Below are 72,089 nucleotides of genomic sequence, written 5' to 3' on the forward strand. Positions count from 1 at the left end.
CATACAGCAGTCGTCATGACCGCTGTCCCCCGTCCTATTTTGGCAGGTTTGGTACTCCAGCGGCTGACCCCCTGCCCCTGTCCGACGGAACCAAACATGAACCACACCGGGTTGGTTCCGTCGGACTTCGGGGACAATATTCCTCCTCCCCCCTCCTTGACCAATCTTATGGTGGGCGTCAGGAGCCAGGTAAGTGCTTCGATGTCTCTGGACTCAGCACGGCCACGAGTTTCGAGCCCCCTCGACGTGGGGCCTCAGGCTCTGCCCCGCCACGAAGCCCCACCCACCATTATGTCCGACGTGATTGTCCCCTTGGTCCCACTCACGCGGAGTTTGGACGCGTTTCTCGCGCTTTCCAACCAGTCACGATGTCTGACCCAGACAGTCCAAATCGGCTACACGATTCAGTTCGCCAGGCGCTCGCCCAGGTTCAGCGGCATCCGCTTCACCTTGGTGAAGGGTGAGAACTCTGCTACCTTGCGTGCGGAGATCACTACCCTTCTATGGAAGGGTGCGATAGAGCCTGTTCCTCCAGCCGAGATGAAGAAGGGGTTTTACAGCCCCTACTTCATCGTACCGAAGAAAGGCGGTGGGTTGCGGCCAATCTTGGACCTGCGAGTACTGAACCGGGCCTTGCACAGACTCCCATTCAAGATGCTGATGCAAAAACGCCATTTAGCGAGTGTCCGGCATCAAGATTGGTTCACGGCGGTAGACCTGAAGGACACGTACTTCCATGTCTCGGTCTTACCTCGACACAGACCCTTCCTGCGGTTTGCTTTTGATGGCCGGGCGTACCAGTACAAGGTCCTCCCCTTCGGCCTGTCCTTGTCCCCTCGCGTCTTCACGAAGGTCGCAGAGGCAGCCCTTGCCCCGCTAAGGGAAGTGGGTATCCGCATCCTCAATTATCTCGATGACTGGCTAATCCTAGCTCACTCTCAGGATATGTTGTGTGCGCACAGGGACCTGGTGCTCAAGCACCTCAGCCGACTGGGGCTTCTGGTCAACTGGGAAAAGAGCAAGCTCTCCCCAGTTCAGAGTATCTCTTTTCTCGGCTTGGAGTTGGACTCAGTCTCGATGACGGCACGCCTCATGAACGAGCACGCACAGTCGGTGCTGAACTGTCTGAAGGCGTTCAGACAGAAGACAGTTGTTCCACTGAAACTTTTTCAGAGGCTCCTGGGGCATATGGCATCCTCAGCAGTGACCACACCGCTCGGGTTGATGCATATGAGACCACTTCAGCAGTGGCTTCAGACTCGAGTCCCGAGATGGGCATGGTGCCGCGGGACACATCGCGTGGTCGTCACACTGATCTGTCACCGCCTCTGCAGCCCTTGGACCGACCTTGCATTTCTATGGACAGGGGTTCCCCTAGAGCTGGTCTCATATAGGTGACCTATATGAGAGTGGAGTGTTGAGATCCTTTGAAAAATTTGGTTCAACTTTTTGGTATTCCCAGATCTCAGTTCTTTAGGTATTAACAGCTGTGCCACCTGCTCTGTACTATTTTTGGGAGTAGCATACACCCCCCTAAAATGGCAGATACTCTGGGAATGGTGATTACTGCTTTTGGAAAAGGTCGTGAGGCATCAGTGTATTACTCCCTGCTAATTCAGAGTCTGGGGGATGGAGCTTTAACTTCTCTCAAGAGATTATGGGAGAAAGATTTAAACTTGGTGTTGGAGGAGGGAATGTGGGCTAGGATTCTAAAAAACATCAAGTCTGCATCTAGAGATGCAAGGGTGCGCCTTATGCAATTCAAGATTTTACATCGATTCTATTGGACCCCCTCTAGATTGTATAGGCTTGGTCTTAAAGACACACCCACCTGCTGGCGATGCCAATCAGAAGATCGAGACACAACCCATGTTTTTTGGTGGTGTGTTAAGATCCAAGTATTATGGTTGAAGGTTCAGGGTTTTGTATGTGACATATTGAGCACTCAAATGTCATTTTGCCCCAGACTCTGTATTTTAGGCGATGGGGTGGTCATCAATCTTGGGAATAAACACATAAAAAAATTGGGTTCTAACCAGTGTTATGATCACCAGACAAGTCGATTTAAGGGGATGGAAGTTGGCTAGAGCGCCCTCATTTCAGGAGTGTTACATGGAGATGGGGAGGGTGGCGACTTTTGAGGAAGCATCATCTAGAAGACTGGGGAACTTGGATGCGTTTGTTGGGAAATGGGGCAACTATTTAGCTTTCTTGGAGGGCTCTCGGGGAGGGGCAGTGGAGAGAGAGGTATAGTTATAAATGTGTGTGATTATTATATATATATATATATATATATATATATATATATATATATATATATATATATATATATATATTTGTGTGTGTGTGTGTGTGTGTGTGTGTGCATATACTCATATGTGACCACAGGAATGTTTGTTGGGGGTCAGGGTGGGGTCAGGGATTGGGAGGGGAAGGGGTAGTGGTGGTGGTTAAATGTTGATGTATATATATGTTTTGCTTTTCTTTGTTTATTGTATGAATCAATAAAAATGTTAATAACTTCTGTGTTAATAATTCTTAATTAATTAGTAAAACAAATTGTGAATTTTCATATGTAATTTAGATTTTTTTATTAGCACCAATGCTAAAAATTAAAAAGCAAGAACAGAGTACTACAGTAATACAGAGTAATGTTTTTTATGATATGTCATGCTTCAAAAGGTGATTTCATTAAAGTTAGTGTTAGCTGCGATGCAAAGTCATTATATACGATGCGTTCTTGTATCCTAATGGCTTGCACACCTTACTCAACAAACCAACAATTTTGTGCCTATAATATGGAATTTGTATATAATTTTTCTAATTTTTTTAAACACAAAAATATGAATCATTCAGTGAGAACAGGCATGATTTTATTTATTTTAACCACCTGCATTACATGACACAAATGTAAGTAGTACAGTATTTACATCAGGTATCAGAAGTGCATCAACCTTCATTAAAAACTATCAAATAAAGGATAATCAATGTAGACATTTACACAGAGGTGTATAGTAACGAAGTACAAATACTTCGTTACTGTACTTAAGTTCAGTTTTTTAATACTTGTACTTTGAGTATAATTTTTCTTTGGACTTTTACTTTCACTTCACTATATTTTGAAGAGAAAATTAATACTTTAACTCCGATAAAATTCTCCAGACCCTTTCGGTTCTTTTGCAACCGACCGCAAAAAATTAAATAGCTGTACGTGTAAATTGCATGCAGATCGGCGATAGTGATATCTGATTCATGATAGAACTGAGTCGAATCTTTTACATTTGATACATTAGAACCAATCAAAAAGATTGAAAAAGCAGTCTGAATGATTCGTTTCACGAATCATGAATCTAAGTCAAAATCACAAGCGAAGCACGCGCCAGATAACGTGTGTTCCGTCTCCACTGGGGAAGAAAAGAAACTGCTCATGTAAGTTTAAATCTTTTTTTGGGGGGGGGTGGGGGGGAATTAATTTGACACATTTTGGCTGAAACATTATGAAATCTGTGAAATAATGATGAAGTTATGTGCTAGTCGATCAGATGTGTTTAGGCTACTTTTTATATAGTACCAAGGTATGACACGATGTGTGTATAAATAATTACCAGTGCTCATGAACATTTCTAACAATACTTATTTGATTAAATTGAGTGTTCTGGGTGGATGCTAAAGTGTTCTCTTTGATTTTTAGCACATTTATGCTATACAGTATGTTGTTACTAGGGTGTTCTGGGTGGTTGATATGGTACACTATTTCAGTTACAGTATGTTGTGGTTTAGGCTAAACTGCGTTCAAGAAAGAAAGTCATACACATCTGGAATGGCATGAGGGTGAGTAAATGATAAGATAATTTTATTCTCTTTGTTATTTTGCAGCAGAAGAGTAGTACATTTACTTGCTAACTGATTGGTCAGAGCAGTTCTTCAGTTAATTCCTTCTAATATAAACTCCCGCACTGCCAATCAAATAAGTTGCCATGGGTATAATTAGCTTTTCCGTAATTTATGTGATTTACTTGTACTTTTGATACTTAAGTAAATTTTAAATCAGTTACTTTAATAATTGTACTTAAGTATTTTTCTGATGAGCTACTTTAACTTTTACTTGAGTCAATTTCCATGAAGGTATCTTTACTTTTACCTTAATTATGACCATTGGATACTTTATACAACACTGTGTTTACATACTACAATGTAATACAAAAGATAACTGTTACATAGAAAATAACAATGATATTGAATGAACTGTTTATAAGTCACAGAAAATTGTTATCTTCAATTATTTTAAATTCATTACACATTTTATGTTTGAATAAAAACTGCATAAACAAATAATTGGTATGAAAATAATAGAGATTAATATAAACTCTAATACCAGTAAATACAAAGTCAGTACTTCAATTTAAATACATAATCTTTCTGAACCAACAACCAGCTGGATGAATGGGACAATAAACACATAGGAACAATATAAATACATTTGTTAATTTTTTTTTTTTTTTTTTTTTTTAAGGTTTCTAAAGGTAATGCTTTAAAATACAATCCTCTTGTGTGTTCTACATTAGATTATAAATGTTTATTTTTATTTCATCATATTTTATTAATTATTAAATTCCCAATTGGGTATTTAGTTATTTGCTTTATGTGGTCTTGCCTACATGGTCTTAATCACACTGCTCTTGTTCTTATATCTTATTTCTACAGCTTATTTCTCACACTGTTCAAAGTGAAAATATGTAGTTGTTACCTTTCTACCTGACCTGACATTAAAAGATCTTTTGTTGGTTAAATTAGATGTTACCACATGAAGCACATTTTTGTTCAAGTTACCTGAGATTTTTTTTTCAAGTTTTGATGTTTCCTCAACCGTTAAAACACATAAAAGGCCACATACTGTCCTAAACAAATTTGAGGTTGCAGAACAGTTTGAAACATAAGCTCTTAATATTGTACATGACTACCAAAACTGTCTCATTCTCTACCATTACCAAACATTTGCAACAGGAATGTAAACAAGTACACAATATCCAGGTAGAGACTTAGAGTTGCGAAGATATATTCTTCAGGACTCATGGTGTATTGCTTGTTTCCCATTAGCAGCTGCGTATCAAAGGCTAGAAACTAATACAAGAAATTATGAAAAGAGAAGCAGGTTAGCCAGTTATATAGTATCACCTTAATCACATGACAAATACTCATCACTTTAAACCATAATCCTTTGAGACTAATCAGTCCTTCTTACCATGGTAAAGACAATAGCTCCTATGCTGGCATAGACAGCATGTAACCAAGGAACCTTTTGAAAAGAGAAACATCTTTAAAATAGCAGCTAGAAGTGTCTGGATTCTATATTGGGAGGGTTAATGGTTTTGTACAGATAAGGACTGGGATTATAAGACAGTATCTAAAAATACAGTTACAACCAGTCCATAACTCTGTTAAAGTAGGTCAAAAATTTAAGTAGATTTAGAGATATTGCTAGTTTGTGTTTATTTTTAGAAACTTACATATCCAAAGGGAACAACAAATCCCATGACAATAGCACAGAAAAACATGACCATACACAGAGTGAAGAGAAGACCTTGAAAGGAGGTGATGTCAATCTACAGAGAGACAAATGTAATTGTAAAATCTATATATTATTGCATTTTGCATGCATGTGCATTAGGGTGCCAATGACATGAATGAGAAAAATTAAAATACAACTTTTCCGAGCTCTCACCCCCCAAAAGTTTTCCATTTGACTCAAGTGTAAAGCAGAAAAAATTTCAAGAAAATATTTTAACATTAACTGGTGGCACAAATGTATTGTATGCAGTGTATGTGCACTGTGTAATATATGTCCGACACAACAGAGTGTGTCTCAGCACCAACTTGTATTTAACTGACAAATAAATTGATGGCAACCACAGGAAACCTGTAGTGTGTGGTACTGTGGACTCTTTACTTATTTATGTATTTTTGTACTGCTAATTATATATTCTTTGGTGTTAGTGTTGATGTTCCCTATCTGTCACTCACTCGATGTTGTGTTGATGTAGTGACACTAGGGGTCACTCTTGGGAGCCCCAAACACCTCTGCTTTTTTAAAAAAGGCCAATGGGAATTGGCGAGTGGAATTTGCATGCCACTCCCCCGGACATACGGGTATAAAAGGAGCTGGTATGCAACCACTCATTCAGATTTTCTCTTCGGAGCTGAGCGGTTGCATTCAGTGCACTGAATTCAATTTCTCCCTACCGTTCACCTCAAACTGCTGGATGTATGGCGCATATCAGCGGCTTCTCCCCCTCTGCACCCGTGGAGTGCAGAGAACGCCCCTGGTCGCTTCGGCAGAACAAAACAAAAGAGTATATTCTAAAAGAATATATTTTCAATTCTAAAAGAGCGGCACACACGGAACATCTTTTTAATGATGACTTTCCGTTTGTGTGTTATTCCTGGTTGCGGTCGTTATCTCTCCGCTTCTTATGGCCACAATCGCTGTCTTACATGTCTGGGCGCTGCCAACGCAGAGACATCCTTCGTGGATGGGTCTTGTCCTCATTGCGAGAACATGACCATGGCAACGTTGCGGTCGTGGCTTACCTTCGTAAGAAAGCAAGCCACCCCAGCGGCTCCCTGCCTCAGTCCTTCTACCTACGGGTATAAGGCTGCGTCGTTTAGCACTGGGGGCGATTTGGGGACTTAAATGGGAGCACCTCTGCCAGGTAACCCCCCACAGACCTCCCATTCCTCAGCACGCTCACTTGCCCCGGTCAGGCTCTCGGATGAGACCGCCAGCTCGTCTCAGGGCGAGTTTGACCTCTTATTCAGGGCCTGGGAAGATGATGAGTTATCGAGCGCAGCATCGGAGTGCGGGCTCGTCCAGTCTGACGCGGAGGCTTCGGCTGGGCTTCCTCCTTCGGGTATGGTCACCCAGTCTCAGGCCGACGCGGAGATGATGGACACGCTTTCCCGGGCAGCTATGACAAGGCACAGTTCCTTGATGCCTCCATTTCCCAGGTTGGCCTGTTCGGCGACACCGTCGAGGACTTTGCCCAGCGCTTCAGCACTGGCTTCAGACTCAAGTCCCGAGATGGGCATGGTGCCGTGCGACACATCGCGTGGTTGTCACGCTGATCTGTCACCGCTTCTTCAGCCCTTAGACCGACCTTGCATTTCTATGGACAGGGGTTCCCCTAGAGCTGGTCTCTAGGCATGTCGTGGTTACGACGGACACCTCCAAGACGGGCTGGGGCACCGTATGCTACCGGCTCCTGGATGGGCCGCGGCTGCGTTGGCACATCAACTGCCTCGAGTTGTTGGCAGTACTGCTCACCCTGCAGAGGTTCCAGCTGTTGATCCAGGGCAAGCACGTGTTGGTCCGGACGGACAACACGGCAATGGTAGCATACATCAACCTTCAAGGCGGTCTACGCTCCCGTTGCATGTCACTACTCACCCGCCGTCTCCTCCTCTGGAGTCAGCAGCACCTCAAGTCACTGCGAGCCACTCACATCCCGGGCGACCTCAACAACGCGACGGACGTGCTGTCATGACAGGCTACGCTCAGGGGAGAGTAGAGACTCTACCCCCAGGTGGTCCAGCTGATTTGGAGTCGATTCAGTCGAGCACAGGTAGACCTGTTTGCTTCCTGGAAATCCTTCCACTGCCCACTTTGGTATGCCTTGACCGAGGCACCCCTCGGTATAGACGCACTGGCACACAGCTGTCCCCCGGGATTACGCAAATATGCGTTTCCCCCAGTGAGCCTACTTGTACAGACGCTGTTCAAGGTCAGGTAGGATGAGGAGCAGGTCATCCTAGTAGCACCCTACTGGCCCACCCAGATGTGGTTCTCGGACCTCACGCTCCTCGCAATAGACCTCTGGAATCTCCACGTCTGGCCCTTGGACGGGACGCGGAAGACCTAAATTGCCTACCACCCACAGTGGTAGACACGATCACTCAGGCTAGGGCTCCCTCTACGATGCGCCTGTATGCCTTGAAGTGGCGTCTGTTCGCTAAGTGGTGTTCTTCCTGATGCAAAGACCCCCAGAGATGCACAGTCGGATCGGTGCTTTCCTTCCTGCAGGAGAGGCTGGAGGGGTGGCTGTCCCCCTCCACCTTGAAGGTGTATGTAGCCACCATTTCGGCACATCACGATGCAGTGGATGGTAAGTATTTGGGGAAGTATGACTTGATCATCAGGTTCCTGAGAGGCACTAGGAGGTTGAATCCCTCCAGACCATGCCTCATCCCCTCGTGGGACCTCTCTGTAGTCCTTCGGGGTCTATGGGGAGCTCCCTTTGAGCCCCTGGAGTCAGTTGAGCTTAAGGCACTCTCTTTGAAGACTGCCCTCCTGACTGTGCTCACTTCCATCAAGAGGGTAGGGGACCTGCAGGCGTTCTCTGTCAGTAAATCATGCCTGGAGTTCGGTCCGGGCTAATCTCATGTGATCCTGAGACCCCGACCGGGCTATGTGCCCATGGTTCTCACGACCCCTTTTAGGGATCAGGTGGTGAACCTGCAAGCACTGCCCCAGGAGGAGGCAGTCCCAGCCTTGGTGTTGCTGTGTCCGGTGCGTGCTTTATGCATCTATTTGGATCGCACGCAGAGCTTTAGAAGCTCCGAGCAGCTCTTTGTCTGCTTTGGTGGACAGCGGAAAGGAAGCGCTGTCTCCAAACAGAGGATCGCCCACTGGGTCATTGACGCCATCGTGATGGCATATCACATTCAGGACATGCCGCCCCCCGTGGGGTTACGAGCCCACTCTACTAGGAGTGTAGCGGCCTCCTGGGCCCTGATCAGTGGCGCTTCTTTGGCAGACATCTGCAGAGCAGCGGGCTGGGCAACACCCAACACCTTTGTGAGGTTCTACAATCTCCGGGTTGAGCCGGTTTCGTCCCGTGTATTGTCAGGTACGAGCAGGTGAGTTCTGGGACAGCTGGCCGGGTGTACCACTTGCGCATAGCACCGTTCCCCTCCCTTGAGGTGAAGACGTGCGCTTTTGACTCCCAGTCATGTTCACAAGCTCATTAGCCCTGTGGCAGACGAGTTTGTGGAGAAACCCGCTGCCGGACCAGTACGTGTGCTAATTAGGCCCTGTACTGGGGAGGTGCTCCACATGTGCTGATTCCCCATAGGTGACCCCATGTGATATCTTCCGCTAAATCGTTTTAACTGTTGGTAAACTGCGTCTTCCTTGGGCAGAGGCCTCTCTGCCCCCGGTCACCATGTTTGTAGAAACTCCTTCCCCCTCAGGTAGGACCTACCATGTGACTTCTCCACATGACATACTTCCGACAAGACTCGGTAAGACCATGTGACGTATTTCCACTCAAAATACCCCCCCCCCTTCTCTGGGTGGGGTGTGGTCTCCGCGGTGTCTTCCCCTTGGGAGTGACACCCCCCCCGACGTAGACATTTATGGCCCCTAGTCGGTTAACAAATTCCACTCTTTTTTGGGGAGAAAAAAGAGGAAAAGAGGCCACGGCTGGGCTAGCCTGTCCCTATTTTTTGGGCAGTCGATTTGTTCTCAAAGGACCATTCGACGTTCATAAGAGCATTGGGGAAGGTTACGTGATGGCCTGGTGTGCTGGCTATGAGGCACACAGTGGTCTGCCCGTCTCGCACCGCCAGTCCACGTTACACAGTTCAGCTAGTTGTGGCTTTTTGTATAGGGACCCCTTGTGTCACTACATCGACACAATGTCGAGTGAGTGACAGACAGGGAACGTCCTGGTTACTTTTGTAACCTCCGTTCCCTGATGGAGGGAACGAGACGTTGTGTCCCTCTTGCCATAACACTGAACTACACGCTGAAATGGCCTGGACCTTGTCTCGGCTCCTCAGCACAAAACCTGAATGAGTGGTTGCATACCAGCTCCTTTTATATCCATATGTCTGGGAGAGTGGCATGCAAATTCCACTCGCCAATTCCCATTGGCCTTTTTTCAAAAAGCAGAGGTGTTGGGGCTCCCAACAGTGACCCCTAGTGTCACTACATCGACACAATGTCTCGTTCCCTCCATCAGGGAACGGAGGTTACAAAAGTAACCAAGACATTTTCTGCACAAGCAAACTGAAGTTATCGAGTTCTTCACATTTTCAGCGTAAATTGAGTTATACAGGTAACTGTGCTTTGTTATTTCATTTGTGCAATTTTTGTAGTTAATTACTAATTCTATAATTCTACTGGTGTTGCAATGTATTACACTTTCTGTTGTGATAATTCAGAATATAGACTACACTGAAGTGTAATCTAATCCAAATACTGGTTCTCATGCCAGTTCGGATATTGCACCTCGAGTCGAATCACTGGATTAAAGCATTGTGCCTCAGTTGACATTATCACACTTTGTTTCGCTAAACACCAACAAGTTCTTTGATGTCATGCAGATTGAAACAGACTTCCTACAGCAGGATCCTAGCAGCTGGGAGAGCAATGAACATTACAGCATCAGTCGTCACAGGGTACAGCAGCTGAAGGCTGTCAATGATGCTGCTGAACGTGGCGTGTCACTGATACAGAACTTCAATTCTGTTATCTCAAACCAAGAGGAACAAAAACAGTACCTGCTTGTACCATCAGCAGTTTCCTATGTCCAAGCAGTCAATCATTGTTGAAAAACTCTGCAGTGACTGAAATAAGCCATGTCTGAATTGCGCACACTATACACTGTCATTCTTAAACACTTTTAAGCACATTCCATTTTCAACGCTTTTCATTTCAATTTCAGGGATGTTGTGCCACCAATTAACAATGTTGAAGCGTCTAAAATTTTTGTGTGTGTTTATTGTATATATGGAAGAATAAATCTAGGGGTGAGAGCAAACAATTTACAAACTTTAAGTTTGACTGGCACCCTAATGTGCATTTAGAATTTGCATACATAGTGCCCACAAAGTATTTGGACAGTTATTGCCACATTTAAAAATGTCTTTGCAGGGCCAGACTGGGACATAATTTCAGGCCGGGAGTCTCACACTCATACAGGCCACCCAATAAACCCACAACAAATTTTACAACCACAGCTGATGTTGGGAATAATGATTTAACAATATACTTTACCCTAAGGTTGTACACATTAATGCATGAACATGTAACATTCCAAATTAGGTTTAAAGACATAACAATGAATATTTTTTATGCATTTGTTCATCTTAGTTAATATTAATTTATACATATTGTTCATTGTAAGTTCATGTTAGTTCTTACTCATGTTACATTACGAATTTTAATATTAAACTCTTTTTGTATGTGTAGAGATTAACATAAACCAAGATTACAAATGCTGTAAAATATTGTTCATTTTTCATGTTAAAGGAATGTTCCGGGTTAAAAACAAGTTAAGCTCAATCAAGAGCATTTGTGGCATAATGCTGATTACCACAAAAATGTATTTAAACTCGTCCCTCCTTTTCTTTAAAAAAAAAAAAAGCAAAAATCTGGGTTACAGTGAGGCACTTACAATGGAACTGAATGGGGGGCAAAATTTGAACGTTAAATACTCACTGTTTTAAAAGTATAGTCACAAGACATAAAGGATATATGTTTAAACATGATTTTAGTGTGATAAAATCACTTACAAACCTTCTGTGTAAAGTTATAGCCAGCTTTACAATTTTGTTATCATGACAATGTAATATCAACAAATCTTAAAATCCTAAAATGACTGTTAAAATGACAATTTAAACAATTTACAGCTCAAATAATACATGAGTTTTAACAGAAGAATTAATGTAAGTGCATTTATAAAATTATAAGCTTCAAATTTCTGTGTTTAAGCCCTGCAAAAATTGGCCACATTCACTTTCATTGTAAGTGCCTCAAAAATTAATGAGTCCAAATTAATTTTTGTGGTAATCAACATTATGCCACAAATGCTCTCGATTGAGCTTAACTTGTATCGAACCTGGAATATTCCTTTAATTCATTGTGCAATGTTAATGGATACACAACCTTATTTCATTGTGTTACCAATATATTTAATGAAAAGCAATCAAACAATGACTTCTTGAATAGATTACCCTAGATTTTTAAAGGGATATTTTATTTTCATGCACTTTCTCAATAAATCCTAACTAAAACTAACTTTTGTTCACTGAATAGTAAATAGGCCTACCTGTCCTCTTTCTTCTCTTTCTCTGATTCATCTGTCTTCATTGGTGATTAATATCTCAACACAAAAGGAAGGATTCATTCATTTGTTGTAAATATCACTCCATGTTGCAATAATTTGCTATCATTATAAGGCCTAACTGAACTTTTACATAGATCAAACAAAGTGATATTTTTTTTTTTTTTTTATTTTACAACGCTACCATTAGAATATTTAAAAATGAAACATGAATTGATTTTATTTATTAATTATTCTTAATTATATTCTGTATGAAGTGAAAGCATTTATCTGATTTTCATTTAAAATAAAACACTACAGTTTCTTTCCTTTTCTTTCTACCTTCAATGATGATTCTGAGAGAAAAGCACCGGCAGCCTATTGTTGCTATAGTAACGAATGCAACTTCCACATGTGTCTGATTGACAGGTAAAATGCACTCTCTCATTTCAGTTAATTTTGTGGTATTTTTCATTATTTCAGCAGAACATGCTTCATATATTCAGATCAATTCTCATTTATTTGAGCCACTCACGCAATGTCAGTGGTATGACCCATTTTAGGGGTGGCCCAGATTAGTCAAGACTAGCGGATTCGTGATTTATATCGATTTATTATCGAATGCCAAATTCAGAAATCACTTGGGTGGCAATAATATAAAATAACAATAAATTAGTAAATAAATAAATAAAAACAAGCGGGGCAGTGGTCCAAATAAGCACCTACAAACAGATTATGTTACAGATTTGATCAGATTTAACTTTTTTTTTTCTGAGCCATTTTTTTAGTCTTTTTAGTATTTTTAGTATTTAGATTTTTAGTATGAAATCAGTTCCCCTTAGATTCAGACAGGTATCCAAGCAGGAATAATCACATGTGTAGTTCAGCACATTTAACTATGGACATGTTCCACAAAGGTTGACAATCTGAAAATGTTGACATTGTTAATTGACTTAATTTAACATTGTTCTATGATATAAAGTTATATAATATTATAAAAGACAAAAATAGAAAAGGATACATAATTTGTTTCATCACTTGAAACCTAACAAACTTCTTTTCAAATGTTTTGCTTAAAAAAAAATGCTTATGCTATCTTTCTTTAAAAGATATTCCACTTGGTTTTATATTTAGTTATGTAATGCAAAGACATTCATCCATTTTTCAGTGTGTCCAAATACTTGTTGGGGGAACTGTATATTTTACTTTGTATGTTTTTTTTTTTCAATAGGTATTTGTAGAAATTTAATCTCACACAATGAGAAACTGAGTCATCAAATTTAATTTCAGTGTTTGTCTAAACTGACTGACTATATCATAACCAGGTTTGTTGCACTTGGAATAAGACTTCTCTGAGTTTACACAGCACAGATGTTTGTTTTTGTTTTTTTCCATGACTGACTCACCTTGCTCTGAAAGCTGAATAAGGTGACGCACAGACACACTGTGGCAGTGATACCAATGCACAGCACAACAGACTTGGTGTTGTAGAAACTGTGAGGAGAAAAAAAGACAACATTATGATCCGTAGATAAAGCATTTGTTTCAAAAATATCAAGATTAGAAAAATTAGAAAGCAGGCAAATATACAGCAGATATCACATTACCTGGAGATAAAACCTAACATGCAAGCCATGCTCAAAGTCTTTAAGTCACAATGTTTGAGAAAGCATGCAAAATAAATAATGGAGAAAAAAGCAATTAGTCAAAGTAGAGTAAAGGTCTGTACACTTGTAAAAATAATTATACCCCACCCTACACTGTGTCACCATATTTGGTGTGTTACATAGGTCTAAGTCATGGAATCTATTTACTATAGATTCTTCTCTAGCTTTCTATTAGCTACATGCTCATAATAGATAAAGCACATGATTTAAATGAGTCTGAGATATGAATTATCCACCAGCAAAAAATGTATTATACAGTATATTACAAGTACAGTATATTCATAATGTGCAGGCAGCAATACATGCAGCATACTTCCAGTATCTCATGGACACCAATGCCTCAATTGATTATAAATGCTAAAGGTGAACCTGCATCTCTGTTATTTTGGCATTTAATTATAATTATAAACCAGTCAAACTGGATGATATTTTGAATATTTGGATACAGATACTCACAAAGACTGTAAGTAGAATGAGATTCCATGGAAACTGCCTCCTGTAATTCATGAAAAAAAAGATGAATGTTACTATTATGCAGTCTGGTCTCATGAACAATAAGTGACCATGGCACATTTGCAAAACAAAATCATGCCTTAAGGCCAATTTATAATTCTGCGTTGAAGCCTAGTGCACACCTCTTCAAAAATGTAACTGCACGTTGATGCAGACCACAACAGCTGTGATTGGTCAACTTTAACCAGAGACCACCCCTAGGGTGATGTCAAGGATGTGTGAGGTAGCGTAGCATTTTATCCAAGATTATTTTAATATCTATGCATCATATCACATTGTATTTGGACTCGTGACCATTAAAGAAATTGTCTCAGTCGGGAGCATCTGCTGTTCCCTATCTGTCACTCACTCGATGTTGTGTCGATGTAGTGACACTAGCGGTCACTCTTGGGAGCCCGAGACACCTCTGGTCTTTGATAAAAGGCCAATGAAAATTGGCGAGTGGTATTTGCATGCCACTCCCCCAGACATACGGCAATAAAAGGAGCTGGTATGTAACCACTCATTCAGATTTTCTCTTCGGAGCCGAACGGTCATGCTCACTGAGCTGAATTCCCACGACTGTTCATTTACCTCTGCTGGATCTGACGGTGTATTTCAGCGCCTTCTCCCTCCTCTGCACTGGTGCACTGCAGAGAATGCCCCTGGGTGCTTCGGCAGAAATAAGAGTATATTTCTCTAAAAGAGCGGCACACACGGAATGTCTTTTTAAAGAAACGTCTTTTTAAAGATGCCTTTCCGATTGTGTGTTATTCCTAGTTGCGCTCATTATCTCTTGCCTTCTGACGGTGACGATCACTGTCTTTCATGTCTGGGCACTGCTCACGCAGAGACAGCATTCATGGATTGTCATGTACTCATTGCGAGGACATGTCCATGGCAACGATGAGGTCGCAGCTCACCTTCGTAAGAAATCAAGCCACCCCAGAGGCTCCCCGCCTCGGTCCTTTTTCCCACGGGTATGAGGCCAGCGCGGCTAGCACTGGGGGCGATTTGGGGACCCCAATGGGACCGCCTCCACCGGGTATCCCCCCACACGCTCGTCTGCCCTGATCGGGCTTCTGGATGAGTCCACCGGCTCGTCTCACGGCGAGACGAGCTCGTTTCGCCGGCTCGTCTCACTTTCGGAGCCTGTGAAAGTGATGAGCTCTCGAGAGCAGCATCGGAGAGCGGGCTCGTCCAGTCGGACCTGGAAGCCTCAGCTGGGCTCCTCCCTTTGGGGACGATTGCCCAGTCACAGGCTGACGCAGAGATGATGACATGCTTTCCCGGGGAGCCGCGAGCATCGGCTAGAATGGAACCCTCCGCTCTTCCCTGAACCCTCGCGACTCGATGATTGGTTCCTGGGCTTGTGGCGCCGCTCAAAGCCACGCCCCGCCCCGTTCCTTTCTTCCCGGAAGTGCATGAAGAGATGACAAGGTCGTGGGAGGCACTTTTTTACTGCCCGGTCCCAATCTTTTCAGCTCCCCTGCCCTCACTACCCTCTATGGTGGGGCGACCAAGAGCTATTCGGCAATCCCCCTGTGGATAAAGGCACTCGCGGTGCACCTATGCCCACAGAGCGTCGCCACCTGGCGCGGGTGCCCGAAGCCCCTGTCCAAGGTCTGTAGGTTTACGTCGTCTCTGACGGCCAAGGCCTACTGTGCCATTGGAGAAGCCGCCTCCGCCCTGCATGCCATGGCTCTCCTGCAAGTCCGCCAAGGTACTAAAGGAACTGCACGAGGGCAGTTCTGCCCCGGGATTGATGCAGGAACTGCGCTCGATGACCGACTTCAGTCTCCGAGTGACGGAGGTCACGGCGCGGTCTCTCGGGTGGACGATGTCCACATTAGTGGTCCAGGAGCACCACCTTTGGCTCAACCTGGTCAAGATGGGTGAGGCCGACAGGACACGGTTCCTTGCTGCCCCCATCTCCCAGGCTGGTCTATTCGGTGACACTGTCAAGGACTTTACCCAGCAGTTCTCGACAGTGGAGCAGTAGATGGAGGCTATCCAGCATATCCTGCCCCGGTGTGGCTCAAGATCCCACACCCCGTCTGCTCGTCGCCAAGGGTGTCCCCCTGTGGTGGCCGCCAAGAACCTGTGAAAGGCTTCAAAGCGCCCTTGAGACAGGCAACACAGGGACAACAAAACCCGCTGCTCTGGAGCTGGTAAACAGACCTCTCCATCCCCCGGTCAAGAGTTCAGCAAGAGCGGTTTCCTTGTTACCTGGGTCACATATCCGGTGTGCACAGCCATCATCACGAGCACCGTCCACCACTCTATTTGGTGGGTTTGGCGCTCCAGCGGTGGTCTCCCGCTCCTGAGTGCCCAGCTGTGGCACAGATCCGCCCCCGATGTGACAGTCTCCACAGGTCATGAGGACAGGCCTCTTCCTCCCCATCCCAGGATGTTCCGGGGGTGGTCACAAGGAGCCAGGTAAGTGCTTCGATGTCCCTAGACTCAGCACGGCCACGACATGGTGTGGTACCTTGAGTTCTGCCCCACCCCGCCGTGAGGCCCCACCTGCCGGTACGTCCGACGACGTTGTCCCTTTGGTCCCCCTTGCGCGGAACTTGGACGCATGGCTTGCGCTTTCCAATCCGTCGCGAAGGCTGGTCCGGACCGTCCGACTCGGCTACGCGATTCAGTTCGCCAGGCGTCTGCCCAGGTTCAGCGGTATCCATTTCACCTTGGTGAAGGACGAAAATGCTGCTACCTTGCGCACAGAGATTGCTACCCTCCTACGGAAGGGCACGATAGAACCTGTCCCTCCGGCCAAGATGAAGAAGGAGTTTTACAGCCCCTACTTCATTGTACCGAAAAAAGGCAGTGGGTTGCGGCAAATCCAACAGCCACCGGCTTGTGGACGGGCCCACGACTGCATTGGCACATCAACTGCCTAAAGTTGTTGGCAATTCTGCTCACCCTGTGGAGGTTTCGGCCGTTAATCCAGGGCAAGCACATGTTAGTTCAGACAGACAACACGGCAACGGTAGCATATGTCAACCGCCAAGGTGGTCTGCGCTCACGTTGTATGTCAAAACTCGCCCGCCGTCTCCTCCTCTGGAGTCAGCAGCACTTCAAGTCGCTGCAAGCCACTCACATCCCGGGCAACCTCAACACTAGAGCGGACGCGCTGTCACGACAGGTTACCCTCAGGGGAGAGTGGAGACTCCACCCTCAGGTGGTCCAGCTGATTTGGAGTCGATTCGGACAGGCACAGTGCACCTGTTTGCCTCCCAAGAATCCTCCCCACTGCCCGCTCTAGTACGCCCTGACCGAGGCCCCCCTCGGCATAAAAGCGCTGGCACACAGCTGGCCCCCTGGCATGCGCAAATATGCATTTCCCCCAGTGAGCCTACTTTCACAGACCCTGTGCAAGATCAGGGATGATGAGGAGCAGGTTGTCCTGGTAGCACCCTACTGGCCCACCCACACGTGGTTATCGGACCTCACGCTCCTCGCGACAGCCTCCCCCCCCCGGTGAATTCCCCCGAGGAAGGACCTTCTTTCTCAGGGACGGGGCACCATCTGGCACCCGCGACCAGACCTCTGGAATCTCCATGTCTGGCCCCTGGACGGGATGTGGAAGACCTGCGGTGGTAGACACGATCACTCAGGCTAGGGCCCCCTCTACAAGGCGCCTTATGTATGTATGCCTTTAAGTGGCGTCTGTTTGCTAAGTGGTGTTCTTCCCAACGGGAAGACCCCCAGAGATGCGCAGTCGGATCAGTGCTTTCCTTCCTGCAGGAGAGGTTGAAAGGGAGGCTGTCCCCTTCTACCTTGAAGGTGTACGTTGCCGCCATAGCAGCACACCACGACGCAGTCGACGGTAAGTCCTTAGGGAAGCACGACCTGATCATCAGGTTCCTAAGAGGCGCCAGGAGGCTGAATCCCTCCATGACTGCACCTCGTTCCCTCATGGGACCTCTCTGTAGTTCTTCAGGGTCTACAGAGAGCCCCCTTTGAGCCTCTGCAGTCAGCCGAGCTTAAGGCACTCTCCTTGAAAACTGCCCTCCTGACTGCGCTCACTTCCATCAAGAGGGTAGGAGACCTGCAAGCGTTCTCTGTCAGCAAAACGTGCCTGGAGTTCGGTCCGGGCTACTCTCACGTGATCCTGAGACCCCGACGGGGCTATGTGCCCAAGGTTCCCACGACCCCTTTAGGGACCCAGCCCTGACGTTGCTGTGTCCGGTGCCTGCTTTACGCATCTATTTGGATCGCACACAGAGCTTTAGGATATCTGAGCAGCTCTTTGTCTGCTTTGGTGCACAGAGGAAAGGAAGCGCTGTCTCCAAGCAGAGGATCGCCCACTGGCTCATTGATGCCATAACTATGGCATATCACGCCCAGGACATGCCGCCCCCGTTAGGGCTACAAGCCCATTCTACCAGGGGTGTAGTGGCCTCCTGGGCCCTGGCCAGGGGTGCCTCTCTAACAGACATTTGCAGAGCAGCAGGCTGGGCAACACCCAACACATTTGCAAGGTTCTACAACCTCCGGGTGGAACCGGTTTTGTCCCAGGTAGTGGCACGCAATACAAGCGGACAAGCCCGGGATAGCCGGCCGGGTTTATCGCTTGCACATAGCGCCTTCCACCTCCTTTTGAGCTGAAGACGTGCTCCATTAATTCCCAGTAGTGTTCACAAACTTTGTTCCCTGGTTGACTTCCTCCGAGCCCTGTGGCAGTCTAGTTTTCGGAGAGACTCGCTGCTGGCCCAGTACACGTGCTAACTAAGAGTCCTGTTCTGGGGTAGGTGCTCCGCATGTGGTGGTTCCCTGTAAGGCTAACCCCATGCAATATATATCTTCTGCTAATTTGTTTCCCTGTTGGCAAACTGCGTCTTCCTTGGGCAGAGCCCCTCTGCCCCAGTCTCCATGTTTGTAGTAACTCCTCCCCCGTTGGGTAGAATCTACCTTGAAGACTCTCCACATGGTCGGAAAGACCATGTGACATATTCTTCCACTTAAATATCCACCCCTCTCTTTGGGCGAGGTGTGGTCTCCGCGGTGTCTTCCCCTTGGGAGGGACACCCCCCGACTAGACCTGGCGGCCCAGTCGGATAATCCCCCTTCTTTTTTAGGGAGTGGAAAAAGAGAAGGGGAAAAGAGGCCAAAACTGGGTTAGCCTGTCTCTATCTTTTGGGTAGTTGACTTGTCCCCAAAGAGTTGTTCGACACTCATAAATATGTTGGGGGAGGTTACGTGTCGACCTGGTGTGCTGCTATGAGGCACACAGTGGTCTGCCAACCACACACCACCAGTTCACTTAACACAGTTCAGCCAGTTGTGGTGTTTCGTATAGGGACCCCTAGTGTCACTACATCGACACAATGTCGAGTGAGTGACAGATAGGGAAAGTTATGGTTACTTGTGTAACCTCTGTTCCCTGATGGAGGGAATGAGACGTTGTGTCCCTCCTGCCACAACGCTGAACTACCCACTGAAATGGCCGGACCATGTCTCGGCTCCTCAGCATAAAACCTGAATGAGTGGTTGCATACCAGCTCCTTTTATACCCGTATGTCCGGGGGAGTGGCATGCAAATACCACTCGGCAATTTTCATTGGCCTTTTATCAAAGACCAGAGGTGTCTCAGGCTCCCAAGAGTGACCCCTAGTGTCACTACATCGACACAACGTCTCGTTCCCTCCATCAGGGAACGGAGGTTACACAAGTAACCATGACGAAAGATAGGCTATCTGTTTATAGCTTATAAACTCTAAAAGCTTTTATTCTTAGAGCTTTTACTTGAAATTAATTTGATATGTGAATATAACATATTTTGTATTCTACTCGCGATCGTTCTGATCGGCACGATGATTTGACTGTCTGTTTGACAGTATGTGTTCAGTAAATAATCATATTACCTAAGTTATGGAAACAAAATACTTCTAATTTGTCAGCAAATTAAAAAGCACCTGATAAGAGTTGGTTACATTGTCATATGCATTGTAAAATCTATAAAATGACAGCCATTTTTTGTTATTCAGGTGAGTAGTTATTAATTCATTTTACAATTTCTTTTTCAGCACGGAACGTCAAAAGTATGCCAAAATATTTATGCATGCCTATCATTATTTAAGCTACTTAAGGGCAAGCATACAGTAATTTACTCATTTAGAACTGCCTGCAATGCAGGCAACATATATAATATATAATATGTACATGTCAACATGTTCATATACTTTGAACTCATTTTTGATGCTACAATAATTTAATAAATACTTTTAATCCAGAAATTACATATATTGCATTGATTTTGTTTATTTATGAAACACATTGTTAGCATTTTGGCTGTGTATTCACAGAACGACGCAGACACATTAACGCAGAACTATAAATGCAAGCCAATGCATTGGCCACTACACAGAGCCTACACCGTAGGTTCGACGCAGAAGTATAAACCAGCCTTTACTATATTTTTGGCTAGAGTTTTCCGATGAAATATTCAGCAGAGGAGTTTTTTAAACTCTCCTGTCATTTATAACCCGTTTAAGAGCTAAAAACAGTGAAAAATCAATCTTAAGTTTAGTCAGAATGCTTTTGGGTTATCCTCAACATTGAAAAAATTAATATGTTAAAAAAAAGGTTTTAAGTTTTTATAATATTTGTTTATATTTATGGAATGTCAAACTTTTTGCCTACACCTATTATTTTCGGTTCAAATCTGACCCAGGAGTAAATAATGCTGGTTTTCAATGCAGCTGTGAAGCTTCTCTTGAGAGAAGGGTGTCACAAGAGTTTGCTCACTGTGTTTTATAAATTAATGAATAGCTATTATATTTTGAAAACAATTTAAGTATGTTAATAGCATATAAACAGTGTGTGTGTGTGTGTGTGTGTGTGTGTGTGTGTGTGTGTGTGTGTGTGTCTCTCTGTAAACCTAAAAAAAAAAAACATGTGAATAAAAATATGAAGACGATCATTTTAGGCCTTCATTTTTCAAGATCTTCTACTTCCAGAAGTACAGAAACATTTACCAGGAGGCTTTCAGCAAAATATTTATCATGTTGATGATGTAGAGTTTTTAGAAATTTGTTTATGAAATATGATACACACAGCTTTATAGGGTTAATATTTGCAGATAGTATACACAGACCTGCACATACTGCCAAAACTGTGTAGTACACACACACACACACACACACACACACACACACACACACAGTTAGCGATTTTTAGTTGTTCAACTGCACAGTGTTGATTTGATAATGCTGACAATTAATTTGTTGTACAATAATTAATGTTATTTTTATTTTTATTTTTTTATTTTTTTTTTAAATTTTTGCAATATTCCTATGGTTGTAATGTTGCAGAATATAAATCATGATTATGTTTTTCTTTCAGACTAATTAAAATGGTAAGTAATATGAGTATTAGCTTATTTTAAGTACTGTAAATTCTTACAGTAAAGCTAAGATTTACTGTTTATCTATTGTACATGTGTAGTACCACAACTCACAAACAGGTGGTGCGTTTTCCAGTTAGAATTATACTATAGAAGCCTTTATTCAGTGTGAAAACATGTAGGTAAGCCTATGCCAATTTTCATGTTCAAAATTTATAGATAAGTGTGCTGTAAATTTACTGAAAATCTATTGAACTCTATATGGGTCATTTTTGACCCCAACATCACAGGTGTAATTGTTTTTAAACATAATAGAAGGGTTAAATTATGCACTATAGTAAGTGTTTTGATATCAGTGTGTGAGTAATAGTGAAAAAAAATAAGTATTAATAAAGTCATAATCAGCCGTTGTAGTCAGTTTGCAAATATTTAGATATAGTAGTATTCATTCTATGAGACTAGGTTGCTACTATGTTATGTTATATTATGTTATGTTATGTTATGTGTTTTTATATAGGCTAGATGTATTTTATACTTTTCCCTATAAGCAAGAGTAAACAGTATGTCTACACTATTACAACATTAATGAACAGACCTCAAATCACCACAGCAAGCCAAAGAGATATAAGTGACAAGAAACAGAAGACTGCAAAATACAAGCAAAACTCTAGTTAGTATGCTCAGATACAGTACATGAATAATATTTTAATCCATTAAACATTTTAATAATTGATTTAAAAAGCAGTATTACTTACTTGGACATTGAGTACAAAATGGGATGTGTCTGAATGTACATCCTCACTGGAGCACTAAATTACGCCAGAGGAAGCAGGGTTATTAGTAATGTGGAAGAAAAAATACATCATTTTCACCACTCACTTATATAACGTGATGATCAAGATCTTAAGTCATGAGAAGTGATCATATTACTCACTAGAAAGTGAAGAGGGTAATAACTGCTACTGTTGCAAAGAGCTGCAGCATCAGAATTGAATAAACCTGCAAGAATATTATAAGAAAAGTTTCTTAAATATGCATGTTTTCATTTCATGTTTCATAGCTCTCTCTCTCTCTCTCTCTCTCTCTCTCTCTCTCTCTCTCTATGTATACATATAAGTTAGTTTAAAGATTAGATTTGTTACCTTTCTTATAAATATTCGCCTGATATTCTTGTCATCCCAGGAAAATGTTCCTTCACCATAGTAATAACCTGGACATCCTGCAAACAGACAAGGGTACATTTTACAGTACAGTACCTTACAGTAAAATTAGACAAGAAACTATAGTGTTGTATTGTGCACTGGGCAGAAGGCAGAACACTACAACAGATTTGTTAATAAACACACAATGTACCTGCATTGGCTTCGTCATAACTTGGAGGCATGTTTCCTTCAACAGTTTGGACTGTTGGGATAACCTGTAATAACATACACATATTCAGGACACAGTGAGGGCATAACAATATACAGTGGTGTCCAAAAGACTTGATTTGAGAATCTGGGGTTCTGTTTATTAACAGGATCTGGGAAACCTGTAAAAAAAAAAAAACATTTTAAGATTTTGAAAAATTAAAAACAGGGAAACGTTATGATATAAAATAAAAATTATGTTAAGTATTTTGTTCTGTTTCTAGGTCACTAATTAAATGTAAGCAAATGTATGACACTGTTAACTCCTTTGCAAAGATGGTCAGATTTCCTTGCTTCCATTGAAGCACAGAAGATGCACTTTTGGATAAAAAAAAAGTAGTTTCACTAATGATCTCAGCCTCAGAGTTTTAGATCCTACAGAATATATCTATAGTACAGTATATACAGTACTGTTCAAAAGTTGTACAACACTAAGATTTTTTTTATTGATGCTTCCGTTCACTATGCATTAAATTGATGAGAAATACTGCCAAAACATTAGTGACATTACAAATTATTATATGTTTATATGTATATATATACAGCGTATGCATATCTTTTAAGGATACAGTGCATCCGGAAATTATTCACAGCGCTTCACTTGTTCCACATTTTGTGATGTTACAGCCTTATTCCAAAATGGATTAAATTCATTATTTTCCTAAAAATTCTACAAACAATACCCCACAATGACAATGTGAAAGAAGTTTGTTTGAAATCTTTGCAAATTTATTAAAAATAAAAAATGAAAATAAATCACATGTACATAAGTATTCACAGCCTTTGCCATGACACTCAAAATTGAGCTCAGGTGCATACTGTTTCCCCTGATCATCCTTGAGATGTTTCTACAACTTGATTGGAGTCCACCTGTGGTAAATTCAGTTGATTGGACATGATTTGGAAAGGCACACACCTGTCTATATAAGGTCCCACAGTTAACAGTGCATGTCAGAGCACAAACCAAGCCATGAAGTCCAAGGAATTGTCTGTAGACCTCCGAGACAGGATTGTATTGAGGCACAGATCTGTGGAAGGGTACAGAAAAATGTCTGCAGCATTGAAGGTCCCAATGAGCACAGTGGCCTCCATCATCCGTAAATGGAAGAAGTTTGGAACCACCAGGACTCTTCCTAGAGCTGGCCGCCCGGCCAAACTGAGCAATCGGGGGAGAAGGGCCTTAGTCAGGGAGGTGACCAAGAACCCGATGGTCACTCTGACAGAGCTCCAGCATTTCTCTGTGGAGAGAGGAGAAACTTCCAGAAGAACAACCATCTCTGCAGCACTCCACCAATCAGGCCTGTATGGTAGAGTGGCCAGACGGAAGCCACTCCTCAGTAAAAGGCACATGACAGCCCGTCTGGAGTTTGCCTAAAGGCACCTGAAGGACTCTCAGACCATGAGAAACAAAGATTGAACTCTTTGGCCTGAATGGCAAGCATCATGTCTGGAGGAAACCAGGCACCGCTCATCACCTGACCAATACCATCCCTACAGTGAAGCATGGTGGTGGCAGCATCATGCTGTGGGGATGTTTTTCAGCGGCAGGAACTGGGAGACTAGTCAGGATCGAGGGAAAGATGAATGCAGCAATGTACAGAGACATCCTTGATGAAAACCTGCTCCAGAGCGCTCTGGACCTCAGACTGGGGCAAAGGTTCATCTTCCAACAGGACAACGACCCTAAGCACACAGCCAAGATAACAAAGGAGTGGCTACGGGACAACTCTGTGAATGTCCTTGAGTGGCCCAGCAGAGCCCAGACTTGAACCCGATCGAACATCTCTGGAGAGATCTGAAAATGGCTGTGTACCGACACTCCCCATCCAATCTGATGGAGCTTGAGAGGTCCTGCAAAGAAGAATGGGAGAAACTGCCCAAAAATAGATGTGCCAAGCTTGTAGCATCTTACTCAAAAAGACTTGAGGCTGTAATTGGTGCCAAAGGTGCTTCAACAAAGTATTGAGCAAAGGCTGTGAATACTTATGTACATGTGATTTTTTTTTTTTTTTCTTTTTTTTTTTTAATAAATTTGCAAAGATTTCAAACAAACTTCTTTCATGTTGTCATTATGAGGTATTGTTTGTAGAATTTTGAGGAAAATAATGAATTTAATCCATTTTGGAATAAGGCTGTGACATAACAAAATGTGGAAAAAGTGAAGCGCTGTGAATACTTTCCAGATGCACTGTATACTGGGTTGGTTAATCCTTACAAAATCATTCTAATGTGCTAATATGATATTCAAGAAACTGTTCATTATTATTATTACAACAGTTGAAAATGGTTGTGCTACTCAGAGTCATCATGCCCATTCAGACTGAGGGGGCACATTTCCCCTCAATAGGCGGTGTCCCATGGGTGATTAGGACCTTGTGCTCAGAGTGATGGTCAAACACCCAAGGGAAAGTGCAGTGTTATGTTAGTAAAAACATATTAATTAATTCATAAATTAATTTTTCATAGTCAAATATACATGTCTATGTTTTTATTTATTTGGTCCCTGTTCATTTCCTTGCTTTGCTGACATGCATGATTTTGATAGCTTTTGTGGAATCTTTACACTCTCTTCATGTGTAAAGAAAACGTATTATCTTATTTTATTGTCTCAGTTATTTCAGTATTAATCCTTTAATCAGCAGTCAAATGGTAAAGTTCTTTAAATTCACGCGACTGCAGCAGGGGCAGATCTAGAAATTAATTTATGGCAAGGGGGTGGCAACACCAAAATGCTCATGCATAGTTTTTCTAGATTAAGATACCAAGCTACATTGCATCAAGTACTGTACTTGTTCATTTCTTAAATCAATATCAAATTACAAATGCCCATGAATTTGCAATATAGTTGCATTTCTACGTAGAGGCCACAAAGTAATCATTTTGCTACTTGTTTTTTTTTTTTTTTTTTTTTGCATTCTTACATAACTGTAAATAAATAACAAAATATCAATCTCCAGATTCTGCCTGAGTAGGGCATCTGTATAGCCACACACAAAGAAGCCTTGGCTACAAAAAAGCAATTCAATATTTTCAATGTTTTTGTTCAGGAACAAAGATGAAGTTCAATGAACACGTTGACCTTTTGTCCATAAGGGGTTAGTTGTCACAATGGAACCTGCCATTAAACCAGTGGCATAGGTTTCATGTTAAGATTCATGTGATCATCCCTGAAAAACACTGTAATTTAAAGAGGTTTTTAACGTGGTGTTTAAAACCAGCATATAAAACTGCTTCTAGAGAAAACAGACAATTGTGTAATTAGACGTTTAACTCAAAAACATATAGTTACTTAAATGTAGCCCTTGTGACAACTTCCACTTGCAACATGCAGTATTTGAGAGACTGTGAGTGCCGAAAGTGCTGCAGGGCTGGTGTGTTGGAAGCCCAATAAAGTGACCGTTTTCTGAAGAAAAAAAAGCCCAAAAAACAATAACCCACGAGTGCCCTTATTTAAAAGAAACTTTATGAAAAAACAAGCCCAAAATCACGAATTATAAGCAGACTTGGCAACTCTGCCTGTCAGATGCAAAGTCACTTATTGTGCAGGTGCTGCAGTAGCCAAACATGCTATCTATCTATCTATCTATCTACAGTATATATATATATATATATATATATATATATATATATATATATATATACACTGATCAACCACAACATTAAAACCACCTGCCTAATGTTGTGTAGGTACCCCTCGTGCCACCAAAACAGCGCATTCTGAGATGCTATACTTCTCACCACAACTGTACTAGATTTGTACTCAAACCAGCCCATCTGGTACCAACAATCATGCCATGGTCCAAATCACTGAGATATTTTTTTTTCCCACATTCTGATGGTTAATGTGAACATTAACTGAAACTCCTGACCCGTATCTGCCTGATTTTATGCACTGCACTGCTGCCACACGATTGGTTGATTAGATAATTGCATGGACGATTGTTGGTGCCAGACGGACTGGTTTGAGTATTTCTGTAACTGCTGATCTCCTGGGATTTTCACACACAACAGTCTCCAGAATGTTCTCAGAATGGTGCCAAAAACCAAAAACATCCAGTAAGGGGCAGCAGTTCTGTGGACGATGCCTTGTTGATGAGAGAGGTCAACAGAGAATGGCCAGACTGATTCGAACTGACAGAGTCTACGGTAACTCAGATAACCGCTCTGTACAATTGTGGTGAGAAGACTAGCATCTCAGAATGCTATTCTGTGATGTGGGTTGGTGCTGTTTTGGCGGCATGAGGGGGACCTAGACAATATTAGGCAGGTGGTTTTAATGTTGTGGCTGATCGGTGTGTGTGTGTGTGTGTATATATATATATATATATATATATATATATATATATATATATATACAGGGTTGGGGAGTAATGGAATACATGTAACGGGATTACATATTTAAAAAACTAAATATAAGTAACTGAATTCCACTACAGTTACAGTTTAAATAATTGGTAATTAGAATGCAGTTACATTCAAAAATTATTTTAATTACTGAAGAGATTACTTTGCATTTTATTGTCATTTGTTTCATTTAATATTTAGTCCTTTCAGATGGAAAACATTTATACATATAAATGATGAAATCCAAAGTGCATTTGAACAGCGGTGAAACACTTTCTTATGATGTGTTACATTCATACGAGCAGACAGAGAAGTAAATTTGAAGTAGGTTTGGAGCAGAAGAAATAGAAATAAACCTTGTGTAAATTGTCAGCTTTATGCTAAGCTAAAATGCTATTTCTAGCCATTTTACATGCACGTTACCAGACACGATCATATTTTTTATCAAGAAAATTCACGTTGGATCATAATTGTTTTTTTTTCTAGTAAGACCTTTGATATTAGGGCAAAAATCTTATTCTTGATAATAATTTTTGTATTGTTTTCCTGTAAAAATATCTAAAAATCCTTAAAACAAGATCAATTTGATTTATCTTGTTTTAGAAACAACACTGCATAAGATATTTAGGTTTTTCAGAGAATGTATTTTTAACATGTGTATTATGTCTTACTGTACTGGCAGAGTTTTTATAGTCAAAACAAGTGAAAAAATCTACCACTGCTGAAGAAGTAATCCAAAGTATTTAGAATATGTTACTGACCTTGAGTAATCTAATGGAATACGTTACAAATTACATTTTACAGCATGTATTCTGTAATCTGTAATGGAATACATTTCAAAAGTAACCCTACCAACCCTGTATATATACACACACACACACACACACACACACACACACACACACACACACACACACACACACACACACTGTTTATATGCTATTAACATACTTTAATTGTTTTCAAAATATAATGGATATTCATTAATTTATAAAGCATGGTGAGCAAACTCTATCCATCTGTAATATAAATCTCAAATTTTACATTATTTGGAGTATGTTACTGCTAGGGACAAAAATAATCATGGCTAAAATGTTTTTAAAACTGCAGTATTGTTTAAGCACATAGATATGAACCAACCTAGTTTAGAGATTAACAGATGAGTACCTGTGGAAAAATAATCTATCAGAAACAGAATACAGTATGGTGCCTTATGAGAAGGATAGATTGAGAAGATATAGATTTTCTATTTAGTTTTTACAGTAATGTGCTGTGTAGTTATTTTATGAATAAAACATTTAATGTTGATATTGCTCTGTAAAGACAGCATCTAGATGTATAAATAGACAGAATAATCTCTTTATAGAAACATGGTAGTTTAGACGGAGTGTCTTCCCTTGTTATGACACAGGGTTTGAAATAGTATTGTTATGAACATGAAAAGATTTCTGCCATTTTAAATGCATTTTGTCACTAAAATTATAAACCATTATTTGATATATTGATTATATATTTCATAAATTAATTCACTTCTGCTACTGTGCTTACAGGTTTTAGAGAGATTATTTTGATTTCTATTCTATTCTACGTATTCTATTCTATTCTATTCTATTCTATTCTGTTCTATTCTATTCTATTCTGTTGTTTTTGATGAAATTATTCTTACCTTTTTCTGTGTCATCTTTATTTGATAGTGTTGCCCTGTTTTGCTTTCTTGCTATAGTGTTGCTAGTAGATGCAATGTGGTACAATGAGGAAAACGTCAATGAATCAAAGTGAAAGAAAGTTAAGCAATTTTCTTCAAAAGTTCTTGTTGAATGCTGGTGAAGTTGTCCAGGTTTCTCATATGTCCAGACAGCATGTGTGCTTGTGTGTCTCAGCAGTGCAGATTAATCCAATCCTTTATACACTGCATTCAGGTTAATCCTTCTCACATTCACTCCCCCCACACATGGGCTTTGCTTTACAAGTTCATTCTAGCAACGTCCCAGTGATGACAGTAAGCGGGAACATACCATTCGCTCCTTCTGTGATTCAACCCTTTCCTCAGTGAACACTTGTGCTATTTTTAGAGTTATGTAAATTAAATAAACACATGACCTATGGGAGTTTATGAACCTTAAAAGAATAAAGGTGAGATATGCTACACAGAAAAAATAAATAAAAAATAAAACATAATATTTTATATATATATATATATATATTATTTTTTTAACCTATTAACATAAATACACTCAAAAACAAAACAAACAAAAATATTACCAAAAAATAAAAAAATAAAAAATAATAATAATGATTTTAAAAGTATCAAAAAGGATGCTATTTATACTGTATATGTTCATTACCAACCCCACACAATTCAAACATGTTCTCATAACCTATTTAGGTTAATAGGTTCAATATTTATTTGACAAGATTGTACTTAAGTTGGCAATAACTTTTATAATAATATAATATTGACTGATAATTTAAGTTTCTGTGATGATTTAATACTCTTTTCAGACTATTGAGAAATCATTGTGATTAGTGTACTGTAATTTTATAAATGCATTTAGTACCAAACATGTTAACACTAATGTAAACAATTTTACCTCAGGACAGCTTTACCACCACAATAAAATACACATACTGTTTCAAACCTCAGCCTACCTGCATTGAAATTCAATTATAATCATCATATATTAAAAACAATCTTAAGCATTGCACCCCACCCACCCCCACGGAAAATATCATATTATTATTATTATTATTATTATTATTATTTCCATTGAAGATTAATGGAGCAACACAAAATATGTACTTTTTTTTTTCTTTTTTTTTTAATAAATATAACGCAGCAAGAGGGGCCTTTTACACACTTGGGTATAAAGCTGTTAGAGTTATAGTGACATAGTGCTGATTTTGAGGCAACAGTAATATGACAAAACTTCTCACCATGTACTTTTGATATCACAAGATATTTTCCAGTAACATATAAGCACAGTCTAATTCAAAATAACCATTTCAGCAAGGGGTCTACCATTTTTTTGTTTGTTTATTTTTTCACTTTTGGCATTTCATAATATATCAAGTACGCCTATTTGAACAACTCTGCTATTATTTACAGTGCATAGGGAAAAAAAAATTTTAGGAAAGTGCTGTGCTGTTTGTTATTTTTTATTTTGGGTGGAAATCAAAAGGGCCTTTTACCCCTGTTCTACCCTATATTTATATATTTATATACCATACCAATCATGTTTTAACAATTCTTATCAAGGAAATTTTTTGCTTGGGGACAGGCTGCTGGTCACATTACAGTCATGACAGGAATTTGTTCTCAGCTTGAGAAACAGTGACTTCATGGCTTTTGTAAGGCTGGTTTTGTAATGACTGGGTGGTGGTAACAAGATATGTGTTAAGAACGTTAAAGGTTTAAGGATTTATTTCAACAGTTTCTGGAAGTCTCCATGTCAATTGGCCAAAAAAAAAAAAAAAAAAAGATCCTTGTACAGAATTTATGTATAGGGCAAGACAGACAGAACACAAAAGACAGAACCCAGCCTGCAGGGTTTATACTGTATGTTTTACAGCTGTATTATGCGTTTGGAGAGTTATCTCATATTAGTAAGCATGCTGTATTCTGATGTTTTTTCAGTAGAGGGCACTCTTCCCATTGTTATGACTTTCATAATGACTTTCAGTCCAACGGTAATAATGGGTTTTCTAATAACTTGGTGTTATTTAAAGGTGCATTCAGTAGTTTGGAGCCAATTTAAAAAGTTTTACACATTAACAAATGAATTGTGTTTTTGTGCAGCTTGATCCGAATGGTGTACACTCACATGAAATGAAGACTGTACTCATAATAATTTTCTATAAAAAGTGTTTTTATTCTACATGGGGCAGGTCACTCCATTCAATGTGTTTCGCCATGCTGAAATCACATGACCCGCGGTGTTTCACTAAACGTCGAAGAAGAGAATCCTTGCGCTCACTGGCTGCCGCCTGTGTAGATACTCTTGGCTATGCTTAGTACATTGTTGTTTGGTGATGCGAAGAGCGAAAAGAATCAGAATGAGCTTTATTGCCAAGTATGCTTACACAAGGAATTTGTCATGGTGACAGAACACAATGGAATCACAAAGTGATTGTAGTGGATTTTGTGTAAACCATGATGTTGGTTGCTTGGAAATAAGACAAAAGTTCTTCAAATACAGCATTCATGGACATGCTAAATTTGATAATCAAAAACAATTCTAATCTTTCCTTTACCATAACATTCTGTATCGCTAGATAATTGAGGTTTATTTTACGCTAAGCAGTTCTCTAATAACTGTTTTTAGAAATAACGTGAAACGTAGACATTCTCCAAAGATTATTGTTATGAGGGACAATAATATTCTGTCCTTAACTGTAGAAGCATGTTCACTTGATTTCTGACATTTGTTTTTAGGCAAAGCAATTATATTATAGGAGTAATAAATAACTTTTGAAATTACCTCAAACTCGGACATTTTCCAGATGCAAATGATATTCCAAAGCTGACGGGGGCAGCAGAGACGAGCATGCTGATCCCCATCGAAAGATGGCAGTACAGAGCTTATTCACGCTAGCGCCATCTTTGATTTTTAATAGGAATGACAAGGAGGCTGTGAGGGATAGACTCAGGTATCCCTGGCTGCAGCTTGCAGAACGGGGCGAGACAACACATTGGAGCGTGGCTACACGTGTCGCCCCGCCCATAACTTACTCTCATTGGCTCTGTCATCTTTTATTGGTGTACATGTTAGGAGATGCATTTTAAAATAGTGTAGCCCGATAATTTTTATTATAGTACTGTGGCTTGTAACCAGGGTTGGGAGGGTTACTTTTGAAATGTATTCCACTACAGATTACAGAATACATGCTATAAAATGTAATTTGTAACGTATTACATTAGATTACTCAAGGTCAGTAATGTATTCTAAATACTTTGGATTACTTCTTCAGCACTGGTAGATTTTTTTCACTTGTTTTGACTATAAAAACTCTGCCAGTACAGTAAGACAAAATACACATGTTAAAAATACATTATCTGAAAAACTTAAATATGTTGTGCATTGTTTCTAAAACAAGATAAATCAAACTGATCTTGTTTTAAGGATTTTTAGATATTTTTACAGGAAAACAATACAGAAATTATTATCAAGAATATGATTTTTGCCCTAATATCAAAGGTTTTAGTAGAAAAAGAGAAATTATGATACAACGTGAATTTTCTTGATAAAAAAAATATGAGCATGCCTGGTAACGTGCATGTAAAATGGCTAGAAATAGCATTTTAGCTTAGCGTAAAGCGGACAATTTACACAAAGTTTATTTCTATTTCTTCTGCTCCAAACTTCAAATTTACTTCTCTGTCTGCCTGTATGAATGTAACACATCATAAGAAAGTGTTTCACCGCTGCTCAAACACTCTTTGGATCGCATCATTTATATGTATAGATGTTTTCCATCTGAAAGGACTAAATATTAAATGAAACAAATGACAATAAAATGCAAAGTAATCTCTTCAGTAATCAAAATATTTTTGAATGTAACTGTATTCTAATACCAATGATTTAAATTGTAACTGTAGTGGAAAACAGTTACTTATATTTTGTTTTTAAATACGTAATCCTGTTACATGTATTTCGTTACTCCCCAACCCTGCTTGTAAGTGATATGAAATTGTGTTGTACCTCATGGTTCATTGCAAACAGGTCTGTTGTTGTTTCAGTCATGTTGAAGGGAGGGCAAAATTACTAATCCTGCTATGGTGAAGATTCAACTCTAATGCGGTTGTAGTCAGTGTTGAAATAATTAGGAAAGATGATTTTGATTTTAGTGCTATGACTCGTAAGTTACTTTGTTGTACCTCATGTGTCATTTCAAACAAATGTTGGACTGAGTCGCATGGACTGATGAACAAACTGTGTTGATGTGTCTGCAGTCAGTCAAACCTGTAAATCAAAAAGTTTTTCACAAAGTGCAATTTCACAAAGCCTTCTTTATAACACATGGTTAGAGAAGTGAATTATGAATTATATTAATTATAAAATATGTTAATTTCTTATATCACCATAGAGTGAAAATGAAAAAAGTGTATCAGTGTTGTTGTAATATAAACATTTTAATTTATAAACCAACATTTGGGTTATGAACAACTACAGCGCCATCTACTGTAAATTAACTGTAAATTACACTCCAATTCTCACAAAAGTTATAAAGATGTAATATTAAACGTATTTTCAAATATCCTAATATTGGGGAACAGAATACAAAAACCCATGTTGTTCGTTCAGTCATTCGTTCATAAGGCATGTACTTGTGTGCAATGGGCAATTCTCGAAAAAACCGAGAGCATGCACTTTTAGTCTCCCAGTTTCTGCCATAACAGCTCATCATCATAATAGATTATTTCATTGACCGAGTTTGCTTTATGCACACCATCTGCATCTGCTCGATCTATTGATTACTCCTCATTTTAGGAATTTATTCATTTTAATTTATGCCATCAAAAATAGCAAACAAGAGGCTGATGAACTGATGAAAACTGTTATGCCATTCTTGAGATAGTTGCGGTGCTTTCTCTCGAATTCTATATTGATTCATAGTAATTTCTTGAAGGATTGTAAACGATTATCACTCCTCCTCGCTCCAAAAATGTGTGCTCCGTTACCTCCTCAGCCTAAAAATGATTTTCTAATTAACATGCACACAGAAACCAACGCCAGTCAATAAATAGTCTGTTACAGTGGAAAATAAGTTATATTGCATGAGGCATACAGGCTATAACTGTTAATACTGTACTAACGTACCGGTGCATGAGCACCAAACACAAAAAACACATATACATGATCTTCAGTTGGCATTTGTTTAAGGACATTTTCACATCAGTTTCAGCTTTTATAAATCCCAATTTGTTCCTCACTTTTAACGTACCTCGCTTTTAACTTATGGATAAAATCCATGGAATTTAGGATTTAATATCACATACAAGTAAGAACTCTAATCAAATGGTTTGGCTCAACTATCCAATCTCTCTCAAACAATGATAACAGCAGCAACGAAGACCACATCTCCTATCATGTATGTCTATGAAATATGAACGAGCCAATGAGAGTTTGTTGTAGGTGTGGCAACACGTGTAGCTCCTCCCCATATGTAGCCCGCAGACTGCAGCCAGGTCTAGAGATGGGAAGTCCAATTATTTTCTGCGAACTGGTTCTTTCGGACAGTTCGTTTCAATGAACCAGTTCAAAAAATTGATTCATCAGTTTGTTTACGTCATCACGCAATGACGTCACTAATACGTAATGCTATTATCCTGGCGGATGCAAATACACGGTCAAAACACATTCAAATAAAGCTGTGTGTAAGCGTATATAGCTGATTTACATATTATTCAATTTAATAATAATATTCTTGGATAAGTTTCCTACATTAAAGTTTTTCAACTAAAGTACCCAAAAAGGGCAATGATGTGCAAACGTGGATGTTTTAGCTACATGTCTAAAGTATATAAAGTAAAAAAGTCTTCTTAATCAACTCAACTTTTCACAGAAACCATGAGAAACCATAAAGAAACGTACATTTTGCCCCCTCATTCAAGTCATCGGTTCACGCATGCTCATTATCAGCAGCTCATTGGTTCGCAGCTGACATGTCCGAGACTCCGAGTCTGAACTGTTTTCTCAGTTCAGTGTTCTGGTGACTCGAGAACTGTTGTACTCCGAATCAGCAGCTCATCGGTTCTCAGCGGACATGTCCGAAAGAGATAGTTCTCAGTTCAGTATGTACTGTGTACTGGCTTGCGAGCGGTCAGAGACTCGCGTCTGTCAATGTAATGTTGATGTGAATTTTTGCAACTAGATAATTGTCGATAAAACTATGACAATTATGACACAACATATTTCCAGAATGTTTTATTTGTTATTATCCTTATATGCTGCTCTGTACATAAGAAGCTTTCATTTCGTCCCTACACACTCCAACCCTCGGTACACGCATGCTCAATCTCAGGGAGCAGCTCGAGATACTGTTCTCAGTTCAGTGTACTGTTGGAGTAACTGGAGCACTGATAATAATAAGAGTTGGCAAAAACCGGCATCATAGGATTATATACTCTGGGATATTGGCCCATTTTCAGTGGGAGTGACTGTCAGGAACGTCCGAAAGTGAGTTTTGAGTGAGTAGCTTGTGGATCAGTGTTGAGTCGAGCCGCGAACTGTTTCAGACGGTTCAGTCTGATTTGGTGAACTGGTTCATCCAGTTCACTAAAAAGAACCTGTTCAAAAGAATGATTTGTTCACAAACCGGACATCACTAGCCAGGTCCTTCTCGATAGACTTACAGTCTACATTAACAGAAGATAAAACTGTAATATCTATAATGACTTAGAGTCATCATTGTGTAGTTTGATAAAATACAATTGTGTATTGTTTAAAAATAAGTAATTAAATAATAATTGTATTTATAACCCCAGTGAGCAAGCCAAAGGCGACTGTGGCAAGGAACACAAAACTCCATAAGATGTTGGTTAATGGTGAAAAATAACCTTGAGAGAAACCAGACTCACAGTGGGGGCCAGTTCCCCTCTGGCTAACATCATGAATATAATGCCAATGTTACTTATGTATAGTGCAAGTCATGGTTTAAAATGATTAAACTAAGTAAGTGTTAAGTGTCAGTGTTTAAAACAAAGGTTTTGTAAGAACTGTAAGATTAATGACTAATGTCTTTGAATTTCATCCTGGATTAACTGCAGAAGTTCACATAGATGCAACTGTCCTTGTTAGTTGGCTGATGAAGGTCTATGTATTCCATTTAAAGAGTGTAATCCATCATTAGGCCGAGGTGATGTAGGCAGAGATCAGTTAGGTGCATCGCAGTTCAACCTGGCCGGTAATTTCAGTGAGGTCTATCCTAAATCCAAGGTTCAGGCAATGGCATATGAAGTATGCCATGTCTTATGGTTGGAGTTGGCATCAGTTCATCCTCTGAAGTCCATCGTAATAAACTAAAGTGATGTTTGGCTGGCACCGGCTGATATTAGTCATCATCACACAGCGACACGTAGCAGTGGAGTCCAACACCAAGCAGGAACGGAGCTGGATCTGGCCGGTTCTGGTGACCTCAGGATAGAAGTCCCGAGGTTGAGACAGGGAAACAAATAAAATAATATTAGCATAGATGCCATTCAATTTATTGCAGAGTTATAGATCATGATCATTGTTTCTGGTTCCGGCAGACCTAACTAAAGCAGCCTAATTGTGAGTTGAAGGATAAATTAGGTGTATGCCTGGCTAAATAGATGAGTCTTTAGTCTAGACTTAAACTGAGTGAGTGTGTCTGCATCTCGAAAAGAGTTAGGGAGACTATTCCATAGTTTAGGAGCCAAATATGAAAAGGATCTACCTCCTTTTGTGGATTTTGATATTCTAGGAACTATTAACATGCCAGAATTTTGCGATCGTAATGAACATGATGGAATATAGCGTGGTAGAAGGTCACTTAAGTACTGTGGAGCTAGACCATAGACTTTGTACGTAGTTAACAGAATTTTGCAATTAATACAAAATTTAACAGGTAGCCAATGTAACGATGATAAAATGTGGCTAATATGATCATATTTCTTGGTTCTAGTCAGCACTTTGTCTGCTGCATTTTGAACCAATTGAAGTTTATTTATTGATCTTGCTGGACATCCTCCCAGTAATGCATTACAATAATCTAATCTTGAGGTCATGAACGCATGAATTAGTTTTTCGGCATCAGCAACAGAGAGCATGTGTTGTAATTTAGCAATATTTCTTAGGTGGAAGAATGCTGTTCTACAAACATTTGTCATTTGATTTTCAAAGGACAGATTGGTATCAAATAAAATACCTAAGTTCTTCACTGTTGATGATGATGTAACAGTACATCCATCGAGAGTCAAATTATATTTTAGCGGCTTATTTTTAGAGGTTTTTGGTCCAATAATTAGTACCTCTGTTTTGTCGGAATTTAGTAGAAGGAAATTTCTGGCCATCCAATCTTTTATTTCATTGATACACTCTGCTAATTTGGAGAATTGTGAAATCTCATCAGGTTTTGAAGAAATATAAAGTTGGGTATTGTCGGCATAACAGTGGAAACTTATTCCATGATTCCTGATAATATCTCCCAGGGGAAGAATATACAAGGAGAAAAGCAAAGGCCCTAAAACTGATCCCTGTGGCACTCCATACTTTACTTTTGTTTGCTTTGACAATTCCTCATTTACATAGACAAAGTGGTAGCGGTCTGCTAAATAGGACCTAAACCATGCTAATGCAACTCCACAAATGCCAACATAATTCTCCAGCCTATTCAAGAGAATGTTGTGATCTATCGTGTCGAATGTAGCACTAAGATCTAAAAGCACTAGAAGTGAAATGCAGCCGCGATCAGATGATAAGAGCAAGTCATTTGTAACTCTGATAAGTGCAGTCTCTGTACTGTGATGAGGCCTGAATCCTGACTGAAATTGTTCATATATACTATTTCTCTGTAGAAATGAACATATTTGGGAGGATACTACCTTTTCTAGTATTTTCGACATAAACGGGAGATTTGAAATCGGTCTATAACTAGCCAGTTCTCCAGGATCAAGTTGTGGCTTCTTAATAAGCGGTTTGATAACTGCCATTTTAAAGTTTCTTGGGACATGTCCTAAGGATAGCGAGGAGTTAATAATATTAAGAAGAGGTTCTGAGATTACTGGGAATACTTCTTTTAAGAGTTTGGTTGATATTGGATCTAACAAACATGTTGTGGCTTTTGATGTTTCGATAAGTTTTGTTAGCTCTTCATGACCTATGACAGTGAAGGATTGAAGTTGCAAGTGAGGAAAATTATGAGACACTGTTTTCTGAGGTACTGTGACAGATGATTTCATAATTCCAGTTTTATTTCTGATTATTTCAATTTTATCAGTAAAGAAATTCATGAAGTCATTACTGCTGTGTTGTGACGGAAAATCTGGTTCAGTCGATGCTTTATTCCTAACCAATTTAGCCACAGTACTGAATAAACACCTAGGATTGTTGAGGTTATTTTCTATGAGTTTGCTAAAATATGCTGACCTGGCAGCTTTTAGTGCCTGTCTGTAGCCACAGACACTATCCTTCCATGCACCGCGGAATACCTCTAATTTTGTACTCTTCCACTTGCACTCCATTTATCTGGGTAGCTCTCTTGAGAGCATGAGTGTTATCATTGTATCATGGTGCAGGGCTTTTTTCTTTAATTTTCTTTAATCGAAGGGGGGCGACACTATCAAAAGTGCTAGAGATAACTGTATTTATATTTTCTGTTATTTCATCAAGTTCTTCTAGGCTTTGGGGTTTACTGAGTGTATGAGATAGATCTGGAAGATTATTAGTGAAGCTATCTTTAGTCGTCGAAAGAATAGTTCTACCTGAACGATAGCGTGGTGTAGATTGAGTAACATTAGCTGATCGCAGCATACAAGAGACGAGGTAATGATCCGAGATGTCATCACTCTGTGGCAGAATTTCTATTTTATCAACATCAACTCCTTATGACCAAATTAAATCTAGCGTATGATTATGCCAATGAGTTGGTCCTGTTACATTTTGTCTGACTCCAAGAGAGTTGAGAATATCGATAAATGCTAATCCCAATGTGTCATTTTCATTATCTATGTGAATGTTGAAGCCACCAACAATTAAAGCTCTATTTACAGTGACTACAAGATCTGATAAAAAATGTGCAAATTCACCAAGGAAATCAGAATAAGGCCCGGGTGATCTATATACTGTAGCAAGGGTAAAAGACAACAAGAGTTTTTTTATTTATATCTATATCTGACATTATTCTAAGCATTATTAGTTCAAAACACTTAAATTTATATCCTGTCCTCTGAGTAACACCAAAAACGTCACTGTAAATTGTAGCAACACCTCCTCCTTGACCCTTCTGATGGGGCTCATGTTTATAACAATAACCTGGGGGAGAAGATTCATTTAAAGTAATATATTCATCCAGTTTAAGCCAGGTTTCAGTCAAACAGAGCACATCCAAACAATGATCTGTAATAATTTAATTTACAATTAGTGTGTTGGGCCTCATGTATTCAGATAGAAGACAAACTCAGGCCTAACACAGTCATAAAACCTAACTAAGGCCCCCACATACCAGGTCATAAATTATACTAATAAAAATCGCACCAAAATCAAAGGCAGTCCAAAACAGACTACAAATCACATGAAGCCTTGCTCAGTAAAGGATCGAACTCTCAACTCCTATTGGATGAGGCACACGACAGAACGCACCTCAACCATGACATCATCAGGAGTAAAAATACCTCTGAAATGCTTCCAGGATTTGCTTCCAGCAACTTTGCTCGCCGTGTGTAGACGCAGCTCATTGCTGCTCTCAGGTGCAGCCTTGTGGCACAAGGAAGTAACGTCCGACTTGAAACTGTGGCCATACAATCTCCATCTCGCTGGACGAGTTGAGATTACTCTGTGTTCCACCGAACACTCTAACGGATCCGAAGGAGACCGCCGAGCAATCCGCATCTTCATCCGTTTGCCTGCAGAAGTGAAGAGAAAAGATTTCTCTTCCCTCTTCAAACAAGTCAAAGTCGCTGATTTCTCCGCCAGCCCACCGAGAATCAGCAGCCGTTCCACCCGCCGACAGAGCGAGGAAACGGCCTCCCGTCATCACCCAAGCCTCGAGGAACCGAGTCTAAGTTAAAGAATGGATGAACACACATTCCACCTGCATCCTCATGCGATTCAAGTAAGAGGTTTACGTCTGGGCAGAGATAGAATATTATAGTGTGTTATTCTTGTGTATCAAGGTTTTTGCTTGTACAGTTTACGGACCGCCATGTCCGCTCATTATTAATACTCAGGGTATTAATTATCACGAATTTGATTTGCTGTATTGTAGTCCAACTACATTGGGCTGTTGTGCATTTCCGCCATCGCGGGTGAGACCGGCAAACTGAGTTTATCCATTAAAGAATCAAAGAACGTGGGACGGTGTACGAGCCGTCCACTGCATTTCTGAGTGATAAACTAACAGCTGCTTTCTCTCCCACGATCACGAAATTGGCTTTGGGGCCGTCACTTAATTCTCTCTCTCTCTCTTGTACTAACCACACGCGCGCGATCCCTCACAAACATTCTCGGACACATTTTTGGCTAGTAGAAAGCTTCGTGATAAAACTCAGCTTTGTCTCTAAGCTATTGTACAAGCGGATACACACGGTAACTGGTAGACGCCATTGACTGGTTTCTCTCCGCCCACATTCGCGGCCATATTCTCTGGCTGGAAGTCTCGCGTAACACACTCTCCACGAGAGTCACATCCGCCATTTTGTGCGCGTCCCTCCTTATACACACACACACACACACACGCTCTCACACACACACCTTATGTGTTATAGGATTATTTGAGTTTCCATATCTAATCATATCACTGTTTAGTTTGTAGTTGTAAGTCGGAAGTTTATTACTGCATTGTGTTAATTATTAATTGATATTACTGCATAAAATAAACTTTGTTATATTACAAAGAGAAGTGTTTTGGTTTGTTTTGCATACACCTGTGTCATGCTGACGGGATGTCAGTGCTCGGATTCAAGCCTTCATTCATTGTTTTTTTTCCCGAAAATCGATATTCTTCGGATGTCGATTTTCCTAAGAAAACAATCTAATATTGAGACTGTTATACTATCTGGTTATTAGTCCCTGATTCCAGGGTGGTGCCCCGTCAATATTAATCGTTATTAATATTCTATTGATTTTTGATAATTGATAATTATCTTTGATGATTGTTGAATTTGAATGATCAATAAGCTAGTGTTAATTTTAATTAATGTTTCATCGATGTTAACAATTAACAATTATCTTTGATAATTGTTGATTTAAAGGATTAGAAAAGCTAACATTGATTCTCATCAATGTTCTATTGATTTTAATAATTAATAATTATCTTTGATAATTATTGATTATTGCTAATAACCAAACCCGCTCCTAAACGTAGCACACTACATTTACTGGAGCCCCATATGAGGTTTTAATGAGTTAAGATTCAATTAATTAATTTAAATATTAATTAATAACTAAAGAAATAATTATAATAATATAATTATGATAGTAACACTGATCTAAACAACCAGTATAGCCCTACAAGTGCTTTGGTAGAAAGAGATCTAATGTTTAGTAGCCCTATCTTTATATGGTGTCTTTCTTTCATTTGTTTGTTTTGTTCAAGTTTGACCTTAATAAAAAAATGTTCTAAATGATTTAATGAGGGTTTTGTGTTTGGTAGTTCGGGGAACAGACAGTCTCTATGTGATATCTAGGTGATACAGTCTCTATGTGTTGTAGTTTATGTGACCTGTGTGACGTCTCAAGGCAGCTAGCAGATGTTCGGATTAGCCAGTTTGTCTGCTTCCTGACCTGGGCCCCAGTTAGTCAAATACTATCATTATTAAGACTATGAGCCAAATTACTAGAGAGGAGAGCGGCAGCTTCCCTGGAGGGATGGAGTCTGTCTCTCTTTAGCAGGTCAGGTCTACCCCAAAAACTCTTCCAATTATCTATAAATCCTATTCTATTCTCCAGACGAGCAGGGAGGGGGCCAGAGCATATTACAGTGTATGACATCATTTTTGCAGATTTTGAATTCTGACTGGCAAAGCTGGACATCATTATTGCTGACGTGAATAACAATTTTAGAAAATCTACATTTAGCATTAGCCAGCACTTGTAAATTTGATTTGATGTCAGGCACTCTGGCACCCGAAATGCATTTAACAATAGTGGCTGGAGTCTCTATTTCTACATTCCTTACAATAGAATCACCAATAACAAGGGCTCTTTCAACATGATTCTCAGTGGGTGCATCACTGAGTGGGGAGAATCGATTGGAAACTCTAACAGGAATGGGAGAGTGGTGTCACACAAACGCCCTGCTGAGGGGGCTCTACAGCCGGAACCAAAGTGTGTGTGTTGCTCTCTGTACTGCCCGCATCCGAAACAGTATCTACCAGCTTCTCTTTCTCACTGATCTCTACTAGCATTCGGATGCATGCCTCTAACTCATGAACCTTCTCATGGGGTTTGAGATCGATGAGAATCCCTCACACATTTATTTGTTGTTATGGTTGTTCTTGATAAGCATTGCTTTGAGATGGATGCAATAATCTGTGTAACACAGAGGAGAAAAAAACGAGTGCATGCTGTAAAATGCACGCAGTTTAATTGCAATAAAAACAGAAAACGGATTCACGTGGAAAATGCATGCAGTTGAATCGCGATAAGAGAACAATGTGGGGGAAAACCTGATGCGTGCTGAAAAATGGCAGATGTTAAGGATTACAGTCTGAAAACAGATAGATAAGCAATGCTAAAAAAGCTAGCAGGCTACAAACACAGACTCGAGCTAGACGCCAGCAGCAACAGGTAAAATACAGATGAAACAGTAGAAAAGCGGAAAAACTCGAGAGGTGAAATGAGGTGAATCTCCAACAGCTGATGGTGTGTGAGTTTGGTTAGAATGCTCAAGGCAGCACTTTTGCATATGATAAAGCACAGTAAATGCAGTGCTTTACGTAACTCCAGCAGTGCTTGCTTTTAAATATATCTGCATCAGCATCTCCAGGACATCTCAAAAACACCCACACTCTGCCAAGCAAGCAGATGAAACAGAGATTTATTTCCTTATACATAGCAAAAGAAAAAACAAAAACAATGCATGAGTCAGTAACTATTGCATGAGTTAGAAATTCAAACCAGACTGTACGAGTTTTTACAGCTACTGTAAATGGACACCTATAGTGCCAGAGACATTTGGCACTTTTTTGTTCCTTTGGATTAGTAATCCAGTTAGTGTTCAAAACAGACTGCTTTTGTGGCAGATGTGTTGAAAATTGAAGTGTAATTTCAGCACTACTCACGGTACAAATGTAATTGTGCAAAATAATGACTGTTTTCAAACAGGTTTCCGAACACTCCCCTATGTGTTTTGTTTGTTTGTTTGTTTGTTTTGTTTATAGGATTAAAAAAAAACTGCTCCACTTTAAAAAAATATATATTTTCTGACCATTAATTCATATCTAAGGCTTTATAGAGTTAAGGAAGTCAACCTACAAAGAGTTACTAATAGTTACACATTACACATTAAATTACACATTAAAGGTGCACACAGTAGCCTATTGTTTTGTTTTGTTATGGTGTGCTGTTACCTAGCAACATAGATGCAGCATCATGTAAAAGCAAACGTTTGTGTTACTGTTGTCATTGTAGAAATGCACTATTCGCAGCCAGCCATGATTAACTTATTCAGTGACTGAAAGCTTCCAATAACAAGGGAATTACAGAGATAAAGTCGATAGTATTCGTCTGATCCTTTGATCTCAACATGGAGTATGACTGGAGTCTCATGTGAGTATACATGATTTTAAACATATTTTTCAGAAGTAAAATACTTTCAATTAATATATATATATATATATATATATATATATATATATATATATATATATATATATATAATGCACCTTTTAACTACATTTTAACATTTCAACATCCAATAATTGCAGACAGCAGCTTTAAAGTCTTTCACAAAATATGCACTCAACAAAAATGTCCACTAGATGGGCATTTACCTTGTGTACCATTGGTAGCTTAAGTTCTCAAGAAGAATAAATGCTTTTGCCCATGATGTAGGTGGATCCCCACACTTAAAAATTAAGTTTAGTTTAACACTTGTAGTATAACGTCCTGGTTACTTGCGTAACCTCCGTTCCCTGATGGAGGGAACGAGACGTTGTGTCGATGTAGTGACACTAGGGGTCACTCTTGGGAGCCCGAGACACCTCTGGTCTTTGATAAAAGGCCAATGAAAATTGGCGAGTGGTATTTGCATACCACTCCCCCAGACATACGGGTATAAAAGGAGCTGGTATGCAACCACTCATTCAGGTTTTATGCTGAGGAGCCGAGACAAGGTCCCAGCCATTTCAGCAGGTAGTTCAGCGTTGTGGCAGGAGGGACCAGGTCTAGTCAGGGGGGTGTCCCTCCCAAGGGGAGGACACCGCGGAGACCACACCCCATCCAGGGGGGGGGTATTTAGTGGAAATACATCACATGGTTTTGCCGAGCTATGTCGGAAGTATGCCATGTGGAGAAGTCCCATGGTAGGTCCTACCCTACGGGAGAGGAGTTACTACAAGCATGGAGACTGGGGCAGAGGGGCCTCTGCCCAAGGAAGATGCAGTTTGCCAACAGGGAAACGAATTAGCGGAAGATATACGTGCATGGGGTTACCTACGGGGAACCGCCACATGCGGAGCACCTACTCCAGTACAGGGCTTTAGTTAGCATGTGTACTGGGCCGGCAGTGAGTCTCTACGAAAACTCGTCTACAACAGGGCTCGGAGGAAACCAACCAGGGAACACAGTTTGTGAACACTACTGGGAGTTAACGGCGCATGTCTTCAGCTCAGGGGAGGTGAAAGGCACTATGCGCAAGCGATACACCCGGCCGGCTGTCCCGGACGTACCTGCTTGTGCGTGCCACTACATGGGACGAAACCAATTCCACCCGGAGGTTGTAGAACCTCGCAAAGGTGTTGGGTGTTGCCCAGCCCGCTGCTCTGCAAATGTCTGTTAGAGAGACACCCCTGGTCAAGGCCCAGGAGGCCGCTACACCCCTGGTAGAATGGGCTCGTAGCCCTACCGGGGGCGGCACGTCCTGGGCATGATATGCCATAGTTATGGCATCAATGAGCCAGTGGGCGATCCTCTGCTTGGAGACAGCACTTCCTTTCCGCTGTCCACCAAAGCAGACAAAGAGCTGCTCAGAGATTCTAAAGCTCTGTGTGTGATTCAAATAGATGCGTAAAGCGTGCACCGGACAGAGCAACGTCAGGACTGGATCTGCCTCCTCCTGGGGCAGCGCTTGCAGGTTCACCACCTGGTCCCTAAAAGGGGTCATGGAAACCTTGGGCACATAGCCCGGTTGGGATCTCAGGATCACGTGAGTGTAGCCTGGACCGAACTCCAGGCATGTTTCGCTGACAGAGAACGCTTGCAGGCTTCCTACCCTCTTGATGGAAGTGAGCGCAGTCAGGAGGGCAGTCTTCATGGAGAGTGCCTTAAGCTCAGCTGACTGCAAAGGCTCAAAGGGGGCTCTCTGTAGACCTTGAAGAACTACAGAGAGGTCCCATGAGGGAATGAGGCACGGTCTGAAGGGATTCAGCCTCCTGGTGCCTCTCAGGAACCTGATGATCAGGTCGTGCTTCCCTAAGGACTTACCATCCACTGTGTCGTGGTGTGCCACTATAGCGGCTACATACACCTTCAAGGTGGAAGGGGACAACCCCCCTTCCAACTTCTCCTGCAGGAAGGAAAGCATTGATCCGACTGCGCATCTCTGGGGGTCTTCCTGTCGGGAAGAACACCACTTAGCAAACAGACGCCACTTAAAGGCATACAGGCGCCTTGTAGAGGGGCCCCTAGCCTGAGTGATCGAGACTACCACTGCGGGTGGTAGACCGCTTAGGTCTCTGCGTCCCGTCCAGGGGCCAGACATGGAGATTCCAGAGATCTGGTCGCGGGTGCCAGATGGTGCCCCGTCCCTGAGAAAGGAGGTCCTTCTTCAGGGGAATTCGCCGGGGGGGGGGGGGGGGCTGTCGCGAGGAGCGTGAGGTCCGAGAACCACGTCTGGGTGGGCCAGTAGGGTGCTACCAGATTGACCTGTTCCTCGTCCTCTCTGACCTTGCAGAGAGTCTGTGCAAGTAGGCTCACTGGGGGAAATGCATATTTGCACAGTCCAGGGGGCCAGCTGTGTGCCAGCGCATCTATACCGAGAGGTGCCTCGGTCAGGGCGTACCAGAGCTGGCAGTGGGAGGATTCTTGGGAGGCGAACAGGTCTACCTGTGCCTGTCCGAATCGACTCCAGATCAGCTGGACCACCTGAGGGTGGAGTCTCCACTCTCCCCTGAGGGTAACCTGCCGTGACAGCCCGTCCGCTGCAGTGTTGAGGTCGCCCGGGATGTGAGTGGCTCGCAACAATTTGAGGTGTTACTGACTCCAGAGGAGGAGACGGCGGGTGAGTTGTGACATACAACGGGAGCGCAGACCGCCTTGACGGTTGAAATATGCTACCGTTGGCGTGATGTCTGTCCAAACTAACACGTGCTTGCCCTGGATCAATGGCCGGAACCTCCGCAGGGCAAGCAGAATTGCCAGCAACTCGAGGCAGTTGATGTGCCAATGCAGTCGCGGGCCCATCCACAAGCCAGCGGCTGCTTGCCCATTGCAAACAGCGCCCCAGCCCATCTTGGAGGCATCTGTCATGACCACGACATGCCTGGAGACCTGCTCTAGGGAAACGCCTGCCCATAGAAATGCGAGGTCGGTCCATGGGCTGAAGAGGAGATGACAGATTGGCGTGATGACCACGCAATGTGTCCCGCGGTGCCATGCCCATCTCGGGACTTGAGTCTGAAGCCAGTGCTGAAGCGGTCTCATATGCATCAAGCCGAGTGGAGTGGCCACCGCTGAGAATGCCATATGCCCCAGGAGCCTTTGAAAGAATTTCAGTGGAACCGCTGTTTTCTGTTTGAACGCCTTCAAACAGGTCAGCACCGACTGTGCACGCTCGTTCGTGAGGCACGCTGTCAACGAGACTGAGTCCAACTCTAAACCGAGAAAAGAGATGCTCTGAACCGGGAGGAGCTTGCTCTTTTCCCAGTTGACCCGAAGCCCTAGTCGGCTGAGGTACAAGAGCACCAGGTCCCTGTGTGCACACAACATATACCGAGAGTGAGCTAGGATTAGCCAATCATCAAGATAGTTGAGAATGCGAATGCCCACCTCCCTTAGCGGGGCAAGAGCTGCCTCTGTGACCTTCATGAAGACGCAAGGGGACAAGGACAGACCAAAAGGGAGGACCTTGTATTGATACCCCTGACCCTCGAATGCAGACTGCAGAAAGGGTCTCTGTCAAGGTAGAATCGAGACGTGGAAGTACGCGTCCTTCAGGTCTACCGCCGTGAACCAATCTTGATGCCAGACGCTCGCCAGAATACGTTTTTGCATCAGCATCATGAACGGGAGTCTGTGTAAAGCCCGGTTCAGTACTCGCAGGTCCAAGATTGGCCGCAACCCACCGCCTTTTTTCGGTACAATGAAATAGGGGCTGTAAAACCCCTTCTTCATCTCGGCCGGAGGGACAGGTTCTATCGCATCCTTCCGTAGGAGGGTAAGGATCTCAGCGTGCAAGGTAGCAGCGTTTTCGTCCTCAACCGAGGTGAAGTGGATGCCGCTGAACCTGGGCGGACGCCTGGCGAACTGAATTGTGTAGCTGAGTCGGACGGTCCGGATCAGCCATCGTGACGGATTTGAAAGTGCTAGCTTGGGGTCCCCAAATCGCCCCCAGTGCTAGCCGCGCTGGCCTCATATCCGTAGGTAGAAGGACCGAGGCGGGGAGCCACCGTGGTGGCTTGCTTTCGTAAGAAATATTGCCATGGTCATGTTCTCGCAGTGAGTACATGATCCATCCACGAACGCTGTCTCCACGTGGGTCGCGCCCAGACACGAAAGACAGCGATCGTGACCATCCCAATTTGAGAGATAACGACCGCAACCAGGAATAACACACAAACGGAAAGGCATCTTTAAAAATATGCATCTTAAAAAAGACGTTCCGTGTGTGCCGCTCTTTTAGAGAAATATACTCTCTTTTTTCTGCCAAAGCACCCAGGGACGCAGCTGCTGAAATGCGCCATCAGATCCAGCAGAGGTGAATGAACAGTCAGCTCAGTAAACATCGACCGTTCGGAAATCTGAATGAGTGGTTGCATACCAGCTCCTTTTATACCCATATGTCCGGGGGAGTGGTATGCAAATACCACTCGCCAATTTTCATTGGCCTTTTATCAAAGACCAGAGGTGTCTCGGGCTCCCAAGAGTGACCCCTAGTGTCACTACATCGACACAATGTCGAGTGAGTGACAGATAGGGAACTACTGTATTCTAGCCATGTAGATGTTATATATACATAGATGTTTCCTTAACTACTAGATAAAATAATAAATAAATGTACAGATTTTACTATTTCGAAAGGAAATTGGTACTTTAATTCACCAAAGTGGCATTCAACTGATCACAAAGTATAGTCAGGACATTACTGATGTAAAAAAAACAGCATCATCACTATTTGAAAAAAATAGACAGGCCCCATTTCCAGCAGCCATCATTCCAACAACTTATCCTTGAGTAATCATGCTAAATTGCTAATTTGGTACTAGAAAATCACTTGCCATTATATTAAACACAGTTGAAAGCTATTTGGTTCATTAAATGAAGCTTAACATTGTGTTTGTTTTTGAGTTGCCACAGTATGCAATAGACTGGCATGTCTTAAGGTCAATATTAGGTCAAAAATGGCAAAAAAGAAACAGCTTTCTCTAGAAACTCACCAGTCAATCATTGTTTTGTGGAATGAAGGCTATACAGTGCTTGAAATTGCCAAAAAACTGAAGATTTCATACAAAGGTGTACACTACAGTCTTCAAAGACAAAGGACAACTGGCTCTAACAAGGACAGAAAGAGATGTTGGAAGGCCAGATGTACAACTAAACAAGAGGATTTGTACATAAGAGTCTCTAGTTTGAGAAACAGATGCCTCACATGTCCTCAGCTGACAGCTTCATTGAATTCTACCCGCTCAACACCAGTTTCATAAACAACAGTAAAGAGAAGACTCAGGGGTGCAGGCCATATGGGAAGAATTGCAAAGAAAAAGCCACTTTTGAAACAGAAAACAAAATGAAAAGGTTAGAGTGGGCAAAGAAACATTGGAAAAAAGATAATTGGAAAAGAGTGTTATGGATCTTAACCCCATTGAGCTTTTGTGGGATCAGCTAGACTGTAAGGTGCGTGAGAAGTGCTCGACAAGACAAGCCACATCTATGGCAAGTGCTACAGGAACCGTGTGGTGAAATGTCACCTGAGTATCTGGACAAACTGACAACTAGAATGCCAAGGATCTGCAAAGCTGTCATTGCTGCACATGGAGGATTTTTTGATGAGAACTCTTTGAAGTAGTTTAAGAAGTTCTATTAATTGTAATAGTAATTTTTCACGTTATTAATGTCCTGACTATACATTGTGATCAGATGAATGTCACTTTGGTGAATAAAAGTACCAATTTCTTTCCATAAGAGCAAAATCTGTACATTATTTCAAACTTTTGGCTGCTAGTGTATATAAAGGTTGGGTTCCTTGCAGTGATTTGGTCCTTACTGAGGTCGGGGAGATTAGAGAATGATTTGATCCGGGTAAAATTAACCATGGTTTTACTATAGTGATATTTAATTATTATTATTGTTGTTTTTCATTCTTTTTTTATTATTGCTTTGTTATTATACAGACTCTTGGAACTTTTAACCCATAGGTAGTGTCACACATATGTGACGGTTAATAACTGGTTCCCACACAGTAGCATCTTACATATGTGTTTCTGCCACAGCCAATCACATCACAAGCTGCCAGATTCAAAATGGCTTTTGCACCATGCTGATGACATAGGGAGAGACAGACATGCTATAAAGTTCACAGAAGCACCTGCTCAAACATCCTTTTCAACCAAATATGTCCTAACTGTTTTTATATTTTTATATGTTTTATATTTATATCTTATGAACATAATGTTGTATGCGTGAAAATAACTCACTCTGTGGGGCATTCAGGGGAATTTAGAACCTACTCATGAAAGGGTTAAATATCATCAGGTTTAATTCGTAAAATGCAGTGCTTTTAACAAATGTAAATACAAAAGTAGATGTGCATGGCTTATACACTTTATCAGTATTGTTTCAGTTGACATTTATTTTATCAGTCAATATGTGTATGCATCATGCAGTGATTTTCAACAAATGTACACAACACTAGTAGATGTACATGACAATAAGATATTATCAGTATTGTTCCGATTAATAACATTTGTTTCAACAAGTCAAGTCAAATTGATTTGTATAACGCTTCTCACAACAGGTGTTGTTTCAAAGCACCTGTACATGAAAATATGCTATAACAGAAAATGAATGAATATAATGCCAATATTAGTTATTTAGGCTTAGAACTATTAGTGGTTAAAATTAGTAAACTAATTAAGTGTTGTGGGTCAATGATTAAACAAAATGATTTTATATGAACTAAAAGTTTTAGTGTTAAAGTCCTTGAAGTCATCCCGAATTAACTTGGGAAATACACATAGATGCATTGTCCTTTGATTTTGGCCAATGAAGGCTTTTGTAAGTGGTTAAATAATTTAAGAGTCCCTCCTTTGACCAAGTTGTTATACTGTAGGCATAATTCAGTGAGGAGCATTGCAGTCCAGCTGGAAGCTTATGGCAGGTAATTTTGGTGAGCTCCATCATGAGCCCATGCTTCAGACAGTGGCTCATGAAGAATCCAATGTCTTTGAGTTTGCATCAATTTATCCTCTGTAAAGTCCATCTTAGTAGACTGAATTCTGGCTGGCACATGCTGCAGTTGGTCATCATCATTCAATGACACAGTGGGAATCGGACATCAGGCATGACCGTAGATGGATCTGGCAGGCTCTGATAACCTCGGGATATACAGTAATCCCAAGGTTTAAACAGGGAAAGAAACAGAATAAAATTAATGCAGATGCCATTCACTTTAAAGCAGGGTTAAAGAATAAGAGAAGTGTTTTCGGTTCCGGTAGACCTAACTAAAGCAGCATAACTATGAATTGAGGGATAAATTAGGTGTATGCCTGGCTGAATAGATAAGTCTTTAGTCTAGATTTAAACTGAGAGAGTGTGTCTGAGTTCCGAACACTGCTATGAAGACTTCCATAGTTTCCACAGTTGTGCTCAAAAGTTTGCATATCCTTGGAGAATTGGTAATATATGTACCATTTTTAAAGAAAATATGAGTGAGCAGGCAAAACACATTTCTTTTATTTCTTATGGGATTCATATTCAACTGTAGGTTATAACAGAATGGCACAATCATAAAACAAAACATGCCAACAATGAAAAAAATGAAATGATCCCTGTTCAAAAGTCTGCATACCCTTAGTTCTTAATACTGTGTATTGCCCCCTTTAGCATCAATGACAGCGTGCAGTCTTTTGTAATAGTTGTCTATAAGGCCCCAAATTCTTGCAGGTAGTATAGTTGCCCATTCGTCTTGGCATAATGCCTCCAGGTCATGCAAAGTGATCTCCCCAGAGTGGCTCGATGATATTAAGGTCAGGAGACTGTGATGGCCACTCCAGAACCTTCACCTTTTTCTGCTGTAACCACTGGAGGGTCAACTTGGCCTTGTGCTTAGGGTCATTGTCATGCTGGAAAGTCCAAGAGCATCCCATGTGCAGCTTTCATGCAGAAGAATGCAAATTGTCTGCCAGTATTTTCTGATAACATGCTGCATTCATTTTGCCATCAATTTTCACAAGATTCCCCATGCCTTTAGAGCTCACACACCCCCAAAGCATCAGTGAGCCACCACCATGCTTCACAGTGGGGATGGTATTCTTTTCACTATAGGCCTTGTTGACCCCTCTCCAAACATAGCGCTTATGGTTGTGACCATAAAGCTCTATTTTGGTCTCGTCACTCCAAATTACAGTGTGCCAGAAGCTGTGAGGCGTGTCAAGGTGTTGTCGGGCATATTGTAACCAGGCTTTTTTGTGGCATTGGCACAGTAAAGGCTTCTTTCTGGCAACTCGACCATGCAGCTCATTTTTGTTCAAGTAACGTCGTATTGTGCTCCTTGAAACAACCACACTGTCTTTTTCCAGAGCAGCCTGTATTTCTCCTGAAGTTACCTATGGGTTTTTCTTTGTATCCCGAACAATTCTTCTGGCAGTTGTGGCTGAAATCTTTCTTGGTCTACCTGACCTTGGTTTGGTATCAAGAGATCCCTGAATTTTCCACTTCTTAACAAGAGATTGAACAGTACTGACTGGCATTTTCAAGGCTTTGGGTATCTTTTTATATCCTTTTCCATCTTTATAAAGTTCCATTACCTTGTTACGCAGGTCTTTTGACAGTTCTTTTCTGCTCCCCATGGCTCAGTATCTAGCCTGCTAAGTGCATCCACGTGAGAGCTAACAAACTCATTGACTATTTATACACAGGTACTAATTTCAATTTAAAAAGCCACAGGTGTGGGAAATTAACCTTTAATTGTGTTACCATTAAACCTGTGTGTGTTACCTTGTGTGTCTGAAACAAGGCCAAACATTCAAGGGTATGTAAACTTTTGATCAGGGCCATTTGGGTGATTTCTGTTATCATTATGATTTAAAAAGGAGCCAAACAACTATGTGATAATAAATGGCTTCATATGATCACTATCCTTAAATAAAAGATATTTTTTGCATGATCAGTCATATTTTCAAAATCAATGCCAAAATTTCACAATTTCTGCTAGGGTATGCAAACTTTTGAGCACAACTGTATATATACACTGGCGGCCAAAAGTTTGGAATAATGTACAGATTTTGCTCTTATGGAAATTAATTGGTACTTTTATTCACAAAAGTGGCTGTAACACTGAGGGAGGTCTCGAGCAGGATCAAAACACAGCAAAACAGTATTTAATCAAATAAAAAAAGTACAGATTAACGGGGTAAACACAGGAACAAAAGAAACACCCACAATGGGAAAAACACAGGAACAGAGAAAACATCAATGATGGGAATGGGTCAAAGAACAGGAGGTCAAAACACATAACAACTGACAAGGACTGAACAGAAATCAGGGGATTATATACACAAAGACTAATAAGTTAATGAAACACGGGTGAGGACAATCAAGGACAGCTGACAGTAATGAGGGCAGGGAATTATGGGAAGTGTAGTCCGGGAGGAACAGATGACAGGAGAGAAACACAAAGCAAACAACAGTGAATCATGACGGAACCCCCCCTCTAATGGGTGGCTCCTGAAGCCCAAGGAAGGTTGGTCAGGGAGGCAGGGCCAAGATGGAGACAGAGACCAGGGATACCAGAGCAGAACAGGTGGGAGACCAGGGAGGCCAGAGCAGATCGGGTGGACGGCCGAGAGACCAAGGAGACCAGTGCAGATCAGGTGGACAGCCATAAGACCGGGGAGACCTGAGCAGATCAGGTGGACAGCCAAGAGACCAAGGAGACCAGAGCAGATCAGGCAGACTGCCAGGAGACCAAGGAGGCCAGAGCAGATCAGGTGGATGGCCAGGAGACTCAGAAGACCAGAGCAGATCAGGTGGATGGCCAGAAGACCCAGGAGACCAGAGTATATCAGGCGGACAGCCAGGAGACCCAGAAGACCAGAGCAGATCAGGCGGATGGCCAGGAGACTCAGAAGACCAGAGCAGATCAGGTGGATGGCCAGAAGACCCAGGAGACCAGAGTATATCAGGTGGATGGCCAGGAGACCACGCCAGGGTAGGGACTGGATCAGGAGGCCTGGTTGGCGGCCACAGAGCTGAAACAGGGTCAGGAGGCCTGGATGGCGACCACAGGGTTGAGATAGGGCTAGGAGGCCTGAGAGGTGGCCACAGACTAGAGACTGGAGCCGTGGAAGTCTCTGAGGGTGGAGCTGTGAAAGGCGGAGCTGTAGTAGGCTCGGAAGGCAAAGGCGGAGCCATGGGAGGCTTGAGGGGTGAAGCCGTAGAAGGCGGAGCCGTGGCAGGCTAGAGGGGCAAAGTCGTAGAAGGTGGAGCCTTGGCAGTCTTGAAGGGAGAAGCCGTGGAAGGCGGAGCTGTGGGAGGCTCGAAGGGAGAAGTCATGGAAGGTGGAGCCGTGGGTAAGATGCAAGCCCATTGGTTGGAGATAATCAGGTTGAGCAATTTATGGACTCAGAAGAGATAGCAGAAGTGTATAAAAGCTGGAAGTGTGGAACAGTGAGGCCAGAACGGACAGCTGGCCTTCTCAGGTTTATTGGGAAAGAATCTTCAACATTTTTCCACAACATAATCTTGGCGACCACGACCGGAATCAAGGCCAGGAGGGTGCAGGAACCACGGAGGGTCTACTGGCACGGATTGCACAAAATCACTGGCACCAAAACTGGGGTAAGTGCCGCCTCCCCCCTTAACGGGACTAGAGAGACACCTTACGTAACTATTTTCATTGGCCTTTACTATTTTAAGCAAAGGTGATTGGGGCTCTCAAAATCGAACCCCTAGTGTCACTACATCGACACAACATCTCGTTCCCTCCATCAGGGAACAGAGGTTACATCAGTAACCAAGACGTTTTCCCGTTACATCTATTGAGACTATAACTGCCCAGCTGGGAGACAAAATGTTTGCAGGTTTTGGACTCTTTTCAGCTGGTCAGGCTGCAAGACCAGACTGGCGACATTGCATTGCATAGATCTTTAAGAGGCCAGGAAATCTCAAAATGCATTTTGACGCAATTTGGCAAGTGGAAATGTTAAAAATATACTTACGTTCTGTATGGTGCTAAATATAGATAGAAAATTGTTTATTCTAATTAAAAAATGCATGGTTTTACCTGATATTTGTTCGTTTTATGCCTCTTTTATGGTATTAGCATATTTAACAGTTAGCTTAGTGGCATGCTAATGTCAATCTGTATTAGAATCAACTGTGATTGTTAGTTACTAGTCTATTAGTCAAGTCATATTTATTTATATAGCGCTTTTCACAACACATCATTTCAAAGCAGCTTTGCAGAAAATTATGCTGTAACAAAAAATATGTTATTAAAGTCCTCATTGTGCTGTTCAAATGAATATTGAGACTAAAAAGCATGCCTTAAAAATTATTGTCTTAAGGCTCCCAGTGAGCAAGCCAAAGACGACTGTGGTAAGGAACACAAAACTCCAAAAGATTTTAGTTAATGGAGAAAAATAACTTTACGAGTAACCAGGCTTACCGGGGGGACCAGTTCCCCTCTGGCTAAACAGCATGAATATAACACCATTATTAGTTATCTATGTGTAATACAAGTCTTGTATAATGTAATGTAGATGCTGAGTAGATGTTGGTGGGCAATGTTTAAAACTAATACATTTTGTACAAACTCTAAAATCTAATAATTACTGTAAATGTCTATGAATTCCATCCCAAATTGTCTGCAGAAGTGCATGTAGATGCAGTGTTCTTTTATTTGGATGAATAAGGATTTAGTTAATATTAATTTATCACCTATGCATTCTATTATAAGATGGTGCCGTGGATGGCTGCCTCGGTATGGAGCTCTCCAGTTCTTTTGCCATTTTTGTTTGTTTGTCCTGTGTTTAGTAATTTATTTCTGATCAGTTTTACCAGAGATGAGCTGCTGAATATTCAGCTAAAATACACAAATGAGGGAAGCAAGCCGGTGAGCTGGCCAAGCTCCAACAGCATGGCTTTCAAACTGTGCTGCCATGCATCCATCTAGCGATTCTCCGCTCTCTTCCTAACAAAATGGACAAATTACTTCTCACCCGCAAAAATAAGGACTTTGCAAATTCTGCTGTATTGTGCTTCATGTAAACCTGGCTGAGAGAAGCCATTCCGGACAGTGCATTACATCTACTGGGCTTCCAGCTGTTCAGAGCGGATCACATCGCAGAGTTAACGGGGAAAACGAGAGGTGGTGGAACGTGTTTTTACATCAACGAATGTAACAATGCTGAAGAAGATGTGCTGTCCTAATTTAGAGGCACTCTTTATAAACTGTAAACCTTTCTACACACTGCAGGAGTTTTCCTCGTGTATTCTTGTGAGTGTTTATATTCCTCTACAAGCATGTGTGAGCGCAGCGTTGCAACAGCTGGCTGATCAGATCACAAACACGGAGCAACTACACCAGGACTCTCTTATTATTATTCTTGGAAATTTTAACAAGGCAAATCTCACACGTGAACTGCCCATATACAGACAGCACATTACATGACCCACCAGTGACAGCAATACATTGGATCACTGCTACACAACAATAAAGGTAGCATATTGCTCTGTCCCTCAAGCAGCTTTGGGACTCTCTGATCACTGTCTGTTTCATCATCTTCTGATCTACAGGCAGAAGTAATATCAGCTAAACCTGTAGTAAAGAATGTAAAAAGATGAACTACAAGCCTGTTTTGACTGCACTGATTGGAGTGTTTTTGAGGCTAGAGCCACTGACCTGGACAAGCTCACAGATACTGTGACATCATACATCAGTTTCTGTGAGGATATGTGTATTCCTATAAGGACTTATTTAACATACAACAATGACAAACCATTGCTCAGTGGTTTGCAAGTTAATGTAATCCTGCACTGAGGATAGAGTAAAAATATGTGGCTTGCTGTTCCTTGTGGAGGGCTTGAGACTTGAGACTTGACCTGAGCTCGAATGCCCCCCCGGACTGGATTAGTATTGATGGAATAGATAGGAGGAGATGGGGAGGTGGTGGGATTCTGGAAACTCTCAATGCTACGTAGAGATAAGCAGCTGTTTATATACTCTTACTCTGGCTGTGTGATTGGTCAGATTAAATGAACTTGCTCCTCCCAAACTTTGTTAATAAAACACCATTTCAGTAGTTCACAAGTTAATGTAATCCTGCTGTGAGGATGGCGTAAACATATGTGGCTTGCTGTCCCTGGCTCGAATGCCCCACAAAAGAAGCCAAGAAATGTAACAGCAAGTCGCTGGCGTCATAGCCTTGTGAGACACAGAAGTGATGTGTTGGAAGGAATAAGAGGATTGATTTTTACGACAATACCCCCCCCCCCCCACCCCCCAAAGAATGGAACCTGAAACGACGTACTGGAAGGGAAGTGGGGTGCTTGCCTAAATTTGTGTGCAAGATGGGCAGAGGTGCCAAGGAAGATAGAACGAACGGAGCCACTTGCAGAGGCAGCCTCATGCTAGGGTCCGCTTGGGGGATAGGAAACCAATAGATGTAGGACAGGGAGGAATTGGGGAGTAAAATTTAAGCTGAAACACTGAAAGACATTTGCGGTATTGGCCACAGAGAAATGAGCTCTATTGTGCGCAGGAGGGATCGATACGCCCAAACACGGGGGCACCCCCGAGAAAGGGCAGGGTCGCCCTGGATAGAGGCGTGAATCCTGGCCACCCAGGCTGACCTTAAGTCTCCCTCCTGGCTTGGTTCGACAGAAGGGCTCATGCGGCGAATGGTGCAAGCCCTGTGGGAGATCGAATTCCCCTGGCGATTGGGTGTTGCAAGACACCTGCAAACGCACTTATTGAGAGAGACGTGGTAAACGTGGCATCTGTGGACGCCTTAGGCTTAATTGTATGCTAGATTAAGTGACTGGAACATATGTGAAGCAGTGTCGGGATGTGGGCTTGCATGTGCATTTGCGATATGAATGGGCGGATCTTTGGCGCAGGACCGCACTGCTTTCAAAGGTAGAGCATACGATTTGTGGAAATATTTTAGCTGTATTATGACTGAGCTCACTCGGAGCTGTGAGGCGGCTGGGTCCGCAGGTGTGGGCCCATACTGCATTTGACAGTATGTGCTGAATTTGAAAGAGTTCCCTATGCAAAACAAAACAGGCTGAATCTTAGGGCATGGGACCAAATAGCGTTTAACCAGAGGAGCCTGAGTTTTATGCAAAAAGATTATGCTGCGTATATATGAGAATTCCACTTGAGTCAACAAAGCACAGCATTCAACTTGAGGGTGTATGTTAGGCAACATTCGAAATGAAATTGATTGGTGCAGAGGTGCGAGCTTATGGTAAAATGTTTAGGGATGACCTGAAATGGCCTGATTGTGTCGATCACTGGGTGGTAATGGTTAATTTGGTATGAGTGGCATGATGTAGGCAAAGGGGCCGTGGATGCTTAGATGCATAGCTTAAAAGACGTGCCGTGGTTGTGACCCATGAACGGCGTATTGCGCTGTTTGCAGTGTGGTAGGATTTTGTCACGTGGCCCGAAAGAAGCCATAGTTGTGGTGCTTGGACAGTGCATTGTACTGTTTGCAGTGTAGTGGTTGTCATGGCAGGGCACTACTGCGGCAGTATCAAAACACAAAAGAGGTACTTCTATAATAATAATTATATTTATTTATCACACATATACAGTGAAATTCTTTTTTTATTCACATATCCCAGCTAAGCTGGGGTCAGAGTGCAGGGTCAGCCATGATACAGCACCCCTGGAGCAGATAGGGTCAAGGGCCTTGCTCAAGGGCCCAACAGTGGCATCTTGGCGGTGCTGGGGCTTGAACCTCTGACCTTCTGATAAAAAAAAAACAAAGTTTCTCAGCTAACGACCCTGCATCAGTGTGGAGAGACCTGAAGGATATCACCAAGTACAAGATACCACACCATTGCTCTGTAAGGAATCAACAACTGGCTGACGATCTGAATGTGTTTTACTGTAGATTTGAAAAGCCCTGTCTCACACCCCACACCTGCTCCAACCTTCACATCACACAAACATTTACACCTCCTGCAACCCCCCTCCTCCCCTCTCCTGCTACTCAACCTGAGGATGTGCCGGGTCCTCCGGAAACAGAGGACAAGGAAAGCACTGGGGCAGATGGTGTTTCACCCACTTATCTAAAATCCTGTGCTGACCAGCTGGTCCCCATCTTCACACAGAGCTTCAACACATCACTGGAGCAGTGTGAAGTTCCCTGCTGCTTCAAACGCTCCACCATCATTTCTGTCCCAAAGAAACCCCAAATCAGAGGACTTAATGATTACAGACCCATCATGAAGTCATTTGAGAGACTGGTGTTAGCCCACCAGAAGGACATCAGTGGACCCTTTCTGGAAGCCCTGCAGTTTGCTTATCGAGTCAACAGGTCTTTGGATGATGCAGTCAATATAGGACTGCATTACATACTTCAACATCTAGACCAGGGGTGTCAAACTCAGTTCCTGGAGGGCCACAGCCCTAAGAGGGAGACCCACATAGACTCAATTTTGAAAAAGGCAGAGCAGAGGTTATACTTCCTTTGCCAACTGAGGAAGTTCAACCTGCCACAGGCGCTGCTGATACAGTTCTACTCAGCGGTCATTGAGTCTGTCCCCTGCACTTCTATAACTTTCTGGTTTGGTTCAGCTATTAAGTCAGACATCAAAAGACTTCAAAGGATAGTTTGGACTGCTGAGAGAATTATTGGTGCTCCCCTACCCACCCTGCTAGAACTGTACACATCCAGAATAATGAAAAGGGCTGGTAAAATCACTCACCCAGCACACTTCTTTTTCCAACTGTTGCCCTCTGGCTGGTGTTACAGAGCACTGAGCACCAGAACAGCCAGGCACAGGAACAGTTTTTTCCCTCAGGCCATCCACCTCATGAACAGCTAAAACTGCCCAAAAATACTTTCCTTTTTGTCAACACAACCATATTCAATCCATACATTCCTGCTTATATCTATATTTCATTTATATTTTAACATATCCTACCTCTTCTTCAATACATTACATCACCTGCACATAACTGTATATCTGTATATAAAATATTCGAACAACATTATTGCTCTTTTGTATATTTCTCTTTTTATTTATCTGTTATATCTTTTTTTATGTCACTATATGTATATATGCTTAAATGTATGTGTTTTGTATGTATGCATAAGTGGTTGCATTCTCTTTGCACTGGAAGCTTCTGTCACCATGACAAATTCCTTGTGTGTGTAAGCATACTTGGCAATAAAGCTCTTTCTGATTCTGATTCTATTAAAAGAGAATGTAGTCCATCCTATAATCAAGAAAATGCTGGTGAGGCAGCTGGAAGCTTGATGGTTCATTTCGGCGGATTCCATCCTAAGCCCAAGGTGCAGGCAGTGGTAAGTGAAGTATCCCATGTCTTACTGTTACAGTTGGTAGCAGTTCATCCTCTGTGAAGTCCACTGTGGAAGACTGAAGTGATGCAGCCAGTGATCATCGAAGCACCCTTCAGTGTCTGGTTTGCACAGGCTGCAATTAGTTGTCATCACTCAGCGACACATAGCAGTGGGAGTGGGACATCAGGCTGGATCGAGCAGGATCTGGCAGACTCTGGTAACCTCGGGAACTAAGAGAATAATATTGGCATAAATGTCATTCATTTTAAAGCAGAGTTTGTGGAATATTTTTATCAAGTTAAATATAAATTCATCAAGCATAATCAATGTAAATATAGCCATTTTATTCTACAATTATTTCTGATGGTCAAGCATGGATTTTACTGTGTGTGTGTGTAGAGGCCTCTGGGAAGGAGGCCTCTCAAAATGGAATGTGTGATCACATATGGTACTCATATATGGTAAACTTGAGTCTCATGTTTTGACACAAGAGAAAATATAGGATAAGGTCCTGTAAAGAGGTTGCAGATGGAGAGGGGCCTCTCAGATAGTTTCATGTTCTCAAAACAGACTGAAGACACAGAACAAAATGTATGGGGTGTATTGGTCACGCCCTAGGTGAATATGTGTATATAGGCATGTTTGAATGCAGAAAGTTAGTTGTGCTGGGAGAAACTCGGCTTTTTTGTCTCTGATAATAAAGTCTATCTTCTGGCATCAAAACCCCAAGACTTCAAGAGTGATGTTTCACAGAGGTGGCAGAAGCCACAACAAAATATAGAATATGAGAAGAGTTTCTGGTTCCTGCAGACCTGACTAATGCAGCATAACTATAGGTTGAGGGATAAATAAGGTGTATGCCTGGCTGAAGAGATGAGTCTTTGGTCTAGACTTAAACTGAGAGAGTGTGTCCCAAACAGTGCTAGGAAGGCTATTACATAATTTTGGAACCAAATAGGAAAAGGATCTACATCCTTTTGTGGATTATGTTATCAGGGGTATTCAATTAAAGTTCCAAGAGGTCCGGTCTCTACATTTCCTTCCCAGCAAAGGTCTGGACAATAACTTACATGTGTCAGTAGTCAGTATAGCAATGAAATGACATAAGGAATGCTCATTTATACATTTAGCGCCAATTTAAAGTTAAAAATGTAAAAAAAGTATTGACTTGTTTCTTCAGAAGTCATTCACTGATCGACTGGAATCGTGTGGATTACTTTTATGCTGCCTAAATGTGACTTTTGGACCGTCAAAGTGCTGGCACCCGTTTACTTGCATTATTAGGAACCGACAGAGCTTTATCTTCTTCTAAAAATCTTTATTTGTGTTCTGTTGAAGAAAGACAGTCATACACATCTGGGATGGCATCAGGTAAGTGAATAATGAGAGAATGTTCAGTTTTGAATGAAAACAGGTAGCGAATCTAGTGATGATAAAATGGGGCTCATGTGATCATAATTCTTGGTTCTAATTAGCACTCAAGCTACTGCATTTTGAACCAACTGAAGCTTATTAATTGAAGGCATTACAATAATCTAGTATTGAGGTCATGAGCGCATGAATTATTAACACCGTTGCTGTCCATAAAGTGTTTGAAATTAATCACTTATTAGGTTTCATGATGGTTAACATGCTGCATTAGAGGTAGCTACCGATGTAGACCCCTGCTGAAAAAAAAAAGCTAAAACCAAGCTGTTTGGCTGGTCTTAGCTGATCTCACAGCCTTCCGAGGTTGGTCAATTGTGGTTTTTGAGGGGGTTTGTGGCACTTCATCTTAAACCAGCTAGGACCATATTAAACCATCTAAGACCAGCAAACAATCTTAGGCTGGCTTAAGATTTATTTTATTTTTTTTGCAGCTTATGTGGTTTTGGAGTAGCATTTTTGTCTTGTCTGGAATTTGCCCATAACAAACTGATCTTAGACCTAACCCACATGTGTTGATAAAGACTTTCCACGAATAAGTAATTTTGATTTTCTTTATCAGCAAACTAGATCAAGTGCAGCTAGTCCGTACAGAGTTTACCATTCACTGTCACATTTAAAATGCGGCACAGTCTTTTGAGGCAGCAAATTCACTGAGAGGTGGACACAGGACTACTTTACAGGTCAGACAGACAGGGAAGAACTGCCTGTGCAGGAAAGAGACCAAGCCCGTCTGACATTTTGTTGCATTATTTTGGTTTTCTTCGGTTTCGCAGCTGATTGACAGGAAGGTGGTAGCTTGCTGGAAGTGCATAGGAGTCAGGTGCAGTGGAGGCGAGCATCAATCGGGAGAATGGAAGCAAGGCCAAATTAGTAATGACAGGTGAATAACTTGAATTTTTTATAAAAAAAAATAAAAAATCATACCCGCTCATGTTGACAATTAGGCTAATTTGTGTTATGCCATATAATATTTACTCAGGAGACTGAAATCAAGTTAGCGCAGAACTAATGAGAAACTGAAGTTTGTTGTACATTTGATTTGTGTCAGTCACTCTTTCCACAAAGAAGTATAATGAAATATAATATATCGTTTTACTTTATATTTATTTATAAATTTTTTTATATCTATAACTCATCAGAGTTATTGACCAAAGTGACTATTATAACATAAACAATGCTGGCCTGACATATATTTAATAGAGTTGTCGATTTAACCCGTTAATTTAGTGCGATTAATTACATAGAAAATATAGTGTTAAAAATGACAGCAATTAATCATGCCCCCTGATGTGTATGAGGGTATTTCTCAGAATAGAGGTAGAATTTGGTTGCTGTAATTTTGAGTGTCGTCATTACCACCACGACCCATAATCACTATCACAAGCTGTGACGTGCTGGCTATGACTGTGCTTGTGATGACATCTTTGCCATTTTTGCGAAAAAAATAAAACTACCCTTGATGACTTGCAAGTCTAGCTGGAAAGCTACATGTAAAGTACAGTAAATTAAATAGAAAAGAAGTCAAATCTAAATTATTTAAGTTAACATAAATCTAACTTATTTAGTGTTGACACGTAATACATGTATATGTCTATCGCTAAGAATAAAGAGTAAATTTTCTTACTTTTCTGAACATAAAAACACCAATCTTCTTTCTTGAAAGACATGTGCTCCACTAGGGTCTCAAGTTACCATGGCTACCAATTAAACTTAATGCTGAAAAAACTTGATTTCAGAGCATTATATAGAGTGTGTTGGAAATGATGGATACATTAAGGGAGAGGTATAAATTAAAGGAAATAAAGAACAAAATCCAGATGTAAACTTAAAATTTGCTAATATTATGATAGCTTAATCAATTTTAATTAAAATACACCAAATATTACAACATTTTGTAGAAAATCTTTAATTTAAATATGCCATTATATTTGAAACTCAGGGTTGAATACAACACAAAAAACATGTATTTTCTACCATAAAACACAAATAAAATGTATAAAATAATTATCTTGAGACACAATAAAAAAAAGTCTAGATCTGTTTTTGTGTAAACTGACTATGGACATTTAAAATAGTTTTGTGAAATGTGTTTTTCCTAGAAATAGATCCCAGGGACAGAAATATGCCTGTAATCTGAGAATCACCCATAAATTCCCTAATAAAAGTACAGATTTTCCTACCATACGAGCAACTCAAGCTTAAAGTACATTTGTTTTTACGAGCTGCATCAGTAGGTGGCAGTGTGCCTCAACAAACTCACAAGCAGCGCAGCCACAGAATGAGAACCACACTCATTGTGGGTGAAGCACAACAGTGTTTTTATTTTTTATTGATTCATACATTAAACAAAGAAAAGCAAAACATATATACACAGAATCAATATTTAACCCCCACTATTACCCCTCCCAATCCCCAACCCCACCCTGACCCTCAACAAACATTCCTGTGGTCACATATGAGTATACACACACACACACACACAATATATATAATAATCACACATATTAACAACTACACCTCTCTCTCCACTGCCCCTCCCTGAGAACCTTCCAAAAACACCAAATATTTGCCCCATTTCCCCACAAACGAATCCAAATTCCCCTTATTGATGACCCTTCTTTGAAAGCCACCACCCTCCCCATCTCCAAGCACTACTCCTGAAATGGGGGCACTCCAGCCAACTTCCATCACCTTAAAACAATTTGTCTGGCGATCATGACACTGGTGAGGACCCAATTTTTATGTGTTTATTCCCTATATTGATGACCACCCCATCGCCTAAAATACAGAGCCTGGGACAAAATGAAATTTGAGTGCCCAATACGTCACACAAAACTCTGAACCTTCAACCAAAATTCTTGGATCTTAACACACATGGGTTGAGTCTCCATTTTCTGATTGGCATCGCCAGCAGGTGGGTGTGTCTTTAAGACCAAGCCCATACAATCTAGAGGGGGTCCAATAGAATCGATGTGAAATCTTGAATTGCATAAGGTGCACCCTTGCATCTCTAGATGCAGACTTGACGATTTTTAGAATCCTAGCCCACACTCCCTCCTCCAATACCAAGTATAAATTTTTCTCCCATAATCTCTTGATTGAAATTAAAGCTCCGTCCCCCAGACTCTGAATTAGCAGGGAGTAATACACTGATGCCTCATGACCTTTTCCAATAGCAGTAATCACCACTCCCAGAGTGTCTGCTACTTTAAGGGGGTGTATGCTACTCCCAAAAATAGTACAGAGCAGGTGGCACAGCTTTAAATACCTAAAAAAACTGAGATCTGGGAATCCCAAAATGTTGAACCAAATTTTTAAAGGATCTCAACACTCCACTCTCGTATAGGTCACTGAGTGTAGTAACCCCCCTCACAATCCACTCTGACCAGCAGAGGGTTAAGCCCAAAAATTATCATATCATATGCTCGAGGCAACATTTAAATAAATGTCCGAATTAAACACTCTGGACACTTTTGTCCATACCGAGTGCAAATGCGAGATAACGGGGTGTAACTTAACTTCTCCATTTAGTTTGATAGAAAGGCTTTGCAATGGCGAAATAGGGGCAAGAACTTCCTGTTCAATACAAAACCAAGGAAGGGCTCTCTCAGGTGGAAGTGACCAATAAGCCAAATGTCTGAGACCGAATGCATAACAATAAAACAAAATCTTGAGGTAGGCCTAGCCCACCTTTGTCAATCGGCCTATGCAGCTTACCGAAATGTAATCTGGGACGTTTACCATTCCAAATGAAGTCCCTACCAGATGGGTTTAAAATTCTCCAAATATCTGTAAGACCAAGATTTGTACACATCCTGTGAAGCATCTATGTTGCTCTAGGGGGCTTACACACTTTTGCTTCACTTTGATCAAGGACTGAGTCCATCAAAAGATTAATGTTTCCTCTCAATATTATATCATGAGGGGTGCCAGTGGCTTGCAACATCCCTTCAAGATCTATAAAAAAGCCCTGATCATCAACATTAGGTGCGTAAATATTCACCAAAATAAGATTTTGCCCCTGAATTTCTGCTAAAACAATAATGACTCTTCCTAATTTATCTTTAATCTGTTTCAGATATTTGAATTGTGGATGCTTACTTACCAGTGTAATGACTCCCCTGCTCTTCCCCGCTTCCTGCGGGGAAAGGTGCGTTTCTTGAAGAAACACTATATCATATTTCATATTTCCTTCTTTTTATGGGGTGCCCCAACCCATTCACATTCCACGTGGAGAGAGACAATCCACTCATATTAACATTTAACATTTTGACGTATTAGAAAAAATAGATTGTGAGTCAAAAACAAAATTATAAAGACCACATTCCAACATTAGTGCAACAATCAAACCCCAAACTTCCCCCCGAACCAAACAAACAGAAAAAAAGAAAAACATGTGCATTAAACCCACGCACGACAGCGCCAACTGGCGTCCATCCCTCTAAACTCAAACAGTCCATGTACACCTACGAGAGCCCCCACAACAACTTTGCCGTCAGATTGCTCAAGTCCGGAGTTTCTATATAAATTTTGTGAGACAGAATTACACAACAGAAGATAATCTGTAAAACAAACTCCAGCCAATAGGTGGAATAAACACAAATAACGTGTAGATTCATCCACACAACTGTCCCGGACAGTCAAACTAATGTTCAGTGAGCCGGCCCATTCGGCTGCTACATGAGTGCAACAAATGACCTAATCACTCCAATGACTTGCAAGAAATACTCCACAAAACAAACTCCAGCCAATAGGAGGCATAAGCATAAAAGAACATGCAGATTCATCCACACAACTGTCCTGAAGGAGTGTTACTCCACAAAACAAACTCCAGCTGCTAGGTGGAACCAGCACAAAAAGAAACAAAAAAGATGCTCAGTTTCCTTGGACAGCCAAGTGGATGTTCAGTGAGTTGGTCCATTTGGCTGCAACGTGAGTACCACAAAATAACTTACTCAGTCCATTGACTTTATGAAGGATATCTCTTGCTGGGGACATTTTACGGGCATCCTTAGCATCTATTCTCAATATGGCCAGGAACATCAGTGCAAAACCTTCCGTTGAAGTCAGAGTTTCTTGCATTCCTTGAATTGATCACGTTTCTCTCTTGTCGAATTCTCAAAGTCTGGGAACATGAAAATGCTATGGTTCTTCCAAGAAAGCCTTCCTTTACTCCTCACCTCACGTAACACAAGATCTTTATCGGATGATCTCAGAAATTTGGCCAGAATTGATCAGGCCTGTCTCTCTCAGCGGATCGCCGAGCCGGAACCCTGTGAGCTCGCTCAATTTCCAGCTTATGGCCTGTTATGTCGAGCAGACTCGGAAAGAGCCCGTCCATGAATTTCACCATACCCTGACCCTCTGCTCCCTCAGGAATTCCAACAATATGGACATTATTCCGCCGGTTACAGTTCTCCATATCTTCCAACTTCTCCCAGACATGCTCCAAATCCACCTTGGTCGCCAGCAGATTAGCAGATAATTCCCTCTCTGATGACTCCAGATAATCGATCTGTTTCTTGACATCCCCCACTCTTGTAACCACCTCAGTGAATTTCATCTCCATGGCAGTGATCGATCGACATATTACAGCAAGATCCTCCAAGTCAGCAATGACCTTCATCAGCACTGTTGACATGTTCAACATTTCTCACCGAAAATCCATCATTTCTCAGACCAAATCGTTGTCATGTTGTGCTGGGGTTTGGCCACTTCTCTCTTGGTACCTGTTTATTTGTGGCGAACCCTCGCACAAATGTCCCATCTTGTCTGTCGTTTGGCATGGGCGCATTTTGCCTTGTAGTCTCTGGCGATATGTGCTTGTGTCATTCCTGCGTTTGTGTCTGTGAGAGCACGTAGCTTTGTTTTGTTTACCGTATTGCCAAATGTCTCTCAGTCTTGCATCATACCCCGCCTCCTTGTCTGCTCATTATTAGTTCATTTGTTTCATCTGCCCCTTGTTAATCTGTTTGATTTCTTTCCCTATATTAGCTCCTGGTGTTTGCTGTCCTGTGCCGGATTGTTTCATTTGCTCCTGTCATCGTGTGCTCGTGTTTGCTGTCTGCCTTCCCTGTCGGTTCAGTACTTCTTGTATTTATTCTAGTTTGGTTTTGTTTGTTTCTTTTTCTCCATCGAGAGAGTTTTTGTTATGTATGAGTCCTTCACTCAACATCCCGAAATGTGACAAAACAATCCAGCCAGTTCTGGACCCAACAGAGGCACAATGGGCATCTTCCTTTTTCCCCTCACTGACTTTTCCATCTGTCAGTGCATGATTCAGCTCATCCACCTTCGCAATGTCCATCAGAGGGGAACTGACATGAGAGACTTTGTATGTGTGTTCCCTGTCTGTCACTCACTCGACATTGTGTCAATGTAGTGACACTAAGGGTTCGCTCTTGAGAGCCCCAATCACCTTTGCTTTATTTAGAAAAAGCCAATGAAAATTGGCGAGTGGAATTTGCATGCCACTCTCCACCCCGGACATACGGGTATAAAAGGAGATGGCATGCACCACTCATTCAGACTTGTTCTTCAGAGCCGAGCGCATGTGTGTTCGTTCCGTCACCTTATCTTCTGCTGCTGGAATTTAAGGCTCATATCAGTGGTCACCCTCACACGATCGAGTGTTGTGCTTCCACAGGTGTTAAAAGAGTATATTTCAAAAGAGTATATTTTCTCTAAAAGAGCTCACAAACAATTGCCGTCTTTTTAAAGATGTCCTTTTGCCTTTGTGCTACTGGGTGTGGCCGTTATCTATTACCGGATGGCCAAGAAATCTGTCTCAAGGGTTCGCCAGCATGCCAAGGCAGCTTTTGTGGAGGGGTCATGTTCTCACTGCGAGAACATGCCCATGAGAACATTGCGGTCATGGCTCTCTTCCGTCTACATGAAGCAGAGAGCCACCATGGCTGCTTCCCGACACGGTTGGTCTTGGGTTGAGACTCAGGCGGCTGCGTCGGCGAGCACCACGGGCGATCTGGATGTGGATGTGAGAGCGTTTATGGTGGCTCAGTCCCCACGGACCTCCCATCCCCCAGCAAGCTCGTTCTGCCCGGTAGAGTTCACGAGCGAGCACCGCCTCAGGGCAGATTTAATGACTCGTTCGGGGCTTGCGGTGAGGAGTTATCGGTTGCAGCATCGGAGGGTGGGATTCTGCTTTCAGAAGTGGACGAATCCCGCTCCTGCTCTCAGGTGGTAGAGCTCAGGATGAGGCGGAAGCTGAGTTGGCAGCCGTGCTTGCCCGGGCGGCCGTGAACATCGGGCTTGAGTGGAACCCTCCGCCCATCCCTGAGTATTTGCAGCTGGACGATTGGTTTCTGGGCTCGGTGCGCGACGGCTCTTCCAAGAAGTACATGAGGAGCTCACAAAGTTGTGGAAGGCACCTTTCTCTGCCCGTACACACTTCACCGGCTATCCTGCAGGTCCATCAGGCCAAGGTGCTTAAAGATCTGCATGAGGGTAGGACCGACCGGCTTATGCAGGAAGTGCGTACTGGCCCCAGCTCCTCCACCATCGGAGCCCATACACCGGCCTCTGAGAAGAAGATCCTCCTGCAGGAAGGCGGCACCGCCTGCCTGTCAGCCGGCCGCCAAGAACCCAGGATGGGCTTCAAAGTGGTCCTGAGACAGGCGACCCAGGGATGAGGCAACTCTCATTGACTGGCCTGACCCAGGTGTGCACACAGGCCCCACTCCCGCCCCTGGACCAGCACAAGGTGAGTACCCTCGTAACATCGCCGGGTGCCTTCTGGGCCCCGGCACCCAAATTGTCAATAAAAGAGCAGTTTCCTCATTCCCTGGATCATTCTCCAGTGTTCAGCCCCTCAGGTCCTCGCACTCACGATGGCCAGGTGCTGAATGTCTTTCCGGTCAACAAGCGGGACACGAGTATCTCGTGTTCCCTTGTTTTCTGTCGAAAGAAAGCTGGCAAACAGGTAAGTACGGTGGTTCATGGGGCCGCTCGCCCACCCCAGCTGCCGGCCACCGTTGCGAGCTCGCGGGGCAGCACACCACCCCCGGACGATCGTACCATTATGGAACATTACAATTCTGAGTAATCATGCTTATGGACTTACATAATACTACCTTAAACAAAGTAATACAAGTAAGCATTAAATAATCAAAAATGTCTTAACACCTGAGATTAATAACATTTAAAGAATAAAATTACTTAGTCATTGATTTCTTAAACTTTACAAGTAAGGATTGATGAAAATTGAGAGACCTGTACTGTATGTCTCTGAAGCAAAATGTGACTGAACTAAAGGAACTTCCTGATTTTTTTTTTTTTAATGACTTTGCATTAAGTGTCCATAAGGTGGCACCTGTTGAAATTAAAGGCAAAATTAAATAATTTCCAATGCTCTTTTGGAGGAAGCAAAATGATTTCTGAAATTGGTCTCAAGAACTTTTTGAGAGTCTCTTGCGAGGTGGCCTTAACCACTATTTTTCCCACTCTTCCATCAGCACTGGAAAAAGTGGCAGTGACCACTGCCATAGGCCACTTATTGTGAGACACTTCCCTGTCCTTTAAGAGAACAATGTCTCCAGCTTGAATATTGCTTTGTGTTGCAGTCCATTTACATATGCTTTGCAGGATGGGAAGATACTCTCGCCTCCAGCGAGTCCAGAACTCATTTGCAAGAGCTTGTACATGCTTCCATTGGCTCTTGAAAAGATCTTTGTCAGTGAAATTTCCAGAAGGATCAAGTGAACCTGTCTTCAGCGTGAGTAACATGGCAGGGGTTAATAGGAATGGTGCCTCTGCATCAGAGGAGACTGGAACCAGAGGTCTGGCATTAATTATTGCTGACACTTCAGCCATGAATGTGCACAGAACTTCATGAGTAAGTTGGATAGATTTGTTTTGCAGAAACATACTGTCAAGGATTCTGCATGTGATCCCAATCATTCTTTCTCATGCACCTCCCATGTGTGATGCATGAGGGGAGTTGAATTGCCATGAACAACCTTTAATACTTGGGTATTTCTGAACAGTGCGATCTATTGTGAAACTGAGTTCTTTGCATGCTCCGACAAAATTTGTTCCACAATCAGATCTGAGCTGTTTTGCTGGTCCCCTTATAGCAAAGAAGCGGCGTAATGCATTGATACAGCTGGATGTATCCATGGAGTCTATCACTTCAATGTGCATTGCTCTAGTACTCATACATGTAAAAAGGATTGCCCAACATTTACTGTTTGCTGCACCTCCTCTAGTGCACCGAGTCACGACAGTCCATGGGCCGAATACATCAAAACCCACATAGGTGAAAGGAGGGGACATGTCAAGACGTTCCAATGGAAGATCTGCCATTCTCTGTTGTGCCATTCTACCCCTTAGTTTGTGACAGGTAACACAGTGATGCAAGATGGAACTGATGAGCCTTTTACCATTCATGATCCACAAGCCTGCAGCCCTGATTGCTCCAGTGAATTGACAACCTTGATATTTCACTTCTTGATGGTAATGTTTCACCAACAGTGTTGTGACATGACTTTTCTTAGGAAGGATGATGGGATTTCTCTCATCCAGGTCTAACGTCATTTTTCAGGCATCTGCCTACTCTTAGCAGTTCATTTTGAATCTGAGGGTTAAGTTTCCAAAGTAAACTGCATCTTAGGATGTTCTTCTGTTCTGCCAAGGCACTGAGTTCATCACTGTATGTTTCTTTCTGCACAGATTTGAGGATAATGAGCTTGGCTGCAAAGAGTTCTTCTGGAGTTCTGACCTTTTCACATAGGTGCCTTTGCATTCATTTGACGTAGCCATTGAGTCTGACTTGAATGAATGAGCTATGTGAATAAGAAGTGTGACAGCTCTAAGAAGAGCTCTCCAGGAAGAGAAGCATTTAAAGTGTTCTGACGTAAGATGCATTTCTGTAATGACAGTGACAAAACTTGTGACATGTGGCTGAATTTCGGCATCCAGTTCTGGCTTTATCAGCTCAAAATTATTTTGAATTTCTTGGTGAGTTGAGAAGGGCTTGTGCAGAAAAGTTGGACCAGTAAACCACTGTGTGTTAGCAAGCTGTGATGCAGACACTGACCTGGTGGCAAGATCCGCCAGATTCTGTTTTGTTGGCACAAAGTACCACTGTTCTGGAACTGTGCTCTGACGGATTCGTTGCACTCTGTTGTGCACATACACAAAGAAACATCTAGTCTCATTGAACATGTAGCCAAGAACTACCTTACTTATTTTAAATTCTCATTAAATTTAATTTATTTTTTATTTCATGAAGTCATTTAGCAGACTAACAAATGAGAAACATAACAAGCAATTTGTCATACAAAAGTCAACAAAACTTAAGTATCGCTCTGCCAAGTTCTCACAGTGTCTGCAGTAGTAAAGATGCTAGTGCAGAAGACAACAGAATTTTTTTTTTTAATTGTTAAATAGTAAGTGCATTTATTGTGGACTGGTTAAGTGCTCATGGAACAGTTTCTTGAATGCTGAGATTGTATCAGC

General features: G+C 41.7%; 1 protein-coding gene across 1 annotated transcript; it reads right to left on the reverse strand.

Annotated features, from left to right (window-relative positions):
* Window positions 1–2,861: 2,861 nt before the first annotated feature.
* On the reverse strand, window positions 2,862–29,242 carry faim2b (Fas apoptotic inhibitory molecule 2b). Its single transcript, XM_051676014.1, has 12 exons — window positions 29,037–29,242; window positions 22,971–23,034; window positions 22,760–22,836; window positions 22,552–22,616; window positions 22,373–22,426; window positions 22,213–22,263; window positions 14,228–14,267; window positions 13,712–13,749; window positions 13,511–13,598; window positions 5,508–5,603; window positions 5,243–5,296; window positions 2,862–5,121 (listed from the first exon to the last, which is right to left on the reverse strand). The coding sequence occupies exons 1-12, from the start codon at window positions 29,049–29,051 to the stop codon at window positions 4,972–4,974; spliced, it is 792 nt and encodes a 263-aa protein (XP_051531974.1). The 5' UTR covers window positions 29,052–29,242; the 3' UTR covers window positions 2,862–4,971.
* Between the last annotated feature and the right edge of the window lie 42,847 nt (window positions 29,243–72,089).

The sequence above is a fragment of the Myxocyprinus asiaticus genome, chromosome 37, assembly GCF_019703515.2.
Source record: "Myxocyprinus asiaticus isolate MX2 ecotype Aquarium Trade chromosome 37, UBuf_Myxa_2, whole genome shotgun sequence".
In the NCBI taxonomy this organism is placed as follows: domain Eukaryota; kingdom Metazoa; phylum Chordata; class Actinopteri; order Cypriniformes; family Catostomidae; genus Myxocyprinus; species Myxocyprinus asiaticus.

Coding starts and splice junctions, on each gene's coding strand:
- faim2b (XM_051676014.1), bottom strand. Junction 22,837..22,970: donor TTATGACGAAGCCAATGCAG/GTACATTGTGTG, acceptor GTCTGTTTGCAG/GATGTCCAGGTTATTACTAT. Junction 13,599..13,711: donor ATGTTAGGTTTTATCTCCAG/GTAATGTGATAT, acceptor TTCTCCTCACAG/TTTCTACAACACCAAGTCTG.